This window comes from Chamaea fasciata, unplaced genomic scaffold (genome assembly GCF_029207755.1).
Source record: "Chamaea fasciata isolate MVZ Bird 193981 ecotype frontalis unplaced genomic scaffold, bChaFas1.0.hap1 SCAF_184, whole genome shotgun sequence".
In the NCBI taxonomy this organism is placed as follows: Eukaryota; Metazoa; Chordata; class Aves; order Passeriformes; family Sylviidae; genus Chamaea; species Chamaea fasciata.
In genome coordinates this window covers 75,534-141,371 of record NW_027094269.1, presented here as the reverse complement: position 1 = coordinate 141,371, position 65,838 = coordinate 75,534, and the positions used below count along the sequence as shown (strand labels likewise).

The 65,838-nt window shown below is 46.1% G+C and overlaps 2 long non-coding RNA genes across 3 annotated transcripts; one reads left to right on the top strand and one right to left on the bottom strand.

Moving 5' to 3' along the window:
* Positions 1 to 5,589: 5,589 nt before the first annotated feature.
* LOC136304810 (uncharacterized) lies at positions 5,590 to 13,413 on the bottom strand. Its single transcript, XR_010724827.1, has 3 exons — positions 13,268 to 13,413; positions 6,001 to 6,223; positions 5,590 to 5,833 (listed from the first exon to the last, which is right to left on the bottom strand). It is a non-coding gene; the product is annotated as an uncharacterized lncRNA (long non-coding RNA).
* Positions 13,414 to 14,687: 1,274 nt separating this feature from the next.
* On the top strand, positions 14,688 to 41,683 carry LOC136304811 (uncharacterized). Of its 2 annotated transcripts, none has more exons than XR_010724828.1 (3): positions 14,688 to 14,763; positions 39,222 to 39,329; positions 40,365 to 41,683. It is a non-coding gene; the product is annotated as an uncharacterized lncRNA (long non-coding RNA). The 2 variants fall into 2 exon arrangements; XR_010724829.1 differs by having other exon boundaries at positions 40,300 to 41,683.
* The last annotated feature ends 24,155 nt before the right edge of the window (positions 41,684 to 65,838 follow it).

The following is a 65,838-nucleotide window of genomic DNA, read 5'->3' as shown; positions in this document are numbered from 1 at the left end:
AAAAGAAAACGGGGGAAGTGTGGAGAGTGTGATTGATAACTGGCTAGCTGCAAAAGGTCACGCAGACATGAGAGAGCTTTGCTGAGCACACAGGCACTCTCATGAAAACCAGCAAGGCAGTAAGCTTCGTATGTCCTTGAGCACAGCTGCTATACGATAACAAGACCTTGTAGCTGAAAGATATGAGGGAGAAGCACGGTAAAACTAAAACTTACTCAAACTATGTAACCACAAAGAAATGTAGAAAGAGGCGTAGCTGACTTTTAGTCTGAGCACCAATCCTGAGCTTAACTTTTGCAATATGTATGAGCTGATTATAGAAGATATAAATGTGTGTATGCTACCTGAAATAAACGAGATTTGCTGACCATGATAGCATGAGGCTCTTCTCCTGCGGCTCCAGTTAACCCAACACTCCAGGCTGGAACTCTATTCCAAACTGGATCCCCCGGCCTGGAGGTGAGAGAAGCTCCCGAAGGCTTACTTTATTCCCCATGGATTCAAATAGCTAAATCCTCCTTTCAAAGAAATAACACCCAAATTCACTACTCAAGACACAAATTGAGGGTGAAAAAAGCCATTCATCTACCAGAGATAAAGAAATCCTCCTGGCCTTAATAGAATTCAAACTAAACAGAGGATGAAATGCAAACCGACTAAAACAAAGTACTTATCAAATACGTTTGATTAATGTGGCCAAAACATACAGAAATTCATTTACAAGCTGAATAGAAAGAAATTTCCTCTTCACCTGGGATTGATTCTTGTTTTCTCTCATCTAAATTTGTTAGCCCCAGAGTATGGAGTAAGGAAATCATTTTATTTATCACTTTGTTTTCCAGAAACCTGAAAAAAACCCCAAAACTAACCAAACAACAACAAAACAAAAGAGAAAACCACGTTTGGAAGGCAGATCCTCACCAGCAGCTGGTCCATCACCTACAGGCGACCATATCCTAGTGCACTTGCCTGAAACTGTCAGGGCGCTCTGTGCAGAAGAGATTTTTGGTGGATGTAAATGTATGTGAGGGAGAGGCAAGGGGAGGAGGAATGTTCTAGACAGCTCAAAGCCATTACTGTGCCACTTCCTGTGCAGCAGGTCCTGTGACAGGATGTGAATTGAGGGTGTTCGTATTAGTGTCTTTACCTTTTAAATTCCAAAGTGCCATTTTGCTTTCTCAGTTTTTCAAGGAAGTGGTTTTCAATTCATGAAGCCCCTCCACCATCATCCCTCCTACCACAACCTGAAAGCATCTTGATTCTGTTTTCAAAACCACAAGGGACACTTCAGAGTTCAGCAAGTTGTGCCAGTCCAGCCCTTGGTGCGTCTGGCTCCCTGCCTGTCACTTTTCATACTCAGTCATGCAATTACTCTACCGTGGACAGCCAAATTGTTCCCACTTCTCCTGTACTTCTCTGCTTACCTTTTCTCTAAGCTGTGCAGGACCCATGTGAGGTGGCTGTGATCCTGGATCAGCTCATAGGCAGCTCTGCTGGCATGGGCAGCACTTTGGAATATCTCCAGCATACAACTCTGAAACAGAAAATATAACTTGTTCTTTTACCATCAAGATCTAATTATCTAACTTGGAATTAGCAACTGGATCAACTTCAAGGTGAAATGAACACCACCTGCTCTCAGCAACTCCAGGGAAGGAAAGACATTCTCTGTTCAAAGCTACTCTTACAAGAAGTCTCCAGGTAGCGAGAGGATTTTGTCCTTTTGTCCAAGATTTTGATACCTGAAATACTCAGGGTGGATGCTCCCAAACCTGAGAGCTACTGGCACATGAGTTTCCCTCCTGCTGAAGCGCAGTTCAGGTAACAAATGTGCTGCCTGGGGAATGGAGAGCCCCAAAAAAGAAAAGGCCCTGACTGTAGGCACAAAGGCACGGTGCCCACGTGAGGCTCTGTGATGGCAGCAACCTGTTCCAGTTGATAAGGGTTTTACTGGTTTAGACATAAGCAATATGTCTTAGATATATTGCATAGTTTAGACATAAGCAATTTTTTTCCCCCTCCACACATCCAGAAAATCAACAAGGAACAGGTTTTCAAGAAGACGGAGGCAGAGTCAGCTGCTCCTTTTTACTTTGTGCTTGAGATCTCAAAGCCATGCAAACTTCTGTGCTTTGGGGTGTTTCGGTGCTTTCCTTTTAAATTCTTACCTGGGAGCCCTCATCACACAAAGGACTGTTGAAAAAGCAGAGAATGACCTGGAAAATCCTCTGGCAGTCATGAAGCTCACCGCAATGTTTGTCACGCAGCCCTTCCCCAAGACATCCAAGGATCTGCTCACGCTGTGCTTTGTACTGGAAGCCGCAAAGAAAAATACCACCATCAGACATTTAGGCATTTCCAAAAAATAACTGCCCCTAAGAGCATAAAACCTGGTTCCCTGCCAGTGCCAGCTCAGGGCTTACCACAGCTTGTTCTGAACTTCTACAATTCCATTTCCACTGCATGTTTGGGCTGCAGACTGATTGTTCCTGATGGATGTTAGGGATTAAATTTGGAAGGAGTGGAAATTGGGAAGTTGCTATTCCTAAAACACTTCAGTGGAACTCAACATTAATCTAAACTCAGAGATGAATGGAAGCTAGCTGGGGCAGAATATGCTGTTTATTGCGCTCACAGAGCATACACAGCACAACTCACTGTGTGTTAGTATGAAGAAAACAACAAAGCCACCACAGGAATAGCAGTTTAAATTCCAATATGAAACAAAAGAAAGATGCTTCTAAATAACCACCGAGGGGAAAATGAGATTTCAATGTATTTTTATGGCCTTTTTCCATAAATTTCTGAAGAATTACTGGATACCTAAAACGGTACACTTACCTCAGAATCAAAACTGTAGAAAAGCTGGAAAAAACTGGTACTTTCCTCAGGTCCGAGTACTGATGTGACAGAAGAAATCTGTTTACCTTTATGTACATGTGCTCCTCTGTGAAGAGAAAAAGGTGGCATCATTTCTGCCACTCCAACAAACGGACTTGACTCACTGCCTCAGGTCAATGATAAGCTATTCAAACATTGTTTCAAGAATCCCAGGCTTGGAATTCTCAGCAACTGCTCAGCCTGGCTACTTCAAGGTATTTCCCACCCAGGGAACCCAGCGCACCCAGCCTGAAACACCACATTTGCTACAAAGCCGATCAAAAACTTGCACACACAGAGGACACGAGGCTCTAGCGAGCCCTCTTCGGGCAGCGGCAGCTCCCGGGGGGATGTGAACAGCAGACCCCGCTCCCAGCTGGCTCAGCCCGGACTCCCTGCAGCCCTCAGCCAGAGCTGCGGGAAGCTGAAACTGTCCCCGGGAAGCCCTGCCCGGACAACCGGAGCGTCCCCCCCACAACCCCTCTGCTTACCTCGGCCTCGCTCAGCTTTGCAGCAGAGAGCAGCTGCCTCCTGCTGCTGGCTACAGGACGGGGACGGCTCGGGGCAGCTCCGCCGACGGTTCTGCCAGAATGATTTTGTGTTTTCCTCCATTTCTCCGGGGCTGGAGGGCTGCAGGAAGGGGCGTGTGGGGACGGCGGGGAGCGGCGGGAACGTGGGGAACGGGACGGGCGCCCGGCACAAGGGCCACGCCCAGGCCACAGGCAGTGGCAGGACCTCGGCAGAGAGAGGCGTCCCCGCCGCTGCCTGTCAGCGCCGGCCCGGCTCCCGCCCACCCGTGGCGCCGGTGAGCCCACAGCCCGTGGCCGCGCACCTGGAAATGACGCCGAAAATCGCGACCGGGCGGCGCCGTGGTCGGGGCAGGGCACAAGCAAGTCAGGTAGACGCCCCCGGGGTCCTTGCCTTTTTCCCGCCGTCTTTGGAAGGTCAAGCGCGTCGTGCCGAGCCGCCATCTTGGAAGTGACATCACATGATCTCTGCCCTTCTTTGCTGCCGTCTTGGTTGTGGGTGAAGCCATTTACGGTCGTCCCACCATCTTTTTTATGGCATACCTAAGGCCCCCCCGGCGCCTTAAAGAGGCACCTGACTAATTCGACTGCCTGAACACAGCCACAGCACTGCCGAGCCCACATCCTGCGTCCGCACACCTGGAAATGCTGTGTAAAGTTGTGCCCAGGCGGCGCCGTGGTCGGGGTCGCGCACAGGCAGTTGCCTGCCATGCACCCGGGGTTTCTGCATTTTTCCCGCCTATTTTCCCGCAAACTTTGGACGGTCGGGCGGCAGCACTGTCCCCAAGCTCACAGCCCGGGGCTGCCACGGACCTCGGGGACGGGCGACAGCTGCAGTGCTCCTCCCTATCCACAGGACGGCAGCACTGCCGCACAGCTCGGCCCGGGGATGCCGGGGGGGATCGCTGCAGTACCACTCTCTGTCCACACGGTGACAGCCCTGCCGCACAGTTCGGCCGGGGACACGCATAGGGGACAGGCAGAGAACAGAGGCAAAAAAGCACGTGGCCAAAAATCCTCTCAAATAAATGCCCCAAAAGACCCTCAACCACAACTTCAAACATCCTGCCTCTAACAAAATTCAACCCAAAAAAGCCTTTAGTTTAAGCTTTGTTCCACAAAAAATAAAATTTTTGTATTTATTTTTTTTATATTTTATCATTACCATTTAACTTTTATATTCATATCTACACCTACTATATATATTATAATATATCTCACATGCAATATTGTAATTAGTTATATAATGGATATTTTTTGTATTTTCTATTTCTATTTTTGTTCCTTATATTTTTCTATTTTTGTATTTATTTTTTAAATTTGTGTTTATTTGTTTATATTTTAAATGATATGAATTCATTTACCTAACACATCAGAACCACCATTATTTATAACAAATGAGCCTGGTTTTCTAAAGGGGTAAAGATTTGATTTTTATTTAAATAATATTGGCATACTTTCTCTTTCTGTGCTCTTTCTTGGGGGGGGTGGTTGTAGGGGCTTTTGTTTCAGATTTTTTTTTCTCTTTGTTTTGTTCTGGATTTCTTTATTAGTAAACAAGGAGGTGCAGAGACTTACAAAAGATAATGTCAACTTTGTTTTATTGCTACCTCTGAAATACACCTTGACACCAAGTTACGGCTCGTAATACTGTGCATGGGTAGAATTAGCCGTGTTAGGGGGTTGAAAGGAAAAAAATGGCACCATGGTGGTGAATAGTGTGAAATAGCTTCTGATTTACCAACATGCATCTGGTAGATTTCCTTGGAAATGTGCTCTAAGACGTACAAAAATTCTAATCAGGATGGAAATTTGGAAAAAATAAATATTCCCTTACTAGAAGCAGAGAGAAAAAACATCAAATAAAAGGAAGGAATAATCTCTAAATCCCAGCTTGCCTGGAAAACAAGCTCAGGAATTTCTAACACTGAAAACTTTCGGAACAGTCATCAAGTTGGTGGAAGTTCATGGAACAATGGTTTAAAATCTGCCTCCTCTGCTCTGAGTTTAAAGGGAAGTGGGAATTGAACAGGTCTAGTTACTCCTATCCAAAAATTATCTGTGTTTTGTGGGAGTAACAACCCAAAGAAACTCCAGTCTTACTTGTATTTGATATCTGAAACTCTGAGCAGAGTTGGGAAGTTTCAGTGGAACAAAAGAGCCACAATTCCTGCAATAAAAAAATTTGACTCAACAAAAGCCAGAAATTTTATTTACAAATCCATGGAAGAGGAGGAGGATGATACCATGAACACACTCCAGCTGAAAGCAAGGATTTATTGGAAAAGGCAGGAAATCAAACTGAGAGTCTCTGGTTATGGTCAGGCAATTATCCAGGAGTCAGAGAGACCAGTGGGAACCTTGGACTGGGATAAGGCCTTCCAATGGCTTCACTTCCTACTGGCTCTCTCCTTCTTGCCAACAACCTGGAAAAGGAAAAACAGCAGGAATAAAGTTACAAACATAGGCAGGCCATCCTTGGTTCAGGCAAACTGAAGTGCAGCTCCCAGGGAGCAAGTCCATGCTGTGCCTCGGGGAGCTCCGGGAATCTGGGATTGCCTGTGGGATTAAAGGGCTGGAAAAGCACACCCACCTGCCAGGTTTAGTGCTGAGACAGAGCAAGGCCTGGGCTCAGGGGCAGCAGTTAGAGCTGGGACTGCAGGAGAACACCCCAAACCCGGGTTAAATATCTGGCATGACACACAGCACGCTCCAGGAGAAACTCAGGTGGGAGAAGCCCCTGGATCATCCATGTTCTTCGCCCTTGGCAGCTTTGCCAGGGCCTCCCTCAGAATTCTGACCTCACCGTGCAGCTCCTACAAAATAGGAGAACTTACGGAAATCATCCAGCAATCCATCGACTTACACTTATTAAGAACCAAAGCTGCAGCAAAATGTGCTCAAACTCTACTGCAAACCAGCAGGTCTGAAGAGACACAGAAATTTCTTCCAGAGGGGGCATGTTGGTGTTACTGCTTTAATCTCCTGACACTAGAGCATATTTGTACAAAAAATTCATTGAAGCAACTAAATTTAAATGAGATTCTTTTACAGTAAAGCTGGCCAAAAAGGAGTCTCAAAATTAACATATAAGCCACCGAGTTATTTTTTAAAAAAAGGGTGTCTTTGGTGTGTATAATTTTCCAGCGCCTCATGTGTTCAGTCCTTGCCATTTATGTTTACAAAGTTGATGCTTAAGACCTTGTAGAAAGCTCAAAAAAATATCCAGGACAATCCAGGTGTTTTCACAAGTACCCTCACTATGGAGCAGTGCCAGCCCCAAGTGTTTGCTCCCTCAGCCCAGCCCGGAGCAGGGTCGAGCTGCTGCCCAGGACGGTTGCCAAGGGACCCACTTGTTTGAAGCTGTAAATGCAAGGGGCCTGCACTGGAGTGCCAATAAATTTGACATAAGCGACTCTCATCTTTAACGGTGACTGATATTCTCAGGGAATCCACATCACCTTAGATGGGGCATTCCGCCATGGATTTCATCCCTCTGCATCTGAAACAAAGCTAGGACAAAAGTCAAAGGGCTGCAGGATAACTGGACAGCTCCAGACACCTGGTGGCAATCTAGGAATACCCTCTACAGCCCTACTACACCCTACATCACAAATTTCAAGTCCCCAGGACTTGTACTATTACCCATACACCCAGACTGAGCAGCAAGGCAGAGCAGCTCCGGGCCAAACACACACCAACACCCGTGAGACAGGACAGGACAAACAAGGGGACACAACAGGGACACAAATCCTCTGGCAAGAAGAATGACCCTGAAGGAGCAGTGAACTAAGAACGAGATGACCGAGGTAAGACTGAAGGCGAGCTGACCAGGCTCAGAGAACCCTGCAGGAAGAAGATGCCAACGGGATGACTTATCCCAGAAGACACAGAGACAGATGCCCAAGAATCCTACGGTCAGAATCCTCTACCTATCTTGGCATTCTTACAAGACCTAATCCACCGGAACGGATAAGGGCGGTGCACAGCTGGTGATACAGCTCAGAACAAGACTTGAAGAGGCATCAGCCTGCATGCTTGCGAAGAGAGACGGATTCCAACGCGTGTGTCCGAGAACACGAAACAAAGACGCCTGGCCGAGGAAGGCAGAGACCAGATATGCTAAGACGGATGCCAGGATTTTTAATAGGCCCCTCAAAGGGCTAAGGGACAAGACATGAAGCACAAGACACCCAAAAGACACAGAGTGCACAACAGACAAGTGACACAACACACACCAGGACTGCTCTGCCCTGCACACCTCAGCACTTTGATCCAAAATGAGACTTTCTCTTCATGTAGCCTAAGGGGTCACATCTGGGACATCCCTGTCTCTAAACCTGACTCAAAAAATCCCTCCCACTGACCCCTGCCCTGGCACCCCGCTTTCATCCCCTCTGTGGGGCTCCAAGCCCTCCACTTCTCTCTCAGATGTCCAGGGAGGCAAATCCACGCCAGGTGCCAAAGAAGGCTGCCTCTCCCTCAGGGAAATTCCTGCTGTTGCCGGGCGGTTGTCTCCTAAGTCAGCTACAATCAAGAAAACCAAATATCAAAGCATAATCTTAGCAGCACGTCAGCCAAAAACCAGCAATTCTGCTACTCACCATCTCCTAAGAAGGCCCGGGTCCTCGGGCAGCACGCCTCAGCTGCGTCCAGAGGCTGACACTCACAGTGCCAAAGCCTTAGAGGCATTACTGGCACTGAGCCCACCCACCACAGCCTCCATTAGGGGTGTGAGCATCCCCGGTTGGGGCAGGACAGGAACGCACGGTGGACATCCCCAGTGAACCTCAACCCTGTGGACTCTGCCCCACCATGGGAACTTCCTGTCTGGCCCTAGCTTAGGGGTACTGCCTGCACCTCTCAGGACTTCTGGCATTGCCTTGCCATTAGGATTGCTGCCTGCACCTCTCTCAGGGAAACAGTGTTGGCAGCAGTGCTGTGAGGGCTGGTATACCTGTACTCTGACTTGTATCCTAGGCTGTACCCCTGATTTTCACTGTGTGTTCTCTAGTTCTTGACTCCTTTACCTCTCAAGCCCTGCCTCAGCCTCTGTATGTGTCACTATAAGCTCCCCCCTTCTGAACCCTACTTCTTTAGAGCCCTACACCTTCAAGGCGGGGACGCTCTACACCGTTAGTGTCCCAAAAGCTGTCCTGCAAGCAGGGCAGGTACATCCACAGTTGTTCCCTGCCTACCCTAAAAAACGTGGCCCTGAGACAGGGCAGAGGCTGACAGAGCCAAACTCTTTGCACAGGCAAAGGCACGAAGCCTTACCAACCGCCGCCCCGAGAGGGAAATCAGGAGCACTTCCACCGGCTGCGGAGAGACGGGGAATCCCAGGGTGGGTGGGGCGGGAAAACCCCCGTTATCCCCAGCCCTGCTGGATCCTGCTCCCCACTATCGCTTCCTGCCTGGCCGTGTCTGCACATGTCAGAGCGTCTGGTACGTTCCCGCACTAGGGCTGCTGCCTGCACCTGCTCTCAGGGAAAGCGTGCTGGTAGCAGCGCTGTGAGGGCCAGTATACCTGTACTCTGACTTGTATCCTAGCCTGTACCCCTGATTTTCACTGTGTGCTCTCTAGCCCTCGAGTCCTTTACCTCTCAAGCCCTCCTTCAGCCTCTGTGTGTCACTGTAAACCCCCCCCTGCTGAACCCTACTACCGTACACCTCGCAATCAGCATTGCCCTATAACAGGATGCTCCTGGGAAAGGGATCCCAGGGTGTGCTGGGCCAGGAATCCCCCGCTGCACCCTAACCCTTTGGACTCTAAAAGGAGACCAACAATGTCAAACTCCCTAGAACATGGAGATGGGTCAGAACTGCCCTGCCAAGGCTCTGGTGCTGCTGAGGAGAAACCCTCACCCTTTAATCCTGAGGGGATCATCCCACTAGGGCCCTCTCCTGTAAGGTAACTTTAAATCACCACCCAAGACTGAAAAGGTTTTCTCCCTTCTCCCGACCGCCAGCCCCAACACTTAGCTTTTGGAACACCAGCAGGCGAAATGCATCCTCGACAGAAACGAACATCTCAGCACCGTGGACGTCCAGAGGTTCTCTGCGTCCACCTCAGGGCCGCTGTACCCAAACTTTGGCTCCACACCTCCTCACACTACCTAGGATCACAAAACAGAAAATGCGACTATCCCCCTCCAGAAGAGTAATCCCCGGGGCTCCTCAGCACCGCTGTCGTGGCTCCCCCTCAGATCTTCATCCCGCTCCAGAGGCTGCCGGGAGCGTACCCAGCAAAAGGAAAAGGTACGTGCTGAGCACGGCGCACACCTGTGGGTCACTCTGCCTAAAGGCCGACTCACCAGCTCCCTCTGTTCCTTGGCACGCCTAGGACAGCAGCAGCACCCGCAAAGCAAAAAATCACGCCGAGTTGCTGTGAAACAGCACCTCCCAGCTCTGACTGAAGCACGCCACAAATATACCTTAATGCTGCACCCATCTGGCCTCTGGCATCCGGGGCCAGCACATCTGGTAGGGGGACACCCGAAAATCAAAAAAAAAAAAAGAACAGTGAATGCTTAGAGTTGCACCAGCAAATAAGACTTGAGCAATAGTAACTACTACTGCCTACCCATCACTGCTCACCTTGCCCGCTGATATCCGGCCGTACCTCCTAAAAAAAACGACAAAGAACAGCGCTGTAACATAGCCACCATTTACACCTCCACTGCAAACACAAACAGTGACTGACCTTCTCGGGGGAGCCCCCTCATCCAGGATGGGGCATTCCGCCATGGATTTCATCCCTCTGCATCTGAAACAAAGCTGGGACAGAAGTCAAAGGGCTGCAGGATAACTGGACAGCTCCAGACACCTGGTGGCAATCTAGGAATACCCTCTACAGCCCTACTACACCCTACATCACAAATTTCAAGTCCCCAGGACTTGTACTATTACCCATACACCCAGACTGAGCAGCAAGGCAGAGCAGCTCCGGGCCAAACACACACCAACACCCGTGAGACAGGACAGGACAAACAAGGGGACACAACAGGGACACAAATCCTCTGGCAAGAAGAATAACCCTGAAGGAGCAGCGAACTAAGAACGAGATGACCGAGGTAAGACTGAAGGCGAGCTGACCAGGCTCAGAGAACCCTGCAGGAAGAAGATGCCAACGGGATGACTTATCCCAGAAGACACAGAGACAGATGCCCAAGAATCCTACGGTCAGAATCCTCTACCTATCTTGGCATTCTTACAAGACCTAATCCACCGGAACGGATAAGGGCGGTGCACAGCTGGTGATACAGCTCAGAACAAGACTTGAAGAGGCATCAGCCTGCATGCTTGCGAAGAGAGACGGATTCTACTATGTGTCGAAGCATAAGGTTTAATGGCATCAGCACCTCACCAAGGAATAGGATCTGTTAAGAACAATGCCTAGCATTTCCAAGAGGTTGTTCAAAGGCCTAAGTCAAAAGACACACCATACGAGACACCCAAAAGACACAGAGTGCACAACAGACAAGTGACACAATACACACCAAGACTGCTCTGCCCTGCACACCTCAGCACTTTGATCCAAAATGAGACTTTCTCTTCACGTAGCCTAAGGGGTCACATCTGGGACATCCCTGTCTCTAAACCTGTCTCAAAACCCCTCCCAGTGACTCCTGCCCTGGCACCCTGCTTTCATTCCCTCTGTGTCTCTGAGCTTTCCAATTATCTCTGGGATGTTCAGAGATGAGAATCCATACCGTGTGCTAAAGAAGGCTGCCTCTGCCTCTGGGAATTCTTTGCTGTCACCCAGCTGCTGTCTATCTAGTCAGGTACCATACAGAAAACCAAACATCAATGCATGATCTCAGCAGATCTATGTGCCGGTCAGTGGGAGGGTCTCAGTATACTACCTGTGGACCACCTAATTCACACAAACAGTAATGGATGCTTAGATTTACACCAGAAACACCACTACCCTGACCACACAAATACAGGAGTTTTAGAAAAGAAAAAACAAACAAAAATCCACCAAACAAAAGCCAACTATTATTTCTCCTAATCCAGCTACCAAATACAATAAAAATAACTCCTATGTCTAGTCTCCTGAAAAAACCTCCAAAGTAAATACCCAGGACCCCCCCACCCTAAAACTAAAAGATCCATTCAACTATAAACAGTATCTCCCAAATTATCCATAACTATAGAACACATACTATAGCCAAACAAGCTAAATACACAAATCCCTATAACACAAAAAAACAATAATCTGATTTTAAATATTATTATACTCCAAGAAATGAACTACTGCCCCTTACCTCAAACCCACCAAAAAAACACTACACACCATGATAAAAGCCACCCCTAAATAAATAAAACCGCCCCCATACCTCACACTACAACCAATTACACCACTGTAAACCTCAGGAAACAAATCCTTGGAAAACATAATACCCCACCAAAATAAAAACCTCCAACAACACAACTCAGTTCAAAAACAACCTAACCCACATGTAAACTAAGAAGCCTAATGTAAAGTAAATAGATCACATTCCTCATCATACACTATTGCCAAGCAAAATAAAGCTACACAATAAGTTATTAAAGGCCGCTTTAAAACCATTAAACAGAAAAAAATTTGGAAAAAAAAAAAAAAGCTGCCTCTAACAATATACCTAAACTTCAACCAGCCAGGGTGGCCCTACCCAATCTGAATCCCTGCACACAATGATCAAAACCCCAATAGCACATATCAGAAGCTTATCAAAAAAGCTACTTAATTGTATGTTGTTGGGGGTTAGGTTTGTTCCTTCTTTCTCTAAAGAATTTTTTCCCCACAAGTTACCAAGGAGATCAAGTGTTGGATACTTGAGAGTACTTAACTGAAACAAAGAGGTGGACAAAAGGTGGAAGGGGGAGATAACGCAGGTAAAAGACAAAGCTTGAGGCAGCGGCGTGCTTTTCTGCTTCCGGCGTTCGGGGAGACGCGTGTCTGCCGCTCCTGGAGGAGCTCAGCTGCCGAAAAGCACGCGGAGGGGAGAACGGCTGTTGCTGGCTGGAGGAGTTTCACTGTGGCCAAAGGGATCCAGTCCTGGGAAATCTACTATCACCAGTTCGGCCTGAATCCGGAGTTTTCCCAGCCACCCGCGGGGAGCTGGTCCAGGCCCTGCCTCTCCTTCGGCTTTCTTCGGCGCTGCTCCTCTTGCTGCAGCGTGACCCTGCACCCCCTGCCCTGCCGGGACATCCTGCCCCTGCCTGCCGGGACACCCTGCCATCCCAGCTACCTGCCGGGACTTTTCCACAGTTCCATCTTGGTGCTCTGAGGATCCTGCAGGGACACCGAAACCAAACTGCCCTGGGTTTTGTGAAACAAAGCCCTCAAGGTTCTTGGTACTGTTGTCGTTTGTCATTAATGCTGTAGTTGTTTGGTGGGCGGGGGAGTTTTTTTTTGTGTTTGTTTGCTTTGTATTACATACTAGTAAAGAACTGCTATTCCTATTTCCCAAATCTTTGCCAAAGAGCCTCTGATTGTAATTTTACCTAGCAGATACCTGTCTTCCTAAACCAAGACATATGTCAAATACAAACCCACCCATAAAGTTATCGTCACTCAAAAACCAAATTACATGTAATAAATAATGCCAAAAAAATCAAACAAAAGACTATATATCATCAAAGAAAGCAACAGTGAAAAAAAACACGTATATGTACCCCTATTTATAAAATCCCAGGTGGAGAGAAATCCCTCTTACTTTAAACACAAACAAAAACAGAAGAGGAGTTTCATTATTCATTTTGAACTCTTTTTGCCTTCGTAAGCCCTTTTTCTTCTGGGAGCACTTAAAAGAGATTAGCAAAACAAAGCTGAAAAAGAGAAAAATCCCCCCTACGACTCCACACTGGCTTACCTGCTGCTGCTGTCTGCCACAAAGAAACACTCCACATCCATGTACTCCTGCAGGCACTATAAGAGGCTTTCCCACCACTGCAGCAACCCCACATAGAAACTCAACATGAGTTCCTCAACCTCTACAGCTCAATGGAAAAGTGAACCGAGGCTCCTCTGTTAAACCGCCCCTGGCAGGAACCGCCCCATCATCATTGTAACATCTCACACCTGCAGCTGGTCTGCTCCCTCATTATCCTGACAGGTCACACCTGTGGCTGCTCTGTTCTCCCCTCACCGTTTACAGCTCATACCTGGGGCTAGTCTGTCCCCTCAATCATTCTGTGACAGCTCTCACCTTGCGGCTGCTGCCACTCCGAGTGTGAGGGCAGGGGCAGAGCGGACTTGCTGCTTATTCCCCAGAGAGTTCAATGTCTGCACCTGACACGCTGGGGCAGCGGGCTTTCCTTGCTATGGGTAAGGGTCCCTCTTCTGCAGGTGCCCAAGGCTGAAACTGGGATTCCACCTCCAAAAGTCCATATGCCTGAGATCCACAATTCCTTAGGAAATCCCCCAGAAGTCATTACCCTCCATTTAGAATTTTGCCTTGGAATCATTGTTAACTTGTCTTTCTGTGGAAGTGTTTCAAACATTCATTGAGAGTTCAGAAGCCTGGTTGGCTTTTTTATGACTTAAGCTGACAATCCCAGGCTAAATCCAAACACCCAGAATTACGAGGAACTACGGAGACCATTTATAAATACTCCCCTTCCTTGCAACTTTATCCCTTATTGCAGATCCCTGGGGCAGATTTACTTTCTTCCCAACAGCACCATTCTGGCAGAGATCCTACTTCTCAGACACAAACCGAACGCAAACCTGCCACGGGGGGGATGGGGCGGGCCGGGGCTGGGCTGGTGTCAGAGCCGGGGCGGAGCCTGGGCTTGCAGCGGGGGAGCGGGGCTGGGGCCGGGGGTGAACGGGGCCGGGGGGGATCAGGGCCGGGGGATCTGGCAGAACCCCGGGCCCTCAGAGCAGGGCCGGGGCCGGGGCCGGGGTGGGGGGGCCAGGGAGGATCGAGGGAGAGGGCGGAGCCACGGGCCCTCAGAGCGGGGCCGGGGCAGAGTCTGGGGCAGAGCACAGGGCGGGGCCAAGGCGGGGCCGGGGCAGGGACGAGGGAGTAGGACCGGGGGCGATTGAGGCCGGGGCCGGTACGGGGGTAGAGCCCAGGCCGGTGCCAAGGGTTATCGGGGGATCGGGGCCGGGGGGCTGGTGCCGGTTCTGAGGGCGGGGCGGAGCCCCCGGGCCCTCAGCGCAGGCTGGGCAGGGCCGGGGCCGGGTGGGTTCCCAGGGCCCGCTGTCCAATCAGCGCTTCCGATGCCTCAGAGAGCCCACGAATCGCGAGCCGGGTGGGGGTTCAAAAGGGCCCCGGAAGGGGCTGTGGGGATCTGTGGTTCGGTGTGGAATGCTGAGGTCTGTCTGTGTGGGTATGGAGTTTCTCCAGGCTGTTTTAGTGCGGTGAGAATTTGTTCATTTGTTTCTGTATAAGCTGTGCTGTGTGGGATTGTGTTTATTATGTAGTGGGTGATGGTAGGTAGGGCTGAGGGGCTGTTGTTCTGTGTGTTTGTCAGAGTTTCTCTCTGAATTCCAAGATATTCTGTTATGTGTGGTTAGGAGGCAGACGTTGTTTTAATTTAGCTTGTTTTTGGCCTTTTTTGGTGCTAAATCAGGGATTTTTTTGTGCATTCTGTCTCAGTGTTTTCTCTTGCTTGAGCTTTCCTATGGTTGAGGTAGAGGGAATGTGGGGAGTTTTGTGCTGTGCTATAGAATTTTCTTGGTAAGTTCTCCTATAAATCAAAGCTATGCTAAGCCTTGATGTGTTTGCAGGTGTTGGGGGGGGGGGGGGGAGGACGTGTACTCTTGGGGTGTGTTGTTTAGGGAAGGTACCAAAGTTTTCCTGTCTTTTTTTTCCCCCTTTAATCTCCCGTGACATGTGGGCCTGGCTGGTGTCTGGTAGTGAAGGTTTTAATTAGCCTTTCACTAGGAAGAACATGGTAGGAAGAAACAACCTTGTGAGGTTTGCTTTCTTGGCTGGTTTATGGAGTGACTTCAATTATAGAATTTCTGTGGAAAGTGCTATCATGTTTCAAAGGGCTACTTATTGGAAGCAGAGACAGCTTTTGAGTAGTGTGAGTTATTTCTGCTAGTTTAAGTTTTTTGTTCCATAATATTTAGGTTGCCTCAGCCCTGGGCAGGGCAGTGGTGCCTGAGGGGCAGGGAAGCAGGGGCAGAAGAGTTGGAAAAGGTGTGTGAGACCTCCCTTAGGTGTCCCCAGTCTGGGAAGGGGCTGAATGATAAATGGCACTCAGGGCAGCTGGGGTTTGTTTGGGTTGCTTTGTTTGCTTTTGGTTTGGGGGTATGTTTTGGGGACTTTTATCGTGGGGGTAGAGAGTGTTTAACTTGTTTTGTCAGGAGGAGCTTTTTTCCTTGTCTTAGCTTTGTCATGAAGCATGAAGGTTTTGTACTGGAAACTTTGTGTACTAGGTCCAGTGTTCGGGGCTTTTGTCTGGCTTGGGAATACTTCCTGTTGTAAATGGCTATTTGAGTTCTCAGGAGATATGCTTAAAGGCATGCAAGAGTTTCCTTGTCTATGGAATTTTCTTATGGTTATTCTTTCTGTTTGGTTTTATTTACAGAGCAAGATTCATTTTTGTGTTTATGCTCTGTAGCTCAGCATGTACAGAAGGTGTATTGACCCTTCAAACCAAGCACTGCAAGTGCACGGTGGTTAATTGGATTAATTGTTGTCTGAGGAATAATGGATGAAGTCTATTCCAGTTTCTTTTGCCACCCTGTGGGAATGTGGTGTTCCTGTGTGCATGGGGTTTTAGGCGCGCTTGGGGAGAGGTAGAATCAGCACTTGGATTACTCCGGTTACTTGATGGGAAATGTGTGTTTGGAGCAGCCCCGTGAATAAACTGGTCTGGATACATGATGGGAAATGTTTTGTCCTTCAGTATACCCAGGAGCTCAGTGGATCCTCCCACACTGAGCAGTGCCAGTGCCCGGCAGTGAACTGGAGCAGTTGTTGCCTGAATGGGTTGAACCTGTTGGTGCTCTTGGTACACCGTGAGGATTTGATGTTCCTGTGCACCTGGGGGGGACCTTGGCCGTGCTTGGGGAGATGTAAAATAAGCGCTGGGGCTGCTCTGGACCCGTGATGGGAAATGTGTGTTTGGGGCAGCCCCCCTGGATAAAGTGCTGTTGTGTTGCAGATCTGCAGCAGTGCTGGGTTTGGCAGCGGGACTGAAGGGTTTGTGAGAGCAGAGCGGGGAATGGACCCATCAGCTCCAGCAGGGGGAGGAGTGTCTGCTTCTGCTTTTAACCTGTGCGAAGCTGAAAGCCTGTGGCTGTAAAATTAGCAGCAATACTGGTGCCTTCTTTTATCGCTCATGGTCACTGGCCAGCATGGAACAAGAAGCAACCCAGGACTTGTTGGTGCCCTGGCAGAGAGAGAAGCAGCAAATGGTGCTGAGAGAATTTCTGGGAGTGCATGTGGGGTCCTGGTTTTCTTGATAGCTTGAGAAAGGATCTGAATGGAAAAATATCTATCTTCTTATGGGAGAATCTGATGTGGAACATTGGACCAGGATGACTTGCTGTGACTTCTTGAAAGCTGGAAAGAAGGCGATGTTAATCTTTTTGGCTAGAGGCAAAGTGTCTGCAAAGCCTTGGAAGAAGCCTATGCCAGGTAAGTGAGGACACGAACAGGAAAACACCTGGAGGCTGTGCTGTGATTTCACGGAGGGTTATGGATTCCTGTCTCAAATGTCCATGTGTCAGTAGGGCTGGATCCAAGTGCCCCGGTGGAGAGGCAGGGTTGTCCTGCGTTCCAGCTTTTTAGTGGCTGGAGTTTTGCCCAAGGAAGAGCAGCATCCTGATTTTGCTGCCATGTTGAGCCAGCACAGAGCTGTTGGGTGCCTCCGTCCAGGAGCAGCAGGAGCCTGGATTTCTGTCCCTGGGATTGCCTTGCTGTCCAAGACGGGGGCTGAAGGTGAGGGGCAAGGCAGGCCTGGGAGCTCTGGGAGTCAGGAGTGCCAGGCCTTTCATCTCCTGGTGCTGCTCAGGTGTTCACCAGAGGGTTTTTTGACGGCCTTTGGCTTTCTGGATGGAAGCAAAAGGGTCCTTTCCCCTCCCTGCCTTCTGTCATTCCCAGGTCAGCCCCTGCTCTTTGCTGGCAGGCTAAATAGCCTCAGGAGTGGGCTGAGGAAGTGCTGCCTGATCTGTGAGGTTCCACAGGAGATGGGAGCAGGCTTTGCGCAGAGGTTCAAGCAGCTTGGGACTTCCTGAAGGCCTGAGGCCTGAAGCAGAGTCTTGAGGCAAAGCTGACCTCTGGGTGAGCCTTCAACTCAGATGTTGTGTTTGTATCCTGTCGGTAGTGCGGTAGCCAGGATCGTTAGTGTTCTGGGCTAGGTCCGTGCTCATTAGTGAAACATGGCTTGACCTTTCTGTGTTCAGAGGCCGGACAGGGCCCTGAGATGAGTCCTGTGGCCTTGTTGGGAGGAGCGGGGCCAAAGGCAGCTCCTGCATTGCTCCTGAAGCCCTGGCCAGGCTTTGGGGCGACGCAGGAGGAGGCTGAGCCCAGCTGTTCCCACCGTGGGAGTTGTGTGCGCCTGTTTATTGCAGCATTTGCCCGACCTGGGCCCTGTCCCGGCACAGCCGGAGCCTCTTGGCCTGCGGGCGGACGCACCCGCGGGAATTGCCAGTTCTGGGGGGGCTCTCCAGGGCTGGGTTGTGACAGGGGATTCCCAGCTGCTGGGGGTAAGGCTCAGGGTCCCTGGTGCTGGATCTCAGTCCCTGTAGGTCACCTTGGGTAGCAGTGCTGGGGAGCATTGCTGAGCTTCTCCTTGGGAGGTTCTTGGCTGCTCTGAGCTGTCTCCAAAGACCCTGAGCTCCTGAGGTTGGTGTCTGTGTCTTTGGTGCTGACCCTGCCCCCTGGCCAAGCTACTTTGGAGGGTTTGAAGGGTCTAGGGCTGAGTGCCCTTTGGGCAGTTTGCTGCCAGCCTGGTGTGCTCCTGGAAGTGCCGCTGACCTGCCAGGACTGAGGAGCTGCTGGCTGGGTGCTGGTTCTGTTCTGCAGTGGGAGCAGGTAGCCCCTTGGAGGGCTTATAGAGAAACCTGGAGATGGGCTGGGGGAGCCTGAACTGGGTTCTTCTCCCTTGCTGACCCTTGATAATAGGGCATTAGGGAGTTGCACGATTCTAACTCATGCTTGCTTGGGCAAATGAACAGAGCTCGGGAAGGTCCTTGAATGTGTGGGGTTTTTGTTGTAGTCCTGGTTTAGAAGCACCTTCTGTTGTAAAGGAAACAAATGGTGCTTGCTGCCACTGGGAGACCTTAGTTCCTTTCCTTCAAAATGTTTGTAGTGCTCTGTAGCTGATGTGCTGCTATAAACGTGTGTAAGGTTCTTGTCTTTGTAATGTATTTCATCATATTCCACGTTGGATTGAATCTCCACATTCTAAGAGAGACTCCAATCTTCCCTGGCAAATACCTGTCTATCCAAACCAAGACAGTCTCCTAGCCCGGAAGCAAGAAACTGCTTTAGGTGGATCTCAGTGCTCTCGGAGGTTCTTTCTGTAGCTTTGCTTGGACCAGGAGCCCCGCGCGGTTTTTGGGCTCTCCACAAGCAGGGAAGCTACCGCAGCATGGCAACTGCATCTCCTCGTCCAGGAAGCAAGAATTCGCTTTTTCGGCAGATCCTGTGCTCTCTGAGGCTGTTTCTTGTAGCTTTGCTTGGAACAGCAGCCCCGTGTGCTTTCTGGGCTCTGCGCAACCAGAGAAGCTACTGCAGCATTGCAAGAGGGTCTCCTAGCCTGGGAAGCGAGAAATTGCTTTAGGGGAAAAAAATCGAATATCTCAGGTAGAATTGGTTAATCAGTGTTTATTATCTTGGTGCCAAAAAATTCATAATCAAAAGAGCAATTCTTATTTTATGAGCAATATGTTTCTAATACTAATAAGACTTGGCACATTAGATTTTTTTTGAAAGATATAACGATATTTTGTATTGAAAAATTGCAGACTGTTTATAGGCCTGTTATTTAGCTCCTCAAAGTCATGCTAGTGAATATGGTTTTTTTAAGAACTATTAATCTCTCCCAAACTATTTCAGAATTTATTTCAGGGAAGTAGTTGATGATTTTTTTTTTTTGCTTCATCTTTTTTACAAGTATTTTGAGTTTAGGTTTTTGATAAAATCACGGTATGGATTATACAGATACAAGAGTGAGCAAGGAATTGAAAATACAAAGTGGTGTGGTTTGTTTTTTAATTTCTTGTCCTGTTCTACTTCCTCATGTATTTCACAGCACAAAGAGGAATAGAGCAGAGTGAGAACTTTGCCAGAAGGTATGCTTTTTTTCCAGGGAGATTGGAATGGTTCATCTTCTATTTAGTGACAGATAAAAAATTACTTTAGCTACTTTGCAGATTGTTCTTCTTCTCAAAGTAAATGCTATACCATTTCAGACTATAATTAAAAAGGATGTAAAATAATTTCATAAAACCCCATTTTTAATTGTAAAACTTTTTAAATTTTGGCTGTCTGGAAGTATTTTTTTAGAACATGCAACAATTTTAGTCTTATTTTAAAGAGATATGTAAGACACCTTGTATTTATATACTGATATACATATAAGAATATTACATAGTTGAATTCTAGATATTTTTACTCCTGATAATTGCATATACTACTCCAGCTGGAAACATGCAGTAGGTATTGTATCATTGGGTTTTATTGGTCCAACTGTATTTTAGAGCTTTTTCACTTTAGAGTAGGAAACAGGACTAGAAAAAGATTACTTGTCATTGAAGGAGAACATCATCTATTCTAAATCCTGAATGTACAGAAGCTGCAACTCTAAATGGCACGTGTTTTTAGTGCAACAATAAAACAAAGAATTGTATGTGAAGCATGAGTCTGATGTTCTTGTGAATCCCTTGAGATGAGAATACCTATGCACAGACAGATAAATTTAGATGGAATACACACCGAATTCCATGAATTCTGTTAATTGTGATAGAATTTATTCTATTTGAAACCACTTACTGGAATCAAACTGCAAATCTGATTTATTACACTAAGATTCAAGACGTGAGAATTCCTTGCATAATTGAGTGAAAAATGTGACGGGTGGGGTGGAAAACTAAATCCAGCTCTTGCAACTTCTGTTGGACTAAATCTGCAGAGGAATGGTTGTAAACTTCCATTCATTATTCCTTTCTTGCTTGTCCACTTCATTGCAGAAACTCTCAGCTTGTAACAAAGGATTTATGTAACCATTGAAGCTGAAATGTGCTGATATTTGTTTGGTTCCAATTAGATAAATGGTGTCCTTAAAATTAAGTGCCTGGGTAAGGTGTGGCTGTTGAAGTTGTATCACTGTGCAAAGAGCTAAATAACCGTGCTTCTCCATGAGGGAAAATGGTAAAGCAGCATACTTTCTGCCCTCTGTACAGAAAATAAAGAACGAAAATCTATCTGGTTGTTCTTCGGCTTGAGATCTCAATTTTGGCGTGGTGTTCTTCCAAGCTGTGCTGGGTCAAAGCTCACATTCAGGTCTGAAGTGCTGAGTAATAGATCTGCCCATGTGAAAAACTTTGGTATGTGTCCCATCTATCCTAACTTGGTTTTTATCTAAGTTATTAATTTTACCTTAATAGGTTTTTTTCCCCTAGAGTTTCTTCTTTTCAGTAGAAAACATTGACTAGTGTGTGCAAATACAGGTCAAATCTGTAGAAGTGTATCTAATTCTTCTTTTTTGTAGTCAATACAATGGCCGACTTAGCATGTTAACAGTGTGTCATCTGGCCTGAAGATGGTTATTGAGCAAAAGATAAACATTTAAAGTTGTTTGTGCTAAATTTTACTTGCTGTATTCCTAGCAGACAACTGAACCCTGATATAGGAGAGTAAGTTCCATCCTAATGACTTTGAGTAAATTTGTGATGATTAATTGATGCATTTCTTTGTCAGTGTTTTCCAGTCCCAAGTGAGGATATGCTTGAAGTAGTGTTAAATTGTATTGCTATAGCGGCTGAGGAAAGCAATTTGCAAAGAACAATAAATGCCAAAGATAGAAAAGAAGTGCTCTGGCTATCAGCAAAACAAACCAATAACCTAACAAAGTGTTCATTTAACACCTTTCCAGACGGCAAGAATTTTCCACAAAAGCACATTGTTTGCCATCACTATCGCAAACATAGGCATTTTCTCCTCTAGTGAAGGCAGGCATCAAATTATTCCTATACTGATATGAAGATCTAAACCTTGTTCCTACATACTCCTAGCAAGAATATTTCTCCGTGCATGTAGGTAGATTGAAATCAAAACGTGATAGAAAAGGAATTGTATATCATGATTTGTCACAAAATTGAAAATGAATTGTTGAAAGGAACTTGATCCTCTAGTCCATTGTGCAATCACTCTGCAAAGTAGTTGATTTAATATGCTAATTTTCTACTTTTCCATCTTCGTATTGGATCCTCTGCATGAAAGTGAACCCCAAATTTTTGTACAACAGGGATTCTGTTTCAATGCTTCTAAAATGAAATAAAAAAGTTTTTGAAGCGACTGCAACATTTGATGAAGCATGATGTAACTCAATTATAGTAGCAAGTGAATTTGAACAACTTTTTATGTGGAACGGCACAGGTATATCTAAATATTTAGGTACTGGATTTCAGCGGTATTTGAGGAGGTTTTAAATTTTATTTCAATCTATTTCTTAAAAAAGATAAAAATCTAAAAGCTAGAAGAAAATACCCAAGGAAAGTCATTATTCAGTGACAATTCTATAATTTTGTCTTTGTAGCTACCGAATTCTTTCCTTTTTAATGTGTCTTTTAAAGAACAAAATATTCCTTGAAGTTTGAAATTCAGTACGAACTGTACTGAATTTTTCGGTCAAGTCTTTGCTTTGACAGTTGTCCCACACAAGTTGTGATCATCATTCCATGATGTGATGCTGTGTTGTGCATTTGATGTTGTCTGTTGGGTAATAATTGACTTTTTTTTCCCCCCTATCATAGTAGTAACCTTTTTTGGTATTCAATGGCAAAAATGGCCCCTGGAAGCTTTCTGGTGCACATGCAAGAGCAAAGTCTCAGGGAAAGCATTGCTCAGAGCATTGCATTCTGTGATTTGCAGTCTCAGAACGTGCACTGACTTGAACATACCTCTGCATCACATGGGGAAGTGCCATAACTCTGGAGGGAAGAAATGGAAGCTTAATGTCAAATGAAAAAAATGTGTTAAAGCTTTTAAGAGCAAAGTTAAAGACAAAGATGAAGGAAGGAATGTGTTCAGAATAAATGAATTCATTTTTAATTATAGCACTTTGCTTTATATCAGCTGAGATTATAAGGTGAAGTAATGATAGAAAGAAAGAGTGCCTTCATAGCCTTCAATGGATGCCTGTAATGCAAAGAATTCTGCTCTTACATCCATTCCACTTTTAGACATTTTGCCCCTTATGCTGATTTCTTTCATTCTGATCAGCCAAATACAGACATCTGTCCCTCAGTACCTCTAGCCAGGGAGCTGATCTTAACTGCACTCTCTGTTTCCATTGAGTTCAGCATGTTCTGATTTTTCTCCCGTTTTCCTGCTGTCATTCTCCCTCTTTCTGTTTTGATAATAAAGCCAGTTTAAGGCAGCCTCTGTCAGCGGTATCCAATTGTGATACCCAGGAAAATTCAGTTCTTTTCTAGTCTAGGCAGTGAAAATGCAGTTCTGCTCTCTGCATCCTTGTTAAATTAACCTTTGCTGTGAGGATTCTGACTAATCAATAACAGTGAAGTTACGGGCAGTGCAAAAGAATCAGAAAACTATTTTCTGAATTTTGGTAGGAGAGAAATTTCCACCCCCCCTTGGAATCTAACCATTCAAAACATCCCCCAGATTTTAGGACAGAAGGAATTTTCTTCTAATGAGGGGGAAAAAATTGAAGATTTGGGGAGGAAAAGCCATGAATATAATGAGAAGGAAAAAAAAAGTGGAGAGATTTTAGGTCCCAACAAACCATGAACATGTTGCAGTCACTGTGGCAGTGCAGGAGTTCTGCTAATTTCTAATAGTGAAGAAGTTAGCCAACAGAGATTGCATCTGGTTAGAGATTTCAAGACTAAACAAGTGCCAGGTGTCATGGGCCCTTACTGTCAAATCCATTTTAGCCTTCAAACTCAAGAGCTTAGTCATGGTGTGTATTTTCTTTGATCCAGATACTGTCAAAAAATGAGAAAATACAATTTTGTTGCTAGTGTTTAGTGTTTTTCAGCAAATGTTTTCTATGTAAATGTGCACGTTTATTACCTGAATGTATTTTAATTTGATTCATTATTTATAAATTAGCTCACGTATCATTGGCCTGCAGAAATTGTTGTAGATCTGTATCAAGACGTTAGTAGAGGTGAGCTAGTGGCAAAGTGTTCTGGGTGACACATCCATACCTTTGAATGGAGGAAAAACCAAAGGAGGCATTTTATTCTCCCATCCAGTATTTTGTGCTTTCAGTTGTAACTTGTGCAAGACAAGGCTCTGCAGTCCAGCAGCTGCACTAATCAGATTCAGCTGAAAATTAATTAGTGTCCTAGGAATACTGTCTCTTTTATTCTAGAAATTGGAAAAGAGAGTGAAGTTCTTGAGAGAAGGTGTTTCTGGAAATGACAGTGGAAGTCTGTATAAATACATCTAATATTCTAGGTTTTGTACTTGCACCTCTTTCTATATGTTTCTAACAGTTAATCAGGACAGACATAATCTGGAAGATAAATAGGAAAGTGAATTCCTGTCTTTTTGCACCTATCCTGGTGTAAGACAGTTGTGTGACAATGGGGTTATTTCTTACAGGAGGCCTAGGCCTACAGCCTACCTATTGTGTCTAGCAATGTTAGCAATGCTCTGTTATGTTTATATTATGTCTAGGAATTAGTTAACTTTCTAAAAGGCAATGCTACTGAACTTTGAACTGGACTTGAGGGCTTTTCTGTCAACCAATAGAGTCTCTTCTTTGCTTAAGGCACTTAAGGCATATTTTGACTTTGTCTACAGCTAAAGCCAATCAAGAGCCTGAGTTTAAGAGCAGGGAAGGGCTGTGCACTTTCCTTAGGATTTAGCTGCTTTCTCTTGTCTCTTTCTCAATTTGTCCTAAGCTGGGGCAGCCGAAACTTTTGGCAAGGGGAAGATGCAGTAAAAGGCTTTAGGCTGTGCCTTTATGTTGTATCTGTGTACAGGAAGATGGAAAAGGTAATGGTTAGAGTGAATTAGCTGCTGTTTTGAGCTACTGTAGCTGGGCTTTCAGAAGCCTGCTTCTGGTTAAATGTTTGCAAGGCTAGTCCTGGAGATTCTTTCTGGATGAAGGCTGCTGTGGACTCTTCATTTGGGAGTAAGTCAAATCTTTGAAACCAAAACTAAAAACTCCTATAAAACAGGTATTTCTATTGCCAGGCAAGTTTTTAATCCTTGTTTCTTTTTGTTGTTATTGCTGTTTGTTTGGTTTTCTTTAGTCGGTTCTTCAAATCTTGGAATTCTCAGGTGCATAAACTCAGGATTATTGTTTTAAGATCTGTCCCCATTTAGAAGCAGTGCCTTTTTTAGGTGTGGTCAACTTGTGCATCTTGCTTGGTCTAGTTTTCAACGGGTAATAATTTACTCTTTCTCCATTTTTCTTTCCTACTTACCCAGGCACTGCATGATGCTTCAAATGAGTTTGGTATTTCTACTGGTGGCTTCTTTAGAATTGACTGTGAGTTTTTTGTCTGAGGTTTTTAGAATGACCCTAGGAGCTCTAACAGCAGCTTCCTTCCTTGCAAAGAAGACTCATTTCACAGCAGTAATCTCTGAATATCTTGTTGGGGAGACCTTACTTTCCTTGGTACTAGGTAAGGGGTAGGAAAAACTCTTCTCCTCTGCAGCAATCCACAGTTTTTGATGACTTCCAACTGACTCAATTAGCTCAGAACTGGAATTTCTTCCAAAAGTGAATTGAACAACAGGGCTGTTAATTTATGGTACTGCCGCTCTGCCTAATAGTGACTTGCCTAAAAAAGTCTCCCATAGTAGTTTAATCCTGTTTAGTGAAAAACAGACAGTTTTTTGCCGTGTTCTTATTACCTTCTTTGGGTGGTTTGGAGTCTTAGAAGCTTATCGAGCATCTCCCTTAAATTTTCCACTTAAATCTAATAAAAAAACCCAAAACCCAAACAATTGCTCTCCAGCTGTTGACTTGACACTGCAGGAATGTTTTGGGATTGGATCACAGTGGAGACTTCAGGACATACATTATGAAATCAAACACTGCATTTTTCTGTGTAGGTTCTTTTCTCCTTTATATCGCAACCAGAGAAGCTCCTGCAGCAGCGCAAGTGCATCTCCTAGCCCGGGAAGCGAGAAATCTCTTTTTCGTCAGATCTAGTGCTCTTGCTGGCTCTTTCTTGTGGCTTGGCGCGGCAGCCGCGTGTGCTGTCTGTGCTCTGCAGAAGCAGAGAAGCTACCACAGCAGCACAAGTGTGTCTCCTAGCCCGGGAAATGAGAAATCACTTTGGAAGAAAGCAATCCTCTGCTTCCGTGTTTCTGGGTGCTGACTGGTGGGGCGAGCCGTGTGATGTCGCATGAGGGCGTGCGGTGTTCGCTGGCGGGAAGGACGTCATGGAGAGGGGCGCTCCTCTACTCCTCTAGTGCGGTGCTTCCCTCATGAAGGAGAAAGGGCCGTGGGTGTCCTCACAGGCGACTCGAACTGAACGTGCCCGTCAGGTTCTGGGCGTGCAGGTTGCGTTTGTTGCAGAACCCCCCACAGTCTGAGCTTTTGAACTCTAGGAAAAATGGGCGGGTTTAATAGGCTTATGAGTATTAACCTCTTTGTCCAGGGGTTGCCTAAAGCTGGTTCCTGTGCTGCTGAAGTCTCAGTTAAATGGTCAAATCACTGTGCAAAGATTTTGAAAACAATATGAAGAGTATCAGGAAGAGTGAGGTAATGGTCCAAAAATGGAGAAAGTATGTCTGAGAGCATATCTGTGACAGTGACCAGGTTGAAGTTTGGGTTTGTTCTTATTTTTAGTTTTGGCTTAAAAAATTAAGGGGAACTGAATGCATTGTGTACTTGCTTTTACTATGTATTGATAGAAGATGGAAATACAGGTTAAAAATGGAACTGTACTTTAGGAAGGCTGAAAACTTTGACCTAAATTGGACTCTAAATTTGAGATAAATTTGTAATGAAGTTGAATAACGTAATATTTATAGTAGAGATGCAGTAAATGGTTTCCAGGTAAATGTGGATATTATTTAGGGAAATGGTAAAATATTTATATGCAAGTTGTTTGGATTGAAATTGGAAATAAATGGTTTATGAAGTAGATCAGATCTTTGGAGGAAATGTAGATGATTCTCTTAGCTAAATCAGAGAGGGTTGGCAGCAGAATGAAATGGATGGGATTTTGGTTGAATTTTTATCACTGGTAGCAATGGTAGCCTGTGTCGTGGTACTGCTAATAGGGGTAATCATATTCTTGGGTTCTGCATCTGTTTCCCAGGAGACAGCAGTGGTGGGAATGTTTGGGTGCCAGGCTGTTGCTGTGGTCATAATGGGCTGCTGTCCATGGAGTGTTGGGGGCGCCAGGCGGTTGCTGTGGCCCCAGTGGGCTCCTGGTGTGTTTGGGGTCAGTGTGCAGTGCTGGGCACGGCCCTGGGCAGAGCAGCCTCGTGCCTGAGGGCAGGGGGAGGCCTCAGGAGGCTCTGGAGGATCAGCTGCGCCAGGGAAGCCCTTCTGCCACCAGGAAAGCCCTTCTGTCACCAGGCCTGTGATGGTGGGTGAGTTACTCGTACCCTGTGACCCAACCAGAATGCAAAACTTTTAACTTGCAGTCAGGCCTTAAAACAAGGTTTTTTTTCTTTCTAGATGTTGCTGAAACATTGTACAAATGCAGTAAGCCATGTCTGTGTTAGAATATCCTCCTTTCCTCATTGTTTGACCCACGTTATTTTTAGTGCAATAGCATTGTATCTGTCAAAAAGAGTGTTCTAGAAATAAGTTGCTGTCATGGTGCAATGCAGTTTCTAAATGACATAGCAGGTATTTGAGACATGTTCTGGTACTAATGACAGCTTTTTTCCTGAAATGATTTCTTTAGGGTTCTTGTAGGTAGAAATAAGTGTTCTTTCAGCTTTAATGAAATGTTCTCGGAAGATGGTGTTGGGCCTAGACAGGCTTGACTTGTGTCATGAGGTCATTCAGGGCTCGGATGCACTGCAAGTGATTGCATTTGTCATTTTCCTCTTAATTTCTGAGCCACAGAACAGACTCATTTAAAGAGTTTTAAGCAACAATTGTTTAAGAGACTTACAGATTTATTTTGCATTATGGCTGTGATTGTGTGCAATGATCTGGTTCTGTTCCTTAACCCCCAGGGGAAATGTGAATCATTCTGGGCTGAATCCATAATTTGTAATTAACTTTCAGTTGTGAGAAAGATAACATTTACGCTAGAGATGCAGTAAATGGTTTTCCAGGTAGTTGTGGACCTTACAATGAAAGTGCAAGTTACTTATCTGCAAGATATTTGGATTCCAGATAGGAGCAAGTCTTAGTAACGTGCAGTAGAAAGGTCATGGTAATGGATATTTATTTTCTAGCCCAAAGCTCGCATCATCTCTTGTGAGCCTGGCAGCCAGACTGTGTTGTGTAGGTTATCAGGCTTCTGAAGTGATATCCCATTTGATAACTGCAGGGAGGAACTCTGATTTATTATCAGTGTAGTTTCTCAGTGTCTTCATTACAAGAATCTGTGTCTCTGGTTCTGTTTTTGCAGTTGTTCTGATCATAGCAAGAAACTAGTCATAAGTTGTGCCTCCTTTAGCTCTGAGCTGTCACAAATCTTAATTCTAGCCATGTGGAATTGTTGTGGCAATTGTCTCTAGTTACTATTGTTCAGCTAAAGTTACTGGCATTTGGCTTTTTTGCTGCCTTAACCTGCTTTTCTTCTAGCAATGCTTTGCAATTAAATAATGATTCTTTTCTCCCCTTCCCTGTACACTCTGCCCTCTGCATAAATACTGAGTTGGAAAAAATGTGTCATATTTTACTGTGACTTTGCATGGTACAGGTGACTCTCTTAAAAGACTTGCTTCTCTGTAGTGCAGCAGGTAATGTTTTGTACTGCATATGTAAGGTGAAAGGGTTCAAAATTTTCTTTTGGCCAACTTTGTGGATGATTTCTGCCAGTAAATCGTGCGGAGAAGGATTTTGTTGTGTATGCAAGTTCCAAGCTTTATTGTCCTGAAAAAAATGGTGATTCTACCTGTATTAGAGTTCAGGCTGGCTTAGTCCATGATTTCTTAAAATATTCACATCAGTCCTGTATTTTTACTGTATTAGAAATGAGTGTCTGTGTAGTGGGCTGAAAACATTTGTTTAACTTTACTTTAGAATCCCTCAGATCTTTGGTGTGGTTCCTTGAAGTTTGATCATGTTTTTTGTAACAGCAATTTTGTAACCTGGTGTAATTACCAACAGAAAAGCTGGCAGAGTTAAGCTTGGTTTTAGTCTACTTGTTGGTAGAGGGGACTCGATTTCCTCCATCTTCCAGTATGCTTTGTATCTACCATAAAAAACAGGGCGCTGTAGGTCAGGGTGAACAGGACTCCTGAAATAGCAGCAAACAAACACCTTTTCTGTAGGCGGGAGGGAAGCTGCATGCTAGTGCAAGATGACCCTGCAGTTACTGGGTACTTTGTGCTGTCAATAAACGAATTCTAGTGACAGGAGATTGTGTAAATCCAGTTTTCATAGGCATATGGCTGCACTTGAAGTGTCTCTTGAAGTACTGTGTGGAGTCTTCATGTAGGGAAATTTCCTTTCTCCTAATGTATTTTTTATTTCTTTTAACACTAAAAGAAGGTTTTCACATGTGTTTTAAAGCATTTGTCAGAATGGATTTATTTGAGAGTGTGAATTAGAGAAGCCAGTTCCCCAGTAACCTCCTTCATAAGGAAGCTGCAATCTGTCTCTCTATTCACTTAGAGAGAATTCATAAGAAATTCATTTTTCAGCAATAAGCTTTTTAACTGACTTTTCTTTCTTCTCGGTATTATATTAGAACAATAAAACAAGATCACTTAACATTCGGTCCTATTCAGATAGTAGTAAAGTGCAATGGGCATATCAGTGGTGGCATCAAATTTATTCCAAAGGAGAGACTGTTTTAGATAGTTTTATGTAATATGAGATTGAGGAAATAATAAAACACGGGTACTTCTATTAAAATTTTCTCTGAAGATGCTCCAAAAGTATGAAGAGCCATCCCTCTGTCCCTTAACATAGGAAAAGAAAGGAAAGTTGGTAGAGGAGCTTCCAGAGAGTAATGGAGAGATTGAGAGCAAGTTGGCAGTGAGTGAAATGGATAGGTTTTGGCTGACTCTTCACTTTTGCTGCCAGGGATTTTCTTTAATTTCAGGATGAACCGTGGACAATTCACACTGACAGCTCAAAAGACTGTTGCTGCAGGAGAATGACTGAGCATTCTTGGAAAAATTCTGATCTTAAAAACCAGAATTTGCAATAATATCTAAACTTAAAACATTTTATCTTCCTTTTTGATTCAGTTTGTATTAATTGTTGTCATAAATCCTAGTGTACTCACCAGAGACTATTTGAATGTGTTATCTGGAAAATCCCTCATACCTTCCTGAACAGGCCAACTGTAGAGCCAATGTCTCCTGCTTTTGGTGGCATTTAGGGAATCTAAAAGAAGTTCTGACCAAGGCCAGGGGGAAATGGTGATTTCTCGAAAATATAAACCAAAGGGGTTTTCATGCCAAGCCTTGTATGCTTCTCTTGGAGCAGAATGACAGTCAGCCTCCTCCTTTAAACCAACAGAAAGCAATATTCATGTTAAGCAGTGTATTTTTATTTTTCATGAGTTGCAGTTAATGACAGTAATGTGTTATTATCAGAGTGATAATAATACAAATTACCTTTAAAAGAAATCTTGTCATTAGTGTTATGCTGCAGAGTTGAGCAGGTTATGCTAAATATTTGTTTGCTTAGATGCAGGATAGAGTGATGCTGGACTCTTATAAAAATACTTGTAGATATTTATAACAAACACTTTCAGTTGCTCAGTTCCATCAAATGTCTAATTTTCTACTGCAGCTGGAAATTTCTTCTGTAATTCCAGCATGTTCAGTGCAGCTATTCACATGAAATTTCATGTATGGAGTACTGTTGTGAAGAGCATGTCATTAAAAAAGCTGTGGTCTGATACCTCTTGATGAAAGCAGTGCAGAGCTGGTGGGGGGCTTCTCTGTGGGGTTGTTTGGGAATTTTCTTTGGTTCCTGGCTGTCTTTCTGCTGCATGATTGTACAGTCAGGAATTCTGTTCAGAATGACAGGGAAACTCAGAGGTGTGTGTTGTTCATCACTCAGTAGCATCATCATCTCCTGTGGACTCTTGGACAACATCAAACGTTGTCATCCTCTCTCTGAAACCACTGTGGTCATCATGAGCTGTAGAATTCAACTTCATGAACCTTAGGAATCTGAAATTTGGCATCCTCCTTTGTTTACTTAGATTTCATTCTGGTCATGGAATATCCTGCAAAGCCCATATAATTTAGGGAGAGTTGTTTCAAAAGATATTTTTTTTCTTCTCTGTCATGTATTTTATCTAAGGAAAGAATGCCTCTCTCAGCTGGGTCATTTAGAAGTCACATTAAATATTCTTATGTAAGAGGGAGAAATTAAGTATTTTCAGTCTGTTCTGTCAGCATGTTATTCCATTCCATTACTGAAAGGAAAATGCTTCATAGTTCACTAACCTGTCTGGATGCCGCTGTGGGAAATTAACCTTGTAAATCAGCGAGCATTCTCTGGAGCCACCTGATTCCTGGATTCTCTCAGTTTCTTGTTACAAATTGCACAGCATGAGATCACCTGTAGGAAAAATTGTGTAGGGAAGGTGGTCCTGCAACAGCAGCAGTGTTTGTTTGTTGTGCACCTTGGGCAGGAGCTGTATGTGTGCCCAGCTCTGCCCTCCACACCCTGCTCGAGCGGGTCACACACCCACTGTGTGAATCCAACAAATAAATGCCACTGTATCTTCCTCATATAGGACAGTGAAGCCTGTGGAGATCATGCTGGTTTCTTAGAGGGGTTATAATCAGCTTTTGATGAAAAGAGAAAAAACAGTGCCTATTTTGAGCCATTGCTTTTAGTTTTGTTTGTGTTGTCTTGCGTGCTGGGCATTAAACTGTCTGCTTCAGAGAGTCGTTTTTTCATTTGTTGTTGCTGTGCTTGTTCTGCTTATGTGAATTCTTGATGGATGTTATTTAAATTCGGGTTTGAAAAATGAAAAATACTGAGGAATCTTTTGAAAGATTTATATTAACTTACAGCGATGTGCAAGTGAAAGATTGCATTTCTCAGCAGAAATACTTTGTGCCTAGGCATGAATGTTTGCATGCCTGCTTTGCAAGGTTTGGTATGCATGAAATAATTTGAAATGGATGTAGTTATTTTATTCCCATATGACTCTTAGGAAAAATTTTTGCTCTTTTCTGTTATCCATTTGCAATATAAAGCTTGGTTTCTTAGGTTTTCTTAGTAAGGATAAATGAAGAATTAACAAGGGCTCATTATCTTAGGAAATATGTGATTGTTCTTGCTGTGTTTGAGTCTTGCTAATAAACATGAGATGGAGGTACTCGTAAGCCACAGAGTGAAAATTCCAGAATAATTGTGGACTTGCAGGTCCCCCTTGCTCAGTCAGTTAGGTGAGGTGTGTATGCTCCTGGCTGTAAGCATAGTACTGTTGCTTAAATTAGTAAGCTCATTCAAATGTTAAATGCCTTGATCAGTTTGAACTGAAGCATTTGTTAGGAGGAACATCAGCTCAGAGGAAAAACTCCCATAATTTTTCCTGTTTGGGGGGTGGGAAGTTGCTTAATCCATTTCATAATACAGTGTGCACTGCAAAATAAGGCAACAGCTGTACTGTGCTTACCTCTGCATAATCTAAAATTTATAAGGAAATAGTTTTATTTCTATATTAACTTGCAGGCATACTGAGTAACGTAACAAAATCTGTTGCATTTATCAGTCTAACCAGAAAGTATTAAGACTGTCATACTGATGTATAGTGCCTAATCAAAGGAAGAACACCCAGTTTCAGATTAAGATCATTAACACTTCGATGTTTTGTGCGACAATAAATCTTCAATGCATCCGAAGTTCTTTGATATTCCAGTGCAACAATAATCCCCTAGTGGTTTTACTAGGATAATTTTATTATTCCTTTCTTCTCAAAGATGATTTGAAAAGCAAATTATAATTATTATATAATTCGGCATTACAATTAAAACAAAACTTCTGAAATATAACAACATTTTGATGTTGTAAATTGTTTCACATTAAGATCAAAATAAGAAGAAAGTCAAAACAGTATCTAAGGGCTTGGGCCTTCTTATTTTAATGAATAATTTCCAAGCCCTAGGTTGCAGATACACTTCATATTTTTTCATATAAGCATGCATGAACTTTTCTGTTGTTACATCTTTGTACTCAAAACCTTTAACTTGGCACAAAGTGTACTAGCTTTTGATGTTTCTCTTTAAGGACACACTGCATCCTTGGTGTTTAGGATTTGCCGTTCTAATTTCAACCCTAACATCAGAAATTCTGTGCAATGTAGGGTAACTTGGGCCCAGCAAAAATAGGACTATTGTGCAAAGATGTAAAAATGCCACTCTGCCCCTCCTTTAAAAACAAACGTTATCAAGAGGTTTCTCTGCTTGGCCATACTCCTTACCATATTCTGACTGAGTCAGAAATCCTGTGAGGACTATTCAGGGAAGTCACTGAGATGAGATGCTCCTGACAGCTTATGGTTTGCTGGATTGCAAAACACATCCCGAGGTGAAATATTCACTTCACAGCAACCATCTCTCATTACTTGCATTGGTGAAACGCTCAGTTCAAGTTTGCAGAGACTGTTTTCCTAGTTAAAATCATTTTGCTGTGAGTCAAGACCAAAAAAATTACTATAGTTCCTGATTTAGAGCAACTTAAGATATTCTTAAATAGTTTTTCAAGTTCTTTCTCCTTTTATTTCCCAAGGAAATTTGATTTCTAGAAGAATGTGATACGGTTTCCCTACAAAGCAAATTTCTAAGCCATGAATTTGAATTTAGAAAAAATCTGAAGCTATGAATTTTGTACTAGAAACAATGTTGTATATATATCCTGTACACATCTATAATCTTTGCACCATTTTCATAAGAGTATATGTAGCTTATTCAAGTAAAATACTGAGGAGTGAAAGAAAAATGCTTAAAGAGTTGGTGTATTTTGAGCTGAGTGGATGTGCAGTAGCATCTTTACAGAGGAAAGATCTTCCCAAGTTGCCTTACCTTCAACCTATCCTTGTTTCTTTGCAAGTTTGATTTTAGGTCAGACAGATGTTTTATGAAATTACTCTTTGGCTGGTGAAGTCAGCACGACTCTGAAGCAGCTGAGGGGGGAAGTGCTAATTTTGGCTTCTTGTGCAGAGCTGAAGGTTGTGCAGGGGGTGTTCTCAACGTGGTGCTGTTGTAGTCAGCTTCTGTGAATCTACAAGTCCCTTGGCACCACACATTAGAGTGTTTTTACTCATATATCAATGTACAGATGGTCAAGTCGTGGGGAGGTGTTACAGAGGGAATTAAAAGAAGGCTTTTTATTAGCCCACATGTAATTTTTTTTTCTTCACATTAAAGCTATTAATGTGCTGTATCATAATACCAGTGAAACCTTTATAGACTGTTTGGTACTTGCTCTTTTCTTCCCTGAAATCTCTTAAAGAATTTTTACTATAAAAGAATCAAAATTAGCAGTAAGTGTGTCCTTTGCTATGTCTCAGGCTACTCCAAGGTGCACAGATGTTGATGAAGCAGCTGGTAAAACAGGATGCAATCTTCAGAGGTCACATTCACTTTTGGAAGTTTTGAGTTGATCTTTCTTGTCTTGTGACTCTGTCTTGCTTGCCAAAATCAAACTGAAGGTGCAGTGCAGATTTAAATGGAAAGAGAACATGCCTTTAAAATGAGTTAATGGTAAAAGCTGACACTTAATGTCCCAACCCCCGTGTTAATGACACTTTCTAGTAAAGGCTAGAAAGCCTTGATGATGGACTGCTTAAACAGCTATGTGCAGAGCAAAATATTGTGTGCTGTGCACTTGAAGAGGGATCAAAAACCTGCATTTTTTAATGCAGTTCAGGTTGCCATTTTTCCTCTGAGAGAATGGACCCGTTCTCCTGAAGGATTAGCCCAGGTTTAAGGCTTTGAGCTCTGTGTTTCTGTGCTCAGGTAGCCATTCTCCCAGCACTGTGGTTCTCATTGCGAAGTTGATCTAGATGACATCAGGTTTTGATTTTTGGTGGGGGAAGAAATAGCAAGGGAAGAGCAAAAGGAACAACTTGATTTTGATGCTAAGACCAGAGAGACTGTAAAGATGGGAGTGAGGAAAGCAAACACGCTTTTCTTTCTTTGCTGTTGGTTACAGAAAAAAGCTGTCTTGATTTTGGGGGTTTTTTTGTTTGGTTGGTTGGGTTTTTTGGTTTTTGGTTTTGGTCTTTATTTTGTTTGGTTTTGTTTTTTTCTCCTGGCTTTCAGTTAATGACTTAGGTAAACCTCAGTCTCAATGTCGTGCCTAGCTAAAATACTTGGAATAACTGTGGGATAACCAGATCTAAAACATGTCTTAAGAGAGCAATGGAAGGCATTAGGAAATAAATAATCTAGAAGTGGGAATGAAAAATGTTAATTCTGGGATGCTGGGGTAATGACAGCAGGCAAGTTATAAAATGAACTGAAAAATCTTTTGTATTTTAGACTTGTTTCATTGAGTACTTGGAATTTGATCACTGGCTGAAGAATGCACTGGTTTCTCTTTTGGGTAGATGATTTGCAGTATAAGACCATGTGTGATGAATGATGGTCAGAGGTGGAGGGAGGACTAGGTCAAAGGATAATCAATGACAGGAATGAAGAAAAGGACAAAACCAACAAGCATAACTATTGAAAGGATATGATGCTATAAGCTTGGATCTAAGGCATTACTTTGCTAAGTTCTATTAATATTTATTTTGTTAAGCACACAATAAACACCATTTGTAGGAACCATTCTCATTATGGTAAAGGATCTATTTTTCATTCCTTAATAAGATTAGTTCTGTTTCCTCTCCTTTTCTCTATTGCTGTGCTTTGATTCTGGCGTTTTTGCACTTGAAACGACTTCAGTTAAAGGGCAACGAAGGATTTTTTAACCTTTCTAAAGATCATGACAGTGTCCCACAATTAATTTTAGTAACTAATAATAATATTGCATGTATCCAGTGGAAATGAAAAGGTTGCATTGTGATTTTTGTGTAGCATGAGGTGATGTTGAAAACAGCAGTTGGAATACAGTTTGCAAAAGCAAAACTGTATCTTAGAACTGTCAAACAATATAGAATTCCTTAAATATCTTTATCCTGTATAAAGTTAAGGTGTGGTATTCAGTGAAGTTAGTGGAAATTGGAGGGATTTGCTACTGTACAATCTCGTGCCTATTGCAATTAGAAGAATAATGAGATTTTAGTAAATCAAAACGTAGTTTTCATTCAGTTTGGACTTGGATATGTAAATTACTCATGTTGAAAAAAAAATGGATTAGAGATTGTAAATGTTTAGAAGCTGAAGTATATTCCCTGCTTTGGCTATAAATAAGGAATATCATACACAAAATGAATTATTCTGAACGCCCGTTGGAGGCCTTCGGAGTTAACCTTACAGGGCTCATGGTATCAAAACTGGGAGGAACTATCCTGTATCTTTTCTCTTAATTATTGTTCGTTAGAACTTTTATTATTATGGATTACTCAAATAATCCACAGGAATAATAGAATAGGCATGATGATAGGATGATATGGCAGTATTTTTTTTTGATAATTATTCTATTATGCTCCATGACTTGAGAAAGGAAAATATTTAAATTATCAATCATATTCTTGAACTAAATCTTGATATCAGTACGGAAGGCTACACATGATTTCAAATGTATGACCTTTGACTGTATGTTTAAAATACGTTAATTATAAGTACATAAAAATATTCCAAAGACAATAACCATGGTAATTGTAGTTAATGAATTCAGTCTTTTGGAGTGGATAAATTAAGCAAGCAGAGAAAAACTAATGAGGAAGCATTCACAGAATGCAGAAATTGTGCCTAATGCGATGTAAACAATTATAGGCCCTATCCTTTATCTACTTTATAATGTTAAATAAGGCAAAAAGTTAAACCCAAGCATGTTAATAGAGCACAAAATTCATCTAATTAAATATTCTGAAGATAAATTATAAGGTGGGTTCAGTGGCACTCAAACTGGCACCAAGCAAACTAATAACAAGGCCAAAACCTCTGGGGAGAGTAGTGAAAGGTCCCAAGGTTTTTTGTGGAGAGTTACAATGAAAAGTGTGTTTACAAACTTAAGTCTCATGTTGGCAGCTGCTCTAATTCTCTAGACTCCATCCATTTCCCCAGTGCAGTGTTTTGGTGGACACATGGTTATCATCTAAATAATCTTGGACTTCCTCCTAATTGTTCTGACTTTTTTTTCTGTGTGAGAGAGACAATTCTGGGCCAGGCATTGTTCCCCTTGCTCTGGTTTTCATGGCTCTGCTCTAGTACTTTTATGTGGTGTCCACTATACTCAGAAGATCAGGGAAATGTCTTCTTTTTGGCAGTATTTCCTAAATTGAATGTCTATCATATATTGGTCAGGCAGACCTGGAATTTTTAAGACAGGATAACCCACTTGGTTTGCCTAGTAGCTTGGAAGATAATAAACGTGATGAACAAATCTCCAGTAACTCTAAATGGAGTTACCTGGATATACTAACTCTAAATGGAGTTACCTGGATATACTGAGATGAGAACAAGTCCGAGGAGTTCAAGAAGAGACTGTAAGAAAAGCTCTTGAATGTTGACCTCTTAGATGTTGATGTGAAATGAGGAGACAGGGGAAGGAGGCAGCTCTTAGGAACAGAATTATTCCTTTTTTCCTCTATATGCCTGTTTAAGTACTGCCTTCCCTTAGGGGGATAACTCAAGCAAACACCTGTTGGATGCCATTGTGTTTTCATGGATGATTTAAGGATCGCTGCCCATTTCTAGTGATCCTGTTTGGAAGTGATTTAAAATGTGCAGTAGTGTAGGCGGAAAGTCAAGCTAGAGCTGCTATGACAGTGCTTCCATCATCTGTCAGCATCCTGAGTGTTGTGAGCTAAACCTGAAATTTGATTTGAACTGCCTGATATCTGCCAAGGGGCAGGATATCATTGCTAGAGAGAAATCCTCTCATCTTCCGTGACTACATCCCCAGTCAGATGTAAGAACAGTTTGGTATCCAGAGGTGAATGGCACTGGACCTTTACAAGGCACAGAAATCATCCATATCCCCATCCTTTTAAGGAAAAGGATTCTGAGCAGAGGGCCCTTTGACTCTGCAGCAGAAACTGTTTGGAAAAACTTGCTTTAATAATAAGATTCTGACTGAAGACTTTTGCAGAGGATGTTTTGTTTATGGAAATGGTCAAGTGGTTGTTCTGGTATTTGGACAGCAGGTTACAAAAAGAGGAAAACTAATGAAAAGTTCAGAAGCCAAAGCTGGAGAGAGGTTCAGAGTAACCCAAAATTGCCATCCAAGATTCTGGGGAGGAGGGTTGTAATCTTTCTGAAATATTACTGTGCATGTACTCCTTAACTAATACATTGGGTGTGTTAGACCAAACCAGACAATTAATTTTTAACACAGAAGGACTTTGAGGACAACTCTGACACCCAGAAGAAAGAAAAGGCTTTATGGAAAGTTTCCATCTTCGAATCACTGCTAAAGTAGAAGTGCTGTTTTGTTAGTGGAAAATATCAGTGAAATTTAAAATAATGGTGTATTCCTGAGAGGTGTCACTACAGTAAATCCCCTTTGTGGAATAGTTAAGTCACAATTGAAATTTGGTGCTGTGCAGTAGTCCATTGTTCTGGTACTTAAACTCTTTAGGGAACAGCCCCCATGAGGGGTAATGATTTGCTGGTGGCCAAGAAATGTATTTTCTGTATGATCCAGGTGGAGAAGTAAAGGAAGAAATGCTGTGAAATAGACACATTTTTTGTACACCTGAAAAGAGACTTGTATGTGATATGCAGGCAGATATCAGCTTTAAATTAGATGTAGTCAATGTTAAAGGTATTAACATACAGATCTTTATCAGCAGAGGTGTTTACAGGCTTCTTCTATTTTCCTGTCCATTTGCTTCAGTGTAGCAGTGTGAGATCAAAGCCCAAGGCTTTGCAGACTGGCTCCTCATTTGTGCCCCTGGGTGTGTGATCATTGTTTGATACAGGAAACAGGCAGACCTGAGAAATAGTGAGAATTCCAGCACAGGCGCTCCTGCTGCATGTGCTGATACATCCGTTGTATGGGATGGAGACTGCCCACTTGGTTTGAGGATTTGCTTCCAAGCACCTTATTTCTCTGAGATGGTGTTATTTTCTATGTATATGTGCCTCTATGGCTATAGCTGCAAAGAGTTTAGTCTGAATAGTATTCATAGGTTTGATTGTTTCCTGCTCTCTCTGACTTTGTGGTGCACAAGTCAACCTAAATGTCTCAATAATGAATTATTGCTGGGTAATTAATCAGCTTCCCCTGCTTTAGACAGTTGCCTCCTAGAACTTACCATAATTCACCTCCATCAGCCAAGACATACAGACATTAATTGCCTCATAATATTGTCAGGAAGATGTCAGGTAGTACTGACAGGGTGTGAGTGCATCTCATTGATCTAAGCAAAATTTGTTAGTGTTTTGCCCCTAATCTCATTCTACACATTTATCTTGCCAGTGCCATGAGCTGGACTGAGGACACATCATCAGGGTGCAGTCAGGAGCAGTCTGTCCAAATGAACAGTGATTTCAGATTTGCAATGGGAAGTGAGTAATTCCCCAGCAGGTAAGTCACAAAACCAGTTACTGACAGCTGGGATAGTGGAAATTCTCCTTGCAGTGGCCTTGTTTTAAGCACCAAGATGAAAATATAATGCATGCTTAGAAGGTGCAAACAATGTCTACTCTCATTTCATACAGTGAAATTTGCTCAGCTTCATCTTGGAGCACTGGAGATATTTTAGTATTTCAAAGTGTATCAAACTATTTGCCCAGTATTTGGAAAAGCTACTCAGATTTAATGGAAATGTTTCTATTTCAGACCCAAACCACTTTGATATTTGTTAATTTTATTAGTGTATTGAAGTTCATTGACACTGGAAAAAGTGATCCTGTTCCTTCAATTAATAATACCACAGTAATTGCCTTTTTATTAATCTTTATTTGGATGCCTCCCTGTCCCTATGGAACAATGGGTTTGAAGATGCAGTGAGGTAGAACACTGGAAGGAAAAAGCCAGGCTAAATATTCCTTGAAATAAATAGGCCTCTTTTCCTTGACTTCAAAGAAAAAAAAAACCTAATTAAATACATTTGAGGGGAAGAGGAAAAAAAATGAGAACCTTTGATTTGAACACACTTTGGAGCAGAGCATGGAGAGATAGGAGAATGATCTCTGTGAGATGAATAAGTTGCCTCTCCTGCTGCATTTGTTTTGGGGGTGGGTGACTCATTTCTTGAGGATTCTGTTTTTAAAAGTTGGATTTGACTTGGTTGATATTCCTTTCAGCATCTAGATTTTCTATTTGGGCATGTATTTTCCACGTTGACTTTAATGATCATAGTGTCAAAAAGTCAATATGCTGTTGTAGAAGTAAGAAGTTTTCCTGAGTACTTGATTCCAGGGAGGAGAAATAGAAGAAAATAAGTTAATACTGTTGCAGTTTGTCTATTTAAAAGCTCTATTTAATATATTTTTTACCGTGTTGATTGCTGAGTTTAATCAGAGTCCGAATAGATTTCAAACCTTCTCTCCAGTTTTAGGAAGCTTGGAGATGGCAATTTCAAGATTACCTTATCTTGTTGGCGTGGTTTCTTTCTAGGAAGGCTAAATGGTACATCAGAATCTACTTTGTTGTTCCAGAAGCATCAGTACTTCATGGTATTGTGGAAAAGTTCAAGTCATTACCGTGCCAACCCGTCACAGTTAATTTTTTGGCAAAATGAATCCATAACAACACATGGTTTCAATCGATTTCTTATGCAGATTCTGCAGTAGATGTGCAGATCTGTTGATTAGCTCAGCCTGTTGGAAGTGTGGGGTCTGCCCCATTTGTTGTCCTTGGGGACAATCATGGCTGGGTTATTTCTGTGGGCCTCTCAGCTCACAAGGAAATGCCCTTCAGCTCTTACCCTGACTCAGATCAGCATGAGGAACATCATGACATTATAGTTATTTTTTTTAAAATGTTTTTCATGTATTTGTCAACTTGTACTGGTGCTGCATAAATTCATTAGGAGTCTTTATGGAGTGCTGAGCACGGTTGTGGTAAATGAGTTTTGCAGGTGTGGATTGGTGGAATTGCAGTTTGCCCTGCAGTGTGTTTTAGTCTCCTTTGTGAGTGTTTCCCCACCCCTCACCAGGCTGTAATATGTATAAGTGCCTAAGTGAGCAGTTATTTACCTGTGGCAAGTCTGTTGTACCTAAACTCAGGAAACTGTACACCTCCTGGTCCTATTTACCTTGATCTTATTCCATAAAATATTCCTGCTGATAATCTGTGCAGCTCAGAGGCACTGAAAGATGATCTGCAAAAAGAGGGAATACTTGCTCTGAACTCTATGGAGGCCCTCAGGAGTCATTCTGATTGATGTCTAGGGATTTCACAAGGATTTGACATGCTTGATCTTGAGCTTGTAATTAATTGTCAGAGTTGCTATCAGCTTTAGAAATGGGTTTCTACTAACTGGCCAAAAAAAGCAATATTGGGCTTTGAAACTGTTGCCGTTTATGTGTGAAATCAATTGCACCAAGTGCATGTTGTTTTCATGAGTAACAAAAAGGATCCTGTTCTGTAATGTCATCGCATTTGTTAGAAAATGTTAGCACCTCTCATTTCACAAGGCTTTTTTTTTTTTTTTTTGTATACGGCAAGGATGCATTAAATTTAGTCATGTGCAGAAAGAAATCTGCAACTGGATACTCCTTGTAAAGGCTCTAGATATGTGTGATTTCTCTGTATTTTAACATTTATTTGAATACAATAGATGAAGCTGGTCAGATGATGAAAGGGCTCTTTGGCTATTGAAAGTCCTCTTGCCACCGCATCTCTCCTACTGTCAGTGTATGCCTGCTAGTTAATAATAGCTTGAAACTGGTATAGTTTCAAGCTATTTTTTCGCCATTTCCCTCTTGGTTGCAATAAAAAGAACAGGTTCTATTAGGGGAGCCTTTCTTCCTGCAAGTAAATCGATGTTTAGTGAAGAGAAAATGCATGGCAGTGGTGGAAACTTAGCAGAGCTTCCTGCTCCTGCTGCACTGCTCATCATCCCATTTATCCATGGGGAAGTAGGGCAGTGTCTCTCTTTAGGATATCATGACCTGACTCGGGGAGATTTACCTGGTGGTCCCACCCCAGAATGGTCCATAGGAAGCCTGGCAGGCTGCCAATTTCTTGCTTAGACCGAGGAATCTAAGGGGCTAAAACCAGGAGAATATGTTCTGCCTGTGTTACGTGATAGACATGAGCAATGTGTTATCACAGAGATGTGACATGGACCTTGTTAGGCCCAGCAGATGTTTTAGTCCTGGCTCTCCTACTCTGAATGTGAGAGCTGGAAACATGCTGGTAGTGTAGTGCACATCCTCAGAGGATGGAAGGTAATTTGACAGCTCACTTTAACCCTCTTCAATAATGTTGACTCTTCTGGCATCGATTTGTTGAGAATGTGGCTTCTCATGTGGAAAACTGAGACTTTTTGTAGTAAAAATAAGGATTTCTTTTCCTGATTTGGTTTTCTTTTTTTTCCTGGCTTAGGTTAGAAGAGAGAAATATTTGAATGTAGCATTAACGTGTTTAATTTCTAAGCTTTATTTGGAGACTTTGAAATAGTGAAAATACGTAAGCATTATTGAAGGAATAAAGTGTTCTTGTTTGATGCATTCGACTGTTCTTTTCTTTCTGAAAATCTGTGTTTTTAGAGATACCAGGCAGTACTTTTTCCTTTAGCAGTACCAGAGTCCTGCTGTCTGTCTCAAGAGAAGCCAAAAAAGGTCAGATAAGAACTGTTTAGATAAGATAGGTGGCATTTCTGTCAGTTCTCAATAGCCGGTGAATCAGATGAGGAGCTGCACAAAACTGAAAACAAACAAGTAATGTTGCTCTGTCCCTGTCCCCCAAGTCCAAAAAATCCTCTCAATGCCCTCAAGCTGCTGTCTTAGTGAAGGGAATCTTTTCTCTTGAGTGCAAATTTAGAAAATGTTTTGTTGTACTGGTTATGTTAATTAAAGCGATGTTTGTTTTACAAGACAGCGATTCAGAGGGCTGTCCTGCTCTGCATAATTACCTGTCACAGCAAAGAGAATATATTAAGATGGGAAACTGAGATTGGTGTAAAATTCTGTCTTATCTGCAAGGTATATCAGCAGTGTATTTCATAGAGCTTGATTGTATCCAAGATTTCAGGGGGCTCCTGGTGTCAGGTGAGAATCCTTCTTTATGGAAAGCACTTGCTCTTTTCCTATTGTTATTGGTGAGCTAAAAATACTATTTTTTGTTGCTTCTTGTAGCAAACCAAGTGCGAAATGTGAGCTGTAACAGCACTGCCTAAGCCTCTCTGGCAGCCTCATGCAGTAGCCTGCTTTTAATATTGGTTGGTAAGATGACAGCACTTTGCTGCCAGTCTGTGAGGTATCCATGTAACGTGGGTTATCTTTGCTCAGGTGCCTGGAGACTTGTTCTTACAAGAGATACAAACAATGCATTTGAGAATTGGGCACATCTGGGACATTTTATCTTGCTCTTGGAGAAAAAGATCAAATGCTCCACAGCCTGTTTCTCTTAAATAGCAGAAAATCCCAGCATGGATTGAAGATTTGACCCCCATTAAAATACATCAGATCTAACATAGCTGTGTGGTTTTAGCTGTGTACATAAATACATAACTGCAGATGAATATTTAAGCACTCCTAGTGTAAATAGAAATACGCAGATGCACATGCTAGGCATACTCATGCATGCCTACAGCTGCAGAGAAAATGTACAGCAGGCAAAGGACTTTCGGATACAATGAAATGAATGGCTTTATTAAGATCTTAGTTCCTCATTAAAAAATACTGAGAAGTAGAACTTGTATGAAAGACTAAAGCTGGGATTTCAAATTAATGTGTATGATAGTCAATATGAACTCAATTCTGAAATGTAAGAGTGTCTATGGAGATCTGTTGAACTGTGTTCATATATATCACTGTTTCTTCTTGTCCCAAGTTTTTTTTTTTTTAATTTGGGTTTGCCATTGTGCAGTTTTAGGAAGGTTAATATTTAGTGCAATTTAGAAGTCCTAAAGAAAGCAATTGTTTTAATACAAGACATTTCTCCCATTGTTTTAAGAGGAAAAAATGATCGTGTGTCAATGGTATGGACTCTTATTCTCCTGCTTCAGTATTCAATTATTTTGATTCTTCTAAATTTTCAGCATCATGTGCATATGAAATTGGCCTCTTAAGTGATAGATATTTTTTGAAGGTTTGCTCAATTGTGCTTTCAGATTTTTCATTCACCTTCTGTTGGCTTGGCTGGGTCTGCATACACAAGTGCATGAACTGAACTATCATTAGCAAGTGGTGGTTCAGTTTTTCCTCTTCTACTCTTTGTGGCCTCTAAGTTTTTCTTGTCTGCTGTCTTTGCAAACCAGTTTTTCTGCAGGGTCACTTTAAATCACTCGGTGTAACAAACCTGAGTATGACAAATGTGTGCATTAGGGAATGTGTCTTGCTTGTTGTGGCCATCAAAATAGGTTTCACATGGTAGAAATTTGATAGTATATCTACAGTTCTCAAATCTTGCTTTTGCCAGTGTCCTTGAGTTCAGTTTTTTAACAGTCACGATGAGCTACTGACTAGCTGGCATTGAAAAAATTTGACTTTATCCTCAGGGGCCACTGTAGGCTTTGTTCTGATAAATACTTGTCCAAACATCCCCATTATTTTTTCTTCAAGACAGAAAAATGTGACACAGGGTGCTGTGCCTGTTATCTCCCACCTAGACTTGTTTGGTTGTGTTTTTTTGGTTGTTTGGTTTTGTTTTTTTTCTTTGAGAGAAACTTCAACCTTTTTATTCATTGGCCTGGTAAATACTTTATCAATGTATTAAGGTCCTTTAATTAGTGTGGATTTTTTTTAAAGCTTAAAATAAAAATCAGGGAAATATTCTAGTTGTATGATTTACATGGTTGGTTCTACTCCAGAAGAAAGCTTAATTGTTGAAATATTTCTGAGTTCCTGTGTTCTGATTTCTTGAGTAGTCTGTGCTAAGTCTTGAGCAGAAACTTGCAGAAGAGCTGCAGGATTGAAGGAGAGCAGAAGTGCCACAAAGTAAAGTTCTCCTGGGAAATCTTATGGAGGTTAAGCAAGTGCAGCAGGATTTGAGCAATGCTGCTTAGTCCATTTGTTCATGTGTGGATGCCAGGGTGGAGGAGACTGGAACTGGGAGCCAAGATCGCTTAGAGGTGTGTCTGTGAGAGAAGCCAACTGCAATCTGCTGGTTTCTGGTGACTTTAGAGGTACCTGTCCAGTGTTAGTCCTGTCTCGTACTGAAGCAAACTATTGATCACCTGGCCAAAAATGTTGCGGCTTTAAAGAACTTCCCCAAACTTTAGGGAATAGTGAGACTGTCATTAAGAAAGAGATATAATTCCAAGCACTTTCTCTTGGTTTTAAATGCTGACTTCATGGGGTTTTTCCCTAAGAGTAGGAGAGCTTCATGTAAGTCTTGAAACTGCTGGTGGTTGATAGGCTTTTATTTATTTAATCAGGGCAGTGCATGTTACAGAACTGACAGCAAAGGGATCAGGACTGGAAATATTTTTTCTAGACATCAACATGCTGCTGTGCTGTTGGGAGAAAGTGGAGATTGCTTTGCCAGCACCATCTGGGAGCCTCTGCTTGGCTGTATGGTAGGCAGACCTTTTGTGAATCAGAGGAGAATTGCCTTTGGAATAAAGCCTCTTGGTGGCAGGTTTTTTTAATCTGCTGCACTGACAGAATTGCTCCATCTTGTCCTCTTAATGCAAGCGAGTGTGCCAAATCTGACTGAAGGGATCTGTATCCAGGAGAGAAGGAAATGGTGATGCCTCTGAAAGGTGCTTGCCTTCTTTTGCGAGACAAAATAAACTTTTGGTGGCTTTGTGGGGCTGCAGCCGGCGCTCTTGGGTTATATATTCTTCTTATATAAATGTAGTACACACTTTAAATTTATTGTTGGAGGAAAGAATAGAAATGTTGGCTGTGACTTGCAGAGGCAAACAGCGTATGCTGTGTGTATAATTGTCAATTTCCTTAAAAATAATGTTTCAGAGTCTGTTGCTCCTCAAGATGGTGGCAGAGATACCGGAGTGCCCCTGGTGGGCTTCAGGGGTGGAGGGATGGATACAGTGTTTGCCTGTGGAAAAGGTGGGGTGGCGAATATATCGAGTTGTATGAAATAGCATTTACAGAACTTGCAAATAAGAGCTTCAACTGTTGAAGCTTCCTGCCCTGAAGTGTTTGTGATTTAGTCTCTCCTCTCTGAAGAGCACTTACGTAGGTTTTTTTTTTTCCTGTGTGGGGCAAGGTGGAGAAGAAAGAAGCGGGTATGAAGAGAGCAAATTGAACAGCCAATACTGCCAACAACCAGTAACATCTTCAAAGTTTACCTGCAGCTTGTAAATTAAAAATGCCAAGTCTTCCTTGTGCTGAAGTGAAGCACGCAGCCACCAAACATACACCTGGTGACTGCAAGGAGAGATGGCAGACATTTTAACTGGTACCTTTTTCCAGTGGTCTTGAATTAATATACTTCCTTGAATGATCCAGGAGTATTTGTACACAAGTCCTGATGGCCATCTGCAGTTGCTTAAAGTATTTCCAGTGTTTTTCTTTACTGCAGCTCCAAGTTGGTTGGAACCAGTATTCTATCTGCCTTTGGAAAAAATGTTGTAGATTCCAGCAGAAATTAAATTTCTCTATGGAAATACGAGTGAGGAAATTGAGGCTTGAAAACACTCCCATTCAATTGTGATTGAAGTTCAGTCACAATTTGAGCAATGAGCAACACCCTGGAACGTTCACATCTAAGTAGCATCTGATCTTGTAGGACTTGGTAACGTGTTAGGGAAGATTTGAGTGGAATCTAGGTATTTTTGGGCAGTGACATTATTCTGAGGGAGTTTTGGATTCTCTTAGGCACCAGTAGTACCCTAGTACAGCTCCTGCAGGCAGTGGTCTTGTTTCAAATACATCAGAACTTCATTTGCTTTACTGAATATGGAGCAATGTGGTATGAGAAGTGGGTGCAGTTTGAAATAGAATTCCCGTATTTGTGGAATTTAGGTGTTACGCTGGGGAAGAGCCACCAAAAGAACTGTTAGACAAACAATGAAAATAGGCAATAAGGTGTGGATTTTTGGTGTAGCTTGTCTCCCTGTTGAGCTAAAGAAATATTTCCAGATAATGTAGAAAGGGGCGATGATCTTGCGGCTGAACTACTCTGCCTGCAACAGCCTTCAGGGCACAGTGCTGAGCCAGATCATCAGTGCCATTTTGTAGCCTTTGTCTGATAATCCAGGTTTCTTCTTTTCAAGGGATTGCTGAAGAAAGCGTGCCTGAATTCCTTTAAATATTTGTGGTGACCAGTAGTTAAACAGGAGAGTGCGCACTTACAGACGTGTCAGTTGGAAAACTCCATATTAAGGAAGCTGAAAATGACTTTAAATACAAATATGGAACTTGGATGTTGACAGAAGTGCTGTAAAAACCATTAAATGTTGGGAGCGTTTAGAAGACATGAAGGCATCAGGGGTAAGTAAGGAGCAGTGGGAAATGTCCCTGTGGCTCGTGAGAGCCTTGTGAATGGGCAGGAGTGTTTAGAGCATGACTGAACATCAAGAATGATGGGAAGACATTGTATCCTGGGTGCTTTGTTTTAATAGCCACAAGAACACTATCAGTACTAAGGAAGTATTCAAGTGAAAGAACTACTGGAATAGTTTCAGAAAGTAATAGAACAGAGGATCTTGTAACCTTTCAAATCCTATTTTGTTGTATGACACTTCTTTGGATGGGAATGTTTTAAAATTGCTCTTAAGTACACAAAAATAACAAAACCTATCCAAACAAGCAAACTCCATGTACGTTTACAAAAAAACCGCCAAAAACCTATGAATAGAAGCCTCCCATCAAAGGGGTGAAAATATTAGGACGAAGAATTCCCCCATGTAGAATAGCATTTCCAGGAACAAGAAGTAATTGCTTAGAGCACCAAACAAATAATTTGTTTGTAGACAGAATCCAGAAATGCCGATCATTATGTGCTATATCTTTGAAACTGAGTGATATTTTCTTCTGATCATTAAAAGCATATACACAAGCTATTTATACAGCTGGTACTAATGACTTAAACTTGTGATCAGTCACACTTTTCCTTGGCAGTGTATCTAGTTTAAGGATAAATGAGTACAGGTGGGTGCAGAGTTAGAGCTGAAGAAGCAGAGCATTAGTAAGTGTTCGGCTGATCTTGATTGAGCCACAGTCAAGAGTAAAAGACCCCTATGAGCAATTACAGACATATTGTTTCATAATTTATAATCACTCAATTGATTCTAATTTGATGGACAGCTACTCTGACAACTTGTGTTTTGCTTTTCTCATTTCTTTTTCTGGTTTATCTAACCCTGAATTAAAAAAAGAAGCACGATGCCAGGCAGAGGGAGTTGGGCACAAAGGAATGGCCCTTAGAAAAGGGAAACTGAACTCACCTGCCTAGGTGCCTTATGTCAGTTTGTAGGAGGTCTTTGGCCCTCAAAGGGAAGCCAGGCTTCCAGCTTGTGGCAGCTTGCATCTGAAAGGAATCCTGATTCATTCGGGGTTGTAGGTGGCCGAGGCCGAGTGCCCGGCAAAGGGAGTTGGGCACAAAGGATGGCCTGTTTCCAAGGGTAAGTAAAGTCAGCTGCCCAGGTGCCTGATGTCAGTTTGTAGCAGGCCTTTGGCCCTCCAAGGGAACGTAGTCTTCCTGTTCTAGGAAGCTTGCATCTGGAAGAAATCCTGTTCCGTTCAGGATTGTAGGTGGCAGAACCACGATGCCGGCACAAAGAGTTGGGCAAAAAGGATGGCCTGTTTCCAGGGGTAAGTAAAGTCAGCTGTCCAGGTGCGTGATGTCAGTTTGTAGGAGGCCTTTGGCCCTCCAAGGGAAGCTAGTCTTCCTGTTCGAGGCAGCTTGCATCTGGAAGAAATCCTGTTCTGTTCAGGATTGTAGGTGGCAGAGGCCAGGTGCCAGGCACAGGGAGTTGGGCACAAAGGATGGCCCTTAGAAAAAGAAAATGAAGTCAGCTGCCCAGGTGCCTGATGTCAGTTTGCAAGAGGCCTTTGTCCCTCCAAGGGAAGCCAGGAGAGACAGTTTGTGGCGGCTTGCCTCTGGAAGAAATCCTGATTCGTTCAGGAATATAGATGGCCGAAGCCAAGTGCCCGGCAGAGGGAGTTGGGCACAAAGGATGGCCTGTTTCCAGGGGTAAGTAAAGTCAACTACCCAGGTGCGTGATGTCAGTTTGTAGGAGGCCTTTGGCCCTCCCAGGGAAGCCAGTCTTCCAGCTTTTGGCTGCTTGCATCTGCAAGAAATCCTGATTCGTTCGGGATTGTAGGGGGCTGAGGCCGAGTGCCCGGCACAGGGAGTTGGGCACAAAGGATGGCCTGTTTCCAGAGGTAAGTATAGTCAGCTGCGCAGGTGCCTGATGTCAGTTTGTAGCCGGCCTTTGACCCTCCATGGGAAGCCAGGCTTCCACCTTGTGGCAGCTTGCATCTGGAAAAAATCCTGATTCGTTCAGGATTGTAGGTGGCAGAACCACGATGCCGGCACAAGGAGTTGGGCACAAAGGATGGCCTGTTTCCAGGGGTAAGTAAAGTCACCTACCCAGATGCCTGATGTCAGTTTATAGGAGGCCTTTGGCCCTCCCAGGGAAGCCAGTCTTCCTGCTTGTGGCAGCTTGCATCTGGAAGAAATCCTGTTCCGTTCGGGATTGTAGGTGGCCGAGGCCGGGTGCCCGGCAGAAGGAGTTGGGCACAAAGGATGGCCTGTTTCCAGGGGTTTAAGTAAATTCAGCTGCCCAGGTGCCTGATGTCAGTTTGTAGGAGGCCTTTGGCCCTCCAAGGGAAGCCAGGCTTCCAGCTTGTGGCAGCTTGCATCTGGAAGAAATCCTGTTCCGTTTGGGATTGTAGGTGGCCGAAGCCGGGTGCCCAGCAGAGGGAGTTGGGCACAAATGACGGCCTGTTCCAGATGAAAGTAAAGTCAGCTGCCCAGGTGCCTGGTGTCAGACTGTAGGAGGGCTTTGGCCCTCCAAGGGAAGCCAGGCTTCCAGTTCGTGGGAGCTTGAATCTGGATGAAATCCTGATTCGTTCGGGATTGTTGGTGGCCGAGCCCGGGCGCCCGGCAGAGGGAGTTGGGCACAAAGGATGGCCTGTTTCCAAGGGTTAGTAAAGTCAGCTGCGCAGGTGCGTGATGTCAGTTGGTAAGACGCCTTTGGCGCTTTAAGAGGAAGCTAGTCTTCCTGATCCAGACTGCTTGCGTCTGGAAGAAATGCTGTTCTGTTAGGGATTATACGTGGCCGAAGCCGGGTGCCCGGCAGAGGAAGTTGGGCACAAAGGATGGCCTGTTTCCAGATGAAAGTAATGTCAGCTGCCCAGGTGCCTGATGTCAGTTTGTAGGAGGCCTTTGGCCGTCCAAGGGAAGCCAGGATTCCAGTTTGTGGCTGCTTGCATCTGGATGTAATCTTGATTCGTTCGAGATTGTAGGTGGCCGAGGCCAGGTGCCCGGGAGAGGGAGTTCGGCAAAAACGATAGCCTGTTTCCGGGGGTAAGTAAAGTCACCTGCCCAGGTGCGTGATGTCAGTTTGTGGAAGGCCTTTTGCCCTCCCAGGGAAGCCAAGCTTCCAGCTTGTGGCAGCTTGTATCTGGAAGAAATCCTGTTCCTTTCGGGGTTGTAAGTGGCCGAGGCCGGTGGCCCAGCAGAGGGAGTTGGGCACAAAGGATGGCCTGTTTCTAGGGGTGAGTAAAGTCAGCTGCCCAGGTGCCTGATGTCAGTTTGTAGGAGGCCTTTGGCCCTCCAAGGGAAGCCAGGCTTCCAGCTTGTGGCAGCTTGCATCTGGAAGAAATCCTGATCCGTTCGGGATTGTAGGTGGCCGAGGCAGAGTGCCCGGCAGAGGGAGTTGGGCACAAAGGATGGTCTGATTCCCTAAGTAAGTAAAGTCAGCTGCCCAGGTGCCTGATGTCAGTATGTAGGAGGCTTTTGGCCCTCCAAGGGAAGCCAGGTACCCAGCTTGTTGCAGCTTGCATCTGGAAGAAATCCTTATTCGTTCGGGATTGTTGGTGGCCGAGCCCGGGCGCCCGGCAGAGGGAGTTGGGCACAAAGGATGGCCTGTTTCCAAGGGTTAGTAAAGTCAGCTGCCCAGGTGCGTGATGTCAGTTTGTAAGATGCCTTTGGCCCTTTAAGAGGAAGCTAGTCTTCCTGATCCAGACTGCTTGCATCTGGAAGAAATGCTGTTCTGTTAGGGATTATACGTGGCCGAAGCCGGGTGCCCGGCAGAGGAAGTTGGGCACAAAGGATGGCCTGTTTCCAGAGGAAAGTAATGTCAGCTGCCCAGGTGCCTGATGTCAGTTTGTAGGAGGCCTTTGGCCCTCCAAGGGAAGCCAGGCTTCCACTTTGTGGCTGCTTGCATCTGGATGTAATCTTGATTCGTTCGAGATTGTAGGTGGCCGAGGCCAGGTGCCCGGCAGAGGGAGTTCGGCAAAAACGATAGCCTGTTTCCGGGGGTAAGTAAAGTCACCTGCCCAGGTGCGTGATGTCAGTTTGTGGGAGGCCTTTTGCCCTCCCAGGGAAGCCAAGCTTCCAGCTTGTGGCAGCTTGTATCTGGAAGAAATCCTCTTCATTTTTGGGTTGTAGGTTGCCGAGGCCGGTGGCCCAGCAGAGGGAGTTGGGCACAAAGGATGGCCTGTTTCCAAGGGTAAGTAAAGTCAGCTGCCCAGGTGCCTGATGTCAGTTTGTAGGAGGCCTTTGACCCTCCAAGGGACGCCAGCCTTCCAGTTTGTGGCAGCTTGCATCTGTAAGAAATCGTTTTCATTTTAGGATTGTAAGTGGCCGAGGCCGGGTGCCCGGCAGAGGGAGTTGGGCACAAAGGATTGCCTGCTTCCAAGGGTAAGTAAAGTAACATACCCAGGTGCCTGATGTCAGTTTGGAGGAGGCCTTTGGTCTTCCAAGAGAAGCCAGCCTTCCAGCTTGTGGCAGCTTGCATCTGGAAGAAATCCTGTTCCGTTCGGGATTGTAGGTGGCCAGAACCAGGTGCCCGGCAGAGGGAGTTGGGCCCAAAGGATGGCCTGTTTCCAAAGGTAAGTAAAGTCAGCTGCCGAGGTGCCTGATGTCCAATTGTAGGAGGCCTTTGGCCCTCCAAGGGAAGCCAAGCTTCCAGCTTGTGGCAGCTTGCATCTGGAAGTAATCCTGTTCTGTTCGGGATTGTAGGTGGCCGAGGCCGAGTGCCCGGCACAGGGCGTTCAGCACAAAGGATGGCCTTTTTCTAACGAGAAGTAAAGTCACCTTCTCAGGTGCCTGATGTCAGTTTCTATGAAGCTTTTGGCCCTCCAAAGGGAAGCCAGGCTTCCAGATTTTGGCAGCTGGCATCAGGAAGCAATCCTGTTCCGTTCTAGATTGTAGGTGGCCGAAGCTGGGTGCCCGGCAGAGGGAGTTGGGCACAAAGGATGGCCTGTTTCCAGGGGTAAGTAAAGTCAGCTGCCCAGGTGCCTGGTGTCAGTTTGTAGGAGGCCTTTGGCCCTCCTACGGAAGCTAGTCTTCCAGTTTGTGGCAGCTTGCATCTGGAAGAAATGCTGTTCCGTTCGGGATTGTAGGTGGCCGAGGCCTGGTGCCCGGCAGAGGCAGTTGGGCACAAAGGATGGCCTGTTTCCAGGGGTAAGTAAAGTCAGCTGCCCAGGTGCCTGGTGTCAGTTTGTAGGAGGCCTTTGGCCCTCAAACGGAAGCTAGTCTTCCAGGTTGTGGCAGCTTGCATCTGGAAGAAATCCTGTTCCGTTCGGGATTGTAGGTGGCCGAGGCCGGGTGCCCGGCAGAGGGTGTTGGGCACAAAGGATTGCCTGCTTCCAGGGGTAAGTAAAGTCACCTAGCCAGATACATTATGTCAGTTTGTAGGAGGCTTTTGGCCCTCCACGGGAATGCAGCTTTCGAGCATTTGGCAGCTTGCATCTGTAAGAAATCCTGTTCCGTTCGGGATAGTAGGTGGCCGAGGCCGGGTGACCGGCAGAGGGAGTTGGGCCCAAAGGATGGCCTGTTTCCAGGGTTAAGTAAAGTCACATGCCCAGGTGCGTGATGTCAGTTTGTAGGAGGCCTTTTGCCCTCCAAGGGAAGCCAGGCTTCCAGCTTGTCGTAGCTTGCATCTGGAAGAAATCCTGTTCCTTTTGGGGTTGTAGGTGGCCGAGGCCGGTGGCCCAGCAGAGGGAGTTGGGCACAAAAAATGGCCTGTTTCTAGGGGTGAGTAAAGTCAGCTGCCCAGGTGCCTGATGTCAGTTTGTAGGAGGCCTTTGGCCCTCCAAGGGAAGCCAGGCTTCCAGCTTGTGGCAGCTTGCATCTGGAAGAAATCTTGATTCGTTCGGGATTGTAGGTGGCCGAGGCAGAGTGCCCGGCAGAGGGAGTTGGGCACAAAGGATGGTCTGATTCCCTAAGTAAGTAAAGTCAGCTGCCCAGGTGCCTGATGTCAGTTTGTAGGAGGCTTTTGGCCCTCCAAGGGAAGCCAGGTACCCAGCTTGTTGCAGCTTGCATCTGGAAGAAATCCTTATTCGTTCGGGATTGTTGGTGGCCGAGCCCGGTCGCCCGGCAGAGGGAGTTGGGCACAAAGGATGGCCTGTTTCCAAGGGTTAGTAAAGTCAGCTGCCCAGGTGCGTGATGTCAGTTTGTAAGAGGCCTTTGGCCCTTTAAGAGGAAGCTAGTCTTCCTGATCCAGACTGTTTGCATCTGGAAGAAATCCTGTTCCGTTCGGGATTGTAGGTGGCCAGAACCAGGTGCCCGGCAGAGGGAGTTGGGCCCAAAGGATGGCCTGTTTCCAAAGGTAAGTAAAGTCAGCTGCCGAGGTGCCTGATGTCAGTTTGTAGGAGGCCTTTGGCCCTCCAAGGGAAGCCAGGCTTCCAGCTTGTGGCAGCTTGCATCTGGAAGTAATCCTGTTCTGTTCGGGATTGTAGGTGGCCGAGGCCGAGTGCCCGGCACAGGGCATTCAGCACAAAGGATGGCCTTTTTCTAACGAGAAGTAAAGTCACCTTCTCAGGTGCCTGATGTCAGTTTCTATGAAGCTTTTGGCCCTCCAAAGGGAAGCCAGGCTTCCAGATTTTGGCAGCTGGCATCAGGAAGCAATCCTGTTCCGTTCTAGATTGTAGGTGGCCGAAGCTGGGTGCCCGGCAGAGGGAGTTGGGCACAAAGGATGGCCTTTTTCCAGGGCTAAGTAAAGTCAGCTGCCCTGGTGCCTGATGTCAGTTTTTAGCAGGTGGCTATTGGTCCTCCATGGGAAGCCAGGCTTCCAGCTTGTGGCAGCTTGCATCTGGAAGAAATCCTGATTCGTTCGGGATTGTAGGTGTCCGAGGCCAGGTGCCCGGCAGAGGGAGTTGGGTACAAAGGATGGTGTGTTTCCAGGGGTAAGTAAAGTCAGCTGCCCAGATGCCTGATGTCAGTTTGTAGGAGGCCTTTGGCCCTCCTAGGGAAGCTAGTTTTCCAGTTTGTGGCAGCTTGCATCTGGGAGAAATGCTGTTCCGTTCGGGATTGTAGGTGTCCTAGGCTGGGTTCCTGCCACACGGAGTTGGGCACAAAGGATGGCCTTTTTCCAGGGCTAAGTAAAGTCAGCTGCCCAGGTGCCTGATGTCAGTTTGTAGGAGGCCTTTGACCCTCCAAGGGACGCCAGCCTTCCAGTTTGTGGCAGCTTGCATCTGGAAGAAATCCTGTTCCGTTTGGGATTGTAGGTGGCCGAGGCCTGGTGCCCGGCAGAGGGGGTAAGGCACAAAGGATTGCTTGCTTCCAGGGGTAAGTAAAGTCACATGCCCAGGCGCCAGAAGTCAGTTTGTAGGAGGCCTTTGGCCGACCACTCGAAGCCAGGCTTCCAGCTTGTGGCAGCTTGCATCTGGAAGAAATCCTGTTCCGTTCGGGATTGTAGGTGGCCGAGGCCGGGTGCCCGGCAGAGGGTGTTGGGCACAAAGGATTGCCTGCTTCCAGGGGTAAGTAAAGTCACCTAGCCAGATACATTATGTCAGTTTGTAGGAGGCTTTTGGCCCTCCACGGGAATGCAGCTTTCGAGCATTTGGCAGCTTGCATCTGTAAGAAATCGTTTTCATTTTAGGATTGTAAGTGGCCGAGGCCGGGTGCCCGGCAGAGGGAGTTGGGCACAAAGGATTGCCTGCTTCCAAGGGTAAGTAAAGTAACATACCCAGGTGCCTGATGTAAGTTTGGAGGAGGCCTTTGGTCTTCCAAGAGAAGCCAGCCTTCCAGCTTGTGGCAGCTTGCATCTGGAAGAAATCCTGTTCCGTTCGGGATAGTAGGTGGCCGAGGCCGGGTGACCGGCAGAGGGAGTTGGGCCCAAAGGATGGCCTGTTTCCAGGGTTAAGTAAAGTCACCTGCCCAGGTGCGTGATGTCAGTTTGTAGGAGGCCTTTTGCCCTCCAAGGGAAGCCAGGCTTCCAGCTTGTCGTAGCTTGCATCTGGAAGAAATCTTGATTCGTTCGGGATTGTAGGTGGCCGAGGCAGAGTGCCCGGCAGAGGGAGTTGGGCACAAAGGATGGTCTGATTCCCTAAGTAAGTAAAGTCAGCTGCCCAGGTGCCTGATGTCAGTTTGTAGGAGGCTTTTGGCCCTCCAAGGGAAGCCAGGTACCCAGCTTGTTGCAGCTTGCATCTGGAAGAAATCCTTATTCGTTCGGGATTGTTGGTGGCCGAGCCCGGTCGCCCGGCAGAGGGAGTTGGGCACAAAGGATGGCCTGTTTCCAAGGGTTAGTAAAGTCAGCTGCCAAGGTGCGTGATGTCAGTTTGTAAGAGGCCTTTGGCCCTTTAAGAGGAAGCTAGTCTTCCTGATCCAGACTGCTTGCATCTGGAAGAAATCCTGTTCCGTTCGAGATTGTAGGTGGCCAGAACCAGGTGCCCGGCAGAGGGAGTTGGGCCCAAAGGATGGCCTGTTTCCAAAGGTAAGTAAAGTCAGCTGCCGAGGTACCTGATGTCCAATTGTAGGAGGCCTTTGGCCCTCCAAGGGAAGCCAGGCTTCCAGCTTGTGGCAGCTTGCATCTGGAAGTAATCCTGTTCTGTTCGGGATTGTAGGTGGCCGAGGCCGAGTGCCTGGCACAGGGCGTTCAGCACAAAGGATGGCCTTTTTCTAACGAGAAGTAAAGTCACCTTCTCAGGTGCCTGATGTCAGTTTCTATGAAGCTTTTGGCCCTCCAAAGGGAAGCCAGGCTTCCAGATTTTGGCAGCTAGCATCAGGAAGCAATCCTGTTCCGTTCTAGATTGTAGGTGGCCGAAGCTGGGTGCCCGGCAGAGGGAGTTGGGCACAAAGGATGGCCTGTTTCCAGGGGTAAGTAAAGTCAGCTGCCCTGGTGCCTGATGTCAGTTTTTAGCAGGTGGCTATTGGTCCTCCATGGGAAGCCAGGCTTCCAGCTTGTGGCAGCTTGCATCTGGAAGAAATCCTGATTCGTTCGGGATTGTAGGTGTCCGAGGCCAGGTGCCCGGCAGAGGGAGTTGGGTACAAAGGATGGTGTGTTTCCAGGGGTAAGTAAAGTCAGCTGCCCAGATGCCTGATGTCAGTTTGTAGGAGGCCTTTGGCCATCCTAGGGAAGCTAGTCTTCCAGTTTGTGGCAGCTTGCATCTGGAAGAAATCCTGTTCCGTTCGGGATTGTAGGTGTCCTAGGCTGGGTTCCTGCCACACGGAGTTGGGCACAAAGGATGGCCTTTTTCCAGGGCTAAGTAAAGTCAGCTGCCCAGGTGCCTGATGTCAGTTTGTAGGAGGCCTTTGACCCTCCAAGGGACGCCAGCCTTCCAGTTTGTGGCAGCTTGCATCTGGAAGTAATCCTGTTCCGTTTGGGATTGTAGGTGGCCGAGGCCTGGTGCCCGGCAGAGGGGGTAAAGCACAAAGGATTGCTTGCTTCCAGGGGTAAGTAAAGTCACATGTCCAGGCGCCTGAAGTCAGTTTGTAGGAGGCCTTTGGCCGACCACTCGAAGCCAGGCTTCCAGCTTGTGGCAGCTTGCATCTGGTAGAAATCCTGTTCCGTTCGGGATTGTAGGTGGCCGAGGCCGGGTGCCCGGCAGAGGGTGTTGGGCACAAAGGATTGCCTGCTTCCAGGGGTAAGTAAAGTCACCTAGCCAGATACATTATGTCAGTTTGTAGGAGGCTTTTGGCCCTCCACGGGAATGCAGCTTTCGAGCATTTGGCAGCTTGCATCTGTAAGAAATCGTTTTCTTTTTAGGATTGTAAGTGGCCGAGGCCGGGTGCCCGGCAGAGGGAGTTGGGCACAAAGGATTGCCTGCTTCCAAGGGTAAGTAAAGTAACATACCCAGGTGCCTGATGTCAGTTTGGAGGAGGCCTTTGGTCTTCCAAGAGAAGCCAGCCTTCCAGCTTGTGGCAGCTTGCATCTGGAAGAAATCCTGTTCCGTTCGGGATAGTAGGTGGCCGAGGCCGGGTGACCGGCAGAGGGAGTTGGGCCCAAAGGATGGCCTGTTTCCAGGGTTAAGTAAAGTCACCTGCCCAGGTGCGTGATGTCAGTTTGTAGGAGGCCTTTTGCCCTCCCAGGGAAGCCAAGCTTCCAGCTTGTCGTAGCTTGCATCTGGAAGAAATCCTGTTCCTTTTGGGGTTGTAGGTGGCCGAGGCCGGTGGCCCAGCAGAGGGAGTTGGGCACAAAAAATGGCCTGTTTCTAGGGGTGAGTAAAGTCAGCTGCCCAGGTGCCTGATGTCAGTTTGTAGGAGGCCTTTGGCCCTCCAAGGGAAGCCAGGCTTCCAGCTTGTGGCAGCTTGCATCTGGAAGAAATCTTGATTCGTTCGGGATTGTAGGTGGCCGAGGCAGAGTGCCCGGCAGAGGGAGTTGGGCACAAAGGATGGTCTGATTCCCTAAGTAAGTAAAGTCAGCTGCCCAGGTGCCTGATGTCAGTTTGTAGGAGGCTTTTGGCCCTCCAAGGGAAGCCAGGTACCCAGCTTGTTGCAGCTTGCATCTGGAAGAAATCCTGTTCCGTTCGGGATTGTTGGTGGCCGAGCCCGGTCGCCCGGCAGAGGGAGTTGGGCACAAAGGATGGCCTGTTTCCAAGGGTTAGTAAAGTCAGCTGCCCAGGTGCGTGATGTCAGTTTGTAAGAGGCCTTTGGCCCTTTAAGAGGAAGCTAGTCTTCCTGATCCAGACTGTTTGCATCTGGAAGAAATCCTGTTCCGTTCGGGGTTGTAGGTGGCCAGAACCAGGTGCCCGGCAGAGGGAGTTGGGCCCAAAGGATGGCCTGTTTCCAAAGGTAAGTAAAGTCAGCTGCCGAGGTGCCTGATGTCCAATTGTAGGAGGCCTTTGGCCCTCCAAGGGAAGCCAGGCTTCCAGCTTGTGGCAGCTTGCATCTGGAAGTAATCCTGTTCTGTTCGGGATTGTAGGTGGCCGAGGCCGAGTGCCCGGCACAGGGCATTCAGCACAAAGGATGGCCTTTTTCTAACGAGAAGTAAAGTCACCTTCTCAGGTGCCTGATGTCAGTTTCTATGAAGCTTTTGGCCTTCCAAAGGGAAGCCAGGCTTCCAGATTTTGGCAGCTGGCATCAGGAAGCAATCCTGTTCCGTTCTAGATTGTAGGTGGCCGAAGCTGGGTGCCCGGCAGAGGGAGTTGGGCACAAAGGATGGCCTGTTTCCAGGGGTAAGTAAAGTCAGCTGCCCTGGTGCCTGATGTCAGTTTTTAGCAGGTGGCTATTGGTCCTCCATGGGAAGCCAGGCTTCCAGCTTGTGGCAGCTTGCATCTGGAAGAAATCCTGATTCGTTCGGGATTGTAGGTGTCCGAGGCCAGGTGCCCGGCAGAGGGAGTTGGGTACAAAGGATGGTGTGTTTCCAGGGGTAAGTAAAGTCAGCTGCCCAGATGCCTGATGTCAGTTTGTATGAGGCCTTTGGCCCTCCTAGGGAAGCTAGTCTTCCAGTTTGTGGCAGCTTGCATCTGGAAGAAATGCTGTTCCGTTCGGGATTGTAGGTGTCCTAGGCTGGGTTCCTGCCACACGGAGTTGGGCACAAAGGATGGCCTTTTTCCAGGGCTAAGTAAAGTCAGCTGCCCAGGTGCCTGATGTCAGTTTGTAGGAGGCCTTTGACCCTCCAAGGGACGCCAGCCTTCCAGTTTGTGGCAGCTTGCATCTGGAAGAAATCCTGTTCCGTTTGGGATTGTAGGTGGCCGAGGCCTGGTGCCCGGCAGAGGGGGTAAGGCACAAAGGATTGCTTGCTTCCAGGGGTAAGTAAAGTCACATGCTCAGGCGCCTGAAGTCAGTTTGTAGGAGGCCTTTGGCCGACCACTCGAAGCCAGGCTTCCAGCTTGTGGCAGCTTGCATCTGGAAGAAATCCTGTTCCGTTCGGGATTGTAGGTGGCCGAGGCCGGGTGCCCGGCAGAGGGTGTTGGGCACAAAGGATTGCCTGCTTCCAGGGGTAAGTAAAGTCACCTAGCCAGATACATTATGTCAGTTTGTAGGAGGCTTTTGGTCCTCCACGGGAATGCAGCCTTCGAGCATTTGGCAGCTTGCATCTGTAAGAAATCGTTTTCATTTTAGGATTGTAAGTGGCCGAGGCCGGGTGCCCGGCAGAGGGAGTTGGGCACAAAGGATTGCCTGCTTCCAAGGGTAAGTAAAGTAACATACCCAGGTGCCTGATGTCAGTTTGGAGGAGGCCTTTGGTCTTCCAAGAGAAGCCAGCCTTCCAGCTTGTGGCAGCTTGCATCTGGAAGAAATCCTGTTCCGTTCGGGATAGTAGGTGGCCGAGGCCGGGTGCCCGGCAGAGGGAGTTGGGCCCAAAGGATGGCCTGTTTCCTGGGTTAAGTAAAGTCAGCTGCCCAGGTACCTGATGTCAGTTTGTAGGAGGCCTTTGGCCCTCCAAGGGAAGCTAGTTATCCAGTTTGTGGCAGCTTGCATCTGGAAGAAATGCTGTTCCGTTCGGGATTGTAGGTGGCCGAGGCCTGGTGCCCGGCAGAGGGAGTTGGGCACAAAGGATGGCCTCTATCCACGGGTAAGTAAAGTCAGCTGCCCAGGTGCCTGATATCAGTTTGTAGGAGACCTTTGGCCCTCCAAGGGAAGCCAGGCTTCCTGTTTGAAGCAGCCTGCATCTTGAAGAAATCCTGTTCCGTTCGGGATTGTAGGTGGCCGAGGACGGGTGCCTGGCAGAGAGAGTTGGGCACAAAGGATAGCCTGTTTCCAGGGGTTGGTTAAGTCTCCTGCCCACGTGCCTGATGTCAGCATGTAAGAGGCCTTTGGCCCTCCAAGGGAAACTAGTCTTCCAGCTTGTGGCAGCTTGCATCTGGAGGAAATCCTGTTCCGTTCGGGATTGTAGGTGGCCGAGGCCGAATGGCCGGCAGAGGGAGTTGGGGACGAAGGATTGCTTGCTTCCAGGGGAAAGTAAAGTAACCTACCTAGGTGACTGATGTCAGTTTGGAGGAGGCCTTTGGCTCTCCAAGAGAAGCCAGCCTTCCAGCTTGTGGCAGCTTGCATCTGGAAGAAATCCTGTTCCGTTGGGGACTGTAGGTGGCCGAGGCCGGGTGCCCGGCAGAGGGAGTTGGGCCCAAAGGATGGCGTGTTTCCAGGGGTAAGTAAAGTCACCTGCCCAGATACCTGATGTCTGTTTGTAGGAGGCCTTTGGCCCTCCACGGGAAGCCGTGCTACCAACATGTGGCAGCTTGCATCTGGAAGAAATCCTGTTCCGTTCCGAATTGTAGGTGGCCGAGGCCGGGTGCCCGGCAGAGGAAGTTGGGCAGAAATGTTGGCCTGATTCCAGATGAAAGCAAATTCAGCTGCCCAGGTGCCTGATGTCAGTTTGTAGGAGGCCTTTGGCCCTCCAGGGGATTCTAGTCTTCCTGTATGAAGCATCCTGCATCTGGAAGATATCCTGTTCCGTTCGGGATTGTAGGTGGCTGAGGCCGCGTGCCTGGCCGAGGGAGTTGGGCACAAAGGATGGCCTGTTTCCAGGGGTTGGTTAAGTCTCCTGCCCACGTGCCTGATGTCAGTTTTTAGGAGGCCTTTGGCCCTCCAGGGGAAGCCAGCCTTCCAGCTTGTGGCAGCTTGCATCTGGAAGAAATCCTGTTCCGTTCGGGATTGTAGGTGTCCTAGGCAAGGTTCCCGCCACACAGAGTTGGGCACAAAAGATCGCCTTTTTCCAGGGGTAAGTAAAGTCAGCTGCCCAGGTGCCTGATGTCAGTATGTAGGAGGCCTCTGGCCCTCCAAGAGAAGCCAGGCTTCCTGCTTGTGGCAGCTTGCATCTGGAAGAAATCCTGTTCCGTTCGGGATTGTAGGTGGCCGAGGCCGGGTGCCCGGCAGAGAGAGTTGGGCACAAAGGATGGCCTGTTTCCAGGGGTAAGTAAAGTCAGCTGCCCAGATGCCTGATGACAGTATGTAGGAGGCCTTTGGCCCTCCAAGGGAAGCCGGGCTTCCTGTTTGAAGCAGGCTGCATCTGGAAGAAATCCTGTTCCGTTCGGGATTGTAGGTGGCCGAGGCCGCGTGCCTGGCAGAGGGAGTTGGGCACAAAGGATGGCCTGTTTCCAGGGGTTGGTTAAGTCTCCTGCCCACGTGCCTTATGTGAGTTTGTAGGAGGCTATTGGCCCTCCAAGGGAAGCCAGGCTTCCAACTTGAGACAGCTTGCATCTGGAAGAAATCCTGTTCCGTTCGGGATTGTATGTGGCCGAGGCCAGGTGCCCGGCAGAGGAAGTTGGGCAGAAATGATGGCCTGTTTCCAGATGAAAGCAAAGTCAGCTGCCCAGGTACCTGATGTCAGTTTGTAGGAGGCCTTTGGCCCTCCAGGGGATTCCTGTCTTCCTGTATGAAGCATCCTGCATCTGGAAGATATCCTGTTCCGTTCGGGATTGTAGGTGGCCGAGGCCGAGTGCCTGTCAGGGGGAGTTGGGCCCAAAGGATGGCGTGTTTCCAGGGGTAAGTAAAGTCAGCTGCCCAGGTACTTGATGTCAGTTTGTAGGAGGCCTTTGGCCCTCCAAGGGAAGCCGGACTTCCAACATGTGGCAGCTTGCATCGCGAAGAAATCCTGTTCCGTTAGGGATTGTAGGTGGCCGAGGCCAGGTGCCCGGCAGAGGGTGTTGGGCACGAATGATGGCCTGCTTCCAGGGGTAAGTAAAGTCACCTACCCAGATACCTGATGTCAGTTTGTAGGAGGCCTTTAAGCCTCCAAGGGAAGCCGGGCTTCCAACTTGTGGCAGCTTGCATCTGGAAGAAATCCTGTTCCGTTCAAGATTGTAGGTGGCCAAGTCCGGGTGCCCGGCAGAGGGAGTTGGGCACAAAGGCTGGCCTGTTTCCAGGGGTAAGTAAAGTCAGCTTCCCAGATGCCTGATGTCAGTTTGTAGGAGGCCTTTGGCCCTCCACGGGAATGTAGCCTTCCAGCTTTTGGCAGCTTGCATCTGGAAGAAATCGTGTTCCTTTTAGGATTATAGGTGGCCGAGGCTGGGTGCCTGGCAGTGGGATTTGGGCACAAAGGATTGCCTGCTTCCGAGGGTAAGTAAAGTAACCTACCTAGGTGACTGATGTCAGTTTGGAGGAGGCCTTTGGCCCTCCAAGGGAAGCCGGGCTTCCTGTTTGAAACAGGCTGCATCTGGAAGAAATCCTGTTCCTTTCGGGATTGTAGGTGGCTGAGGCCGCGTGCCTGGCCGAGGGACTTGGGAACAAAGGATGGCCTGTTTCCAGGGGTAAGTAAAGTCACCTGCCTAGGTGCCTGATGTCAGTTTGTAGGAGGCCTTTGGCCCTCCACAGGAAGCCAGGCTTCCAACTTCTGGCAGCTTGCATCTGGAAGAAATCCTGTTCCGTTCGGGATTGTAGGTGGTCGAGTCCGGGTGCCCGGCAGAGGGTGTTGGGCACAAAGGATAGCCTGCTTCCAGAGTAAGTAATATCATCTGCCCAGGTGTCTGATGTCAGTTTGTAGGAGGCCTTTGGCCCTCCAAGGGATGCCTGGTTTCCAACTTGTGGCAGCTTGCATCTGGAAGAAATTCTGTTTTGTTCGGGACTGTCCGTGGCCGAGGCCGGGTGCCCGGCAGAGTGAGTTGGGCACAAAGGATGGCCTGTTTCCAGGGGTAAGTAAAGTCAGCTGCCCAGGTGCCTGATGTCAGTTTGTAGGAGGCCTTTGGTCTTCCAAGTGGAGCCAGGCTTCCAGCTTGTGACAGCTTGCATCTGGAAGAAATCCCGTTCCGTTCGGGATTGTAGGTGGCCGAGGCCGGGTGCCCGGCAGAGTGAGTTGGGCACAAAGGATGGCCTGTTTCCAGGGGTAAGTAAAGTCAGCTGCCCAGGTGCTTGATGTCAATATGTAGGAGGGCTTTGGCCCTCCAAGGGAAGCCAGCCTTCCAGTTTATGGCAGCTTGCATCTGGAAGAAATCCTGTTCCGTTTGGGATTGTAGGTGGCCGAGGCCTTGTGCCCGGCAGAGGGGGTTAGGCACAAAGGATTGCTTGCTTCCAGGTGTAAGTAAAGTCACATGCCCAGGCGCCTGAAGTCAGTTTGTAGGAGGCCTTTGGCCGACCACTCGAAGCCAGGCTTCCAGATTGTGGCAGCTTGTGTCTGGAAGATATCCTGTTCCGTTCGGGATTGTAGCTGGCTGAGGCCGGGTGCCCGGCAGAGGGAGTTGGGCACCAAGGATGGCCTGTTTCCTGGGCTAAGTAAAGTCAGCTTCCCAGGTGCCTGATGTCAGTTTTTAGGAGGCCTTTGGCCCTCCACGGGAATTCAGCCTTCCAGCTTTTGGCAGCTTGCATCTGGAAGAAATCGTGTTCCTTTTAGGATTGTAGGTGGCCGAGGCTGGGTGCCTGGCAGAGGGATTTGGGCACAAAGGATTGCCTGCTTCCGTGGGTAAGTAAAGTAACCTACCTAGGTGACTGATGTCAGTTTGGAGGAGGCCTTTGGCCCTCCAAGGGAAGCCGGGCTTCCTGTTTGAAACAGGCTGCATCTGGAAGAAATCCTGTTCCGTTCGGGATTGTAGGTGGCTGAGGCCGCGTGCCTGGCCGAGGGAGTTGGGAACAAAGGATGGCCTGTTTCCAGGGGTTGGTTAAGTCTCCTGCCCAAGTGCCTGATGTCAGTTTGGAGGAGGCCTTTGGCCCTCCAAGAGAAGCCAGGCTTCCAGTTTGTGGCAGCTTGCATCTGGAAGAAATCCTGTTCTGTTCGGGATTGTAGGTGGCCGATGCCGGGTGCCTGTCAGAGGGAGTTGGGCCCAAAGGATGGCGTGTTTCCAGGGGTAAGTAAAGTCAGCTGCCCAGGTACTTGATGTCAGTTTGTAGGAAGCCTTTGGCCCTCCAAGGGAAGCCGGACTTCCAACATGTGGCAGCTTGCATCTGGAAGAAATCCTGTTCCGTTAGGGATTGTAGGTGGCCGAGGCCAGGTGCCTGGCAGAGGGTGTTGGGCACGAATGATAGCCTGCTTCCAGGGGTAAGTAAAGTCACCTACCCAGATACTTGATGTCAGTTTGTAGGAGGCCTTTAAGCCTCCAAGGGAAGCCGGGCTTCCAACTTGTGGCAGCTTGCATCTGGAAAAAATCCTGTTCCGTTCAAGATTGTAGGTGGCCAAGTCCGGGTGCCCGGCAGAGGGATTTGGGCACAAAGGCTGGCCTGTTTCCAGGGGTAAGTAAAGTCACCTGCCTAGGTGCCTGATGTCAGTTTGTAGGAGGCCTTTGGCCCTCCACAGGAAGCCAGGCTTCCAACTTGTGGCAGCTTGCATCTGGAAGAAATCCTGTTCCGTTCGGGATTGTAGGTGGTCGAGTCCGAGTGCCCGGCAGAGGGTGTTGGGCACAAAGGATGGCCTGCTTCCAGGGGTAAGTAATATCATCTGCCCAGGTGTCTGATGTCAGTTTGTAGGAGGCCTTTGGCCCTCCAAGGGATGCCGGATTTCCAACTTGTGGCAGCTTGCATCTGGAAGAAATCCTGTTTTGTTCGGGATTGTCCGTGGCCGAGGCCGGGTGCCCGGCAGAGTGAGTTGGGCACAAAGGATGGCCTGTTTCCAGGGGTAAGTAAAGTCAGCTGCCCAGGTGCCTGATGTCAGTTTGTAGGAGGCCTTTGGTCTTCCAAGAGGAGCCAGGCTTCCAGCTTGTGGCAGCTTGCATCTGGAAGAAATCCTGTTCCGTTCGGGATTGTAGGTGGCCGAGGCCGGGTGCCCGGCAGAGTGAGTTGGGCAGAAAGGATGGCCTGTTTCCAGGGGTAAGTAAAGTCAGCTGCCCAGGTGCCTGATGTCAGTATGTAGGAGGGCTTTGGCCCTCCAAGGGAAGCCAGCCTTCCAGTTTATGGCAGCTTGCATCTGGAAGAAATCCTGTTCCGTTTGGGATTGTAGGTGGCCGAGGCCTTGTGCCCGGCAGAGGGGGTTAGGCACAAAGGATTGCTTGCTTCCAGGTGTAAGTAAAGTCACATGCCCAGGCGCCTGAAGTCAGTTTGTAGGAGGCCTTTGGCCGACCACTCGAAGCCAGGCTTCCAGATTGTGGCAGCTTGCATCTGTAAGATATCCTGTTCCGTTCGGGATTGTAGCTGGCTGCGACCGGGTGCCCGGCAGAGGGAGTTGGGCACCAAGGATGGCCTGTTTCCTGGGCTAAGTAAAGTCAGCTTCCCAGGTGCCTGATGTCAGTTTGTAGGAGGCCTTTGGCCCTCCACGGGAATGCAGCCTTCCAGCTTTTGGCAGCTTGCATCTGGAAGAAATCGTGTTCCTTTTAGGATTGTAGGTGGCCGAGGCTGGGTGCCTGGCAGAGGGATTTGGGCACAAAGGATTGCCTGCTTCCGAGGGTAAGTAAAGTCACCTACCTAGGTGACTGATGTCAGTTTGGAGGAGGCCTTTGGCCCTCCAAGGGAAGCCGGGCTTCCTGTTTGAAACAGGCTGCATCTGGAAGAAATCCTGTTCCGTTCGGGATTGTAGGTGGCTGAGGCCGCGTGCCTGGCCGAGGGAGTTGGGAACAAAGGATGGCCTGTTTCCAGGGGTTGGTTAAGTCTCCTGCCCAAGTGCCTGATGTCAGTTTGGAGGAGGCCTTTGGCCCTCCAAGAGAAGCCAGGCTTCCAGCTTGTGGCAGCTTGCATCTGGAAGAAATCCTGTTCTGTTCGGGATTGTAGGTGGCCGATGCCGGGTGCCTGTCAGAGGGAGTTGGGCCCAAAGGATGGCGTG